The sequence below is a fragment of the Phragmites australis genome, chromosome 6 (assembly GCF_958298935.1).
Source record: "Phragmites australis chromosome 6, lpPhrAust1.1, whole genome shotgun sequence".
Taxonomy (NCBI): domain Eukaryota; kingdom Viridiplantae; phylum Streptophyta; class Magnoliopsida; order Poales; family Poaceae; genus Phragmites; species Phragmites australis.
The window spans coordinates 1,853,305-1,921,570 of record NC_084926.1 but is presented as its reverse complement, the minus strand read 5'-3'; the positions used below and the strand labels follow the sequence as shown (position 1 = coordinate 1,921,570).

Below are 68,266 nucleotides of genomic sequence, written 5' to 3'. Positions count from 1 at the left end.
CACATAGCCGCCGCCGTTGGTTGGACGACCCCGTCACAAGCGGCGAGCATGAACGCCGCCACGCTTGGGATGTTCTCTTCGGGCGCCCCTGGGGAAAACTGACTCCACTCTCCCGCACGTCCCACCGCAATCAGCGCCCGAACGGACGGGCGGGTTGGGTCGGCGTACGTGCTGCTGGACCTTGTATTTTGCCGGCCGCGCCGCGAGGGTCGGACAGCGGAAAGGCGCCATGGAAGTAGATAAACCGGTGCACGACCGACCGGCTTCCGTATCTCACCCACGGGCCACGGCGCACTGCGATCCCACGCCCGATAGACGGATTTGATCCGCACGCACCGCGCTCGCGGCCCGGTCGGGATGTTGGAACTTTATTATTATATTTCGAAAATAAAAATTGCAAAACTATGCCCCATTTGAAAAAAATCGTAAAAATAGGTCCTGCCACCTGTTGTAAAGGTGACACTTTATTATTATCTTTTTAGATGATAGATTTAAAAAATAAAAATATCACCCTTCGAATAGGTGACAGATTAAAAATAAAAAATATTGTATTTTATTACTCTCAAAATTCAAAATACTATAAAAATAGTTATAAAAAATTCTGAAAATAAAGTATGTTATAGAGGTACTATGATCTAGTTATAAAAAATTCAGATAAAATATAATATGTACAATAAGAAATAAAAAGATAGATTTTATTGTACACATTGTATAATAAAATTTATCTTTTTTATTTCTCACTGTAAAAGTAATTGTTTTAGTTTTGTTTTTGGAAAACTAATTATAGCATCCTCTACTTAGATATTTTTTTTAGAATTTTTTATAACTATTTTGATAGCGTTTTGAATTTTGAAGTAACAAAACACAATTTTTAACCTGCGTCCGTTGAAAGTAGGATAACTTTATTTTTTAAATCTATCGGCTATAGAAAGTTGAAAGGGTGAAAATAATCTATTTTTTAATTTTTCAAACGGGTGTCTACTTTTATAATTTTTATTTTCAAAATATAAAAATAAAAAAGCTCCGGGATGTTGTGCGGTGCCGGCCGCTCCGCGACGTGGGCCGGGTGGCTTATCCGCGGAGCCCAGAAACAAGCGGAAAGCCGGAGAAGGCTACTCGTGTGCGGGTCCGAGTTACACCATCCACTTCCGTGCCGCGTCGCCGGTCGGCGCGCGCCGAGCGAATTGACATGACCGGCCGGCGGAACTTCCTACATAGTACGGCGGCTCTTTTCACAGCCGAGTTGACGACTCCTCCGGCCGACGCCACGACACGCGAGCCATCAGATTTTTGCCCGATGAATCGTGGCTGCGTTGGGCGCCAACTGGTAGGTTTATGCGACGACATACGTGTGTATTTTCCACGCTGCTCTGTTGCACTGCTTGACTGCTACTGCGGTCACAGGTCTCAATCTTACAAGCAAGTAGCCTACTAAAACAGCCAGTACGGTTCGCTAGATGTTATGACCCAACCAAAATCTTCAGATGTTACCACTAACACCATAATAAGGATAGCAACAAGTCAAATTAGAGTCGGATGGAGCAAGAACACATTCAATCTGAAATCCGAAACATTAGCCTAATCCGGTCTGAAAATTCATATTAGGGGCAAAATCACTCTTGGCTTAGTCGCGGTGGGAACCCAAGATCCAATAGAGGATCTGAAACCCAATGTGTTAGGTTTGATGCGAGTGAGTCTCAAGTGCACCCAGCCTCCTTGACAGCGGGGGTGCAGAAGGCAGGGACGCAACTACCGTAGCCTAATCGTTTCTTGCACTTCCCCAACAACCGTGTCCACACAGGCAGCGACACGAACGATGGCTCCTGTGTGAGGGAGGCAACAACTCCTGCTTCGCGCTTTTCAACAGTGGTGGCAGTGGATACTTCTTCAATAGAGGTGGCTCCCATAAGCGAGGGGAGCCAGAGATGGGAGGCTTGAAAGTACAATGACGTCCTCTAGAGAGGATGAATATATGTTTTTATAAAAAATCGTCCACTTTTTACTATTAACATAAACTTACATATAAAAATAAACTAACGGATTTTTCACAAGTAAAAATCCTAAATATACTATGCTCAACTAGTGCACAATCACCATAAATAAGTGTTGAAGTTATAATTCTAGAGTGGCAAAAATTATTCTAAACTAGCAAAAAATATGCAAGAAAACTCTAGTTCAAAATTATGAAAACATTGTTAACCGGATACTCTGGGTTGAATCCGGAACATCCAAGTTCAGAGCTGATTGTATAGTATCCGGAGTTTCTGGGTTAAATTCGAAACATCCGGATTCAGCAGAGAATAAAATCAAAACTAAAATTAAAGTACATCTGAAGAGTTCTAGCTCAAACCAAATAAAATCGTGTGTTTCAAATGATGATTCAAAGTAGATATACAGAGAACCTACAATCAATTTTACATGAGCAAATAGATCGAGCAATATGTATAAATATAGAGCAAGAACTCAAGAACAAGAAAATAAGATAGAAGACACGCGATTTATTTTTTGAAGTTCGGACATATCCACTAGAGGTTCTTACGTCTCCGTTGAGGGGCTCAGTCACTTTAAGCCGGGTCTCTCTCAACCATTTTCCTCTCGAAGCTCGGTCACACTTAGGTTTAGCTTCTACTCCTGATTTCTCCACTTACGGAGACGAAATCGAAGCCTTTACAAACTTACCATGGCACACCACAACCTTAGATGCTTATCGGCGATGTCTAGCCGCATAGGGGATTAAATCCCCAAGAGTAATAAACGCTTCACGAATTTCTTGTCGATAAATTCGAGTGTTTAAGATGGGATTTAGCTCACTTGCACTCAATCTTTCAATCTTAGAACCCAAGTCAATTTTTTTCTCAAATCACACACTAGATTGGAGTGAGAGGGAGTTTTTTTCTCTAAAAGGTTTTTTTTTCGTACCTAAGCAACAGCAAACAAGGATAGAGTGAGGGGTTATTTATACCATTCCCAAAAAAACTAGCTGTTACACAGTTTTTGTACTGATCCAGAGTATTCAAGTCACTCCGAAGTATCCAGGTTGGCACTTGAACGCGTAAACGAGAACTCTAACCAGAGTACAACTCAAAGGGTCCGAACAACTAACAGAACTTGGAGTCTCTAAGTCAACTCGTAGTATCTGGGTAAAGCGCTTAGGCCCTAATAGACCACCCGGCTCGGAGCTAAACTTGGAGCATCCGGGTCCGTTCAGAGTGTCTGAGTTTAGCACAACTGACCCTCTGAAAACGGTGATAAATTTTGATCTTGAAGTCCAATTTTGACGATTTTAGACTCTAGATAAAGTTTACTTAGATAGCTACACATCTAAACTGAATCCATAATACTAAACATATTTGATCAAACTAGGAACGCTCTGAAACCTAATTTAGATACTTCCACACTTTTTGCACCGGATTACTAAAGCGAACTCACACTTTGGGTTGATTAGAAACTCTTGAGCACTGAGACACGACAAATAGCTTTATGTTGCATCCCTCTTAATAGTATGGCATACCTATAGTCAAATTCAAATGTAAAACTCATTTGAACTAATTTGACCATTTGAATACCTTCAAATACCGCTTATTTATTTCAAACTTTAAGGTTTGCCAACTTTTATATCATATTCACTCTATCTCTTTTTTATTTTTCATATGATTGATACGAATCACCCATAACTTCTCATAGCCTTGTATGGTATTGGCGTAAACCCTTCACTCGTTCTTCACCATCGTCTTGGCCCTTCGACACCAAGCTATTTTCTTGCCCTTCATCACTGATGGTCCATTGCAGCTGAGTCTTACTTGCCCTTCACTGTCTTACCATATAAAACTATTTTGTATCTGATATCTTCAATAAATTTATTTTATCATATATGTAGTTCAATCTTGTTATTCACTCCTGGTATATATGTTTTCAATTTAACTTATAACTTCTTATAGATTCTAACCTAACTCACTAAAGCATAAAGTATATGGGTTAGTCCATAAAATTCTATGGGCAATATCATATATTTAATTACTTGATCTTCACAAGTAACTTAACATTCACACTTATCGTCAATCTTCTATTAGTTTTCTTTCCTCTTGTGAGCATCACTAAGATCTCAATCATCTTGACGCATATGTCTCCTCTATGCATCACATACGAAACAACTTACTAACAAACTCAATAATATTACTAGTCTATATGTATTATCATTAGTTACTAAAACTATATATAAGAACTAGGTGCACTTTAAGACTAGATGACTGGACAGGAGCAAGAGGACCCATCTTTTCTTTGCTAGCCACCCCCGGCCTTCAACCTTTGAGGCCATGGGATACCCACAAGTCTCGAACCTAACCTGAATCGGAGCCTCAATCCAATAATCACGTGCAATGATTTCTACTCCTGATCCACTCTCTTGACTGGGTTCCTCTGATTTCAATATCACTATGATTTTGTCACTGATACGGAGAAACATAAATTGCCGATCCCATATATCAGTGATAAAGTTATAATAACACTAAAATCAGATAATCCTTAGCCCGCTCTCACTAGTCTGAAATCCGCGCGACCCAACCCGGCTCACAGCCATCCAAAGGAAAGGAGCTATTTGAGCAGTTAATTACTCAACTCTACTCCATAAAACAAAGTACGAACATTGAAGTGTACAAAGCATTAGAGGCAAAAGAATGGAAACCAGTTAAAGCAGGCAAACAGCAAACAAAGTACTGCTCCAATAAAGCAAACAAACACAAGGAAAAGTCTTTGGTTCTCCCAGCTCCGCCTAATCGCGACGCGGACGCGGCCTCCTCCAGCTGCCATCAGCCAACAAACTCAGCGCAAGATCCGGCTAAGGATCTCGGAGGCGCCGCCGCCGCCATGCCGAGTACTTCCTCCTCCTCCTCCCACCACCACCACCGCGCCCGGCTACGCGCCCGCGCCGCGCCGCTCCTCGTCGTCGTCGTCTTCGCCGTCCTCGTCCTCACCGAGCTCCTCCGCACCAGCACCCGCCGCGACCTCCCCCCGTCCGCGAGCCGGTTCGGCTCCTCCTCCCCCGCCAACGCGAACCACACCGTCGCGCAGCGCAAGATCCTGCTCGACCCGGCCTTCACCCCGCGGCTGCCGCGCCAGAGCCCGCTCTCCCTCTCGCTCTCCCAGCGCAACGCGCTGCCGCCGCGCAACGTCGGGCGCTTCCCCAGCCTCCCCGACGATCACCTCAAGATCGTGCTCTACGTGCACAATCGCCCACGCTACCTCCGCCTCGTCGTCGACAGCCTCTCGCGTGTCGAGGGCATCGGCGAGGCACTGCTCATCGTCAGCCACGACGGATACTTCCCGGAGATGGACAAGATCGTGCAGGGCATCAACTTCTGCCAGGTGAAGCAGATCTTTGCACCCTACTCGCCGCACCTCTTCCCAGATGCCTTCCCTGGTGTCACCCCCGGGGACTGTCAGGGCAAGGATAACGCCGCGGAGAAGCGGTGCCAGGGCGACCCTGACCAGTACGGCAACCACCGCTCTCCAAGAATCGTGTCTCTGAAACACCACTGGTGGTGGATGATGAACACCGTGTGGGATGGGCTGGAGGAGACCAGGGACTTCGATGGCCACGTTCTCTTCATAGAGGAGGACCATTACATATTCCCCAATGCATACCGGAACGCGCAGCTGCTTATGGATTTGAAGCCGAAGAAGTGCCCCCAGTGCTATGCTATCAATTTGGCTCCATCGGATGTCAAAGCGAAAGGGGAAGGTTGGGAGAGCTTGGTTGCCGAGAAGATGGGTAACATTGGCTATGCCTTCAATAGGACAGTGTGGAGGAAGATTCATGCTAAGGCTAAGCAGTTTTGCGCATTTGATGAGTACAATTGGGATATAACAATGTGGGCAACTGTGTACCCGTCCTTTGGAGCTCCTGTTTACAGTCTCAGGGGGCCTAGGAGAAGTGCTGCACATTTCGGCAAGTGTGGCCTGCACCAGGGCCAAGGTTCGAGCAATGTCTGTGTGGATAATGGCGAGGCAGCTGTGGAATTAGAGGACATCGACAAGGTCCCTAACATCAAAGCTGATTGGCCAGTCCGCATCATCCAGAGGCAAGAGGGGTATCAGGCTGGTTTCAAAGGATGGGGTGGTTGGGGTGATCGGCGTGATCGAGAGCTATGTTTGAGTTTTGCATACATGTACCATATTAAAGACCCATCATCTGCATAATGGGGGAGTACAGGCACATGGTTTTTGGCACAACTGATGCCACTGTTGTAGTGTTGTTTGGTATGCGCCCATTGATTCATACAGGGTTTGTTCTATAGATAGCCTTCCTCCTTTATCACAGTTTTGTAGAGTGGTTTGGTTTTTGGTTGATAGACAATTGCTGCTAGCCTTGGGTCAACCTTCCTAAACTGTATGACTTACTTTAGCTCAATGATATGGATAGAGTTACTTTTTTTAAGCTTGTTTGCAGCATTTATTGGTTAGAAACTGCCACACTATGTCTGTTTGAAGTATTAATTTCTATACACCTTTAATGATGAAGTATTAATTAGCCGAACCCGATCAGTGACTTGCCATTTTAAATCATATTAATCTCTATTTATTTGTTTTGTCAGCACTTACTCAATTCTATTGTGATCCATATGATTTTATTTACTCAGTTCTTGTGTGATCTTCTGTTCCGGTTCTTGTATTTCATATGAACTCTTCCACTCATATTTTTGATACTTAAGGATTTTCAGCTAGTGAATTTTGGGCACGTACAAAGATAATTACTGCTCAACCAAATATGGAGTTCTTCTTGTGCCGCAGTTTGTTACACTGTACCTAATGGTATTTAGTAACTATAGTTATCATCCACTAATTGTAATCTTCAGCTGCCAAGTAAAAAATCTTACTTGTTGGGCATTAGTTATGTTCTGTCATACATATATTAAAGGGCTAAGAATCGGAGACCAGCTAGGGTTAGTTATTGTAGATATTGTTCATGTGGGCCCCCGTATATGTTTGTGTGTATATATGTATATGTGTAGGTATACATATACATATATGTATACATATGCATATGATATAATTTTATTTTCGGAAAGTTCTAGAAAAATGTCGAAATGAATATTAGTTATATTGACAATTCGGTTGAAATAATCTAAAATGTAAAGAAAATATCTAAAACTCAAAAAATATGAAACACATTTTGTTAGGATCGTATTACTGTCGTCTACATATTAAAATTATGTACATGCATGAAAGTACTACTGTTTTCTTTATAATTAAATGAATATGTTAAATATAAATATTGAGATGTCCAAAATTAGTGAACCCAATTTTTTAGCCTTCTTTTGTAATGCTCTGTGAAAAAAAAAGCACGTGGTGTAGGTGCGCTAATCCGCCTAGTTATATACTATAGGTTCATAGATAGAATTCAGGAAACAATTACTCAGAAGCTTATAAAACTTGAGGCGACAATGAAACTCTGATAAATTAGTTATCTGGAAAGAATTCATTTGTTCAGTAAATAATCAGGTGTGCTCACTCCAGTCAAAAGTGAGTGTTTTCCTAGAATTTGTGCAGTCAAAGTAGTGTTATTTGACCAATATGTCTCCACGAAGATTGAGATCCGTCGTATAAAAATGATAGTAATATGTTTGTCTCGAAAATTACTTTGGCAATATTAAAAAAGAACAAATAATTACAAAAGAAATTGGTGGTAGAAGTCATGTTTTGGAGACCATGCCAAAATTCATAATGGCATTTCGCTGTTGTTTTTGAGAGTTTTTTTGTAAACTTCTAACTTTCTACCCATGTGACTGTCGCAGTTAGAGTTGAACAAATGTTGGGCTGGGCCATAAACCCTGATTTTTTAGCTGTCTTGCCTAGAGTGCATATATTTACTTGGTCCAGACCAGCCAAATGCTATTTCAATAGGCTGGATACAAGTTTTCATGAAGATAAGCTGGTTTAGGTTTTGAAATAAGATGGACTTGACTCAGCTTGGGCTGGCTGGGCTCAGCACTTTCTTTTACCAAATCTGTCTGATAATTTGGTCCTTAACTTTTTCAGATTTGCATACCTGATTGTCATGTTCATGTGTAAGTTAGAAGGAGGCGAATCCAATGTAAGTCTCTTAGCTTTACTAGACTGTTCCTCTGCTCTTACTGTGACCATTTCAACTGTTAATGCTGTTCTGCTTTGGCTTCTGTTAAGCGCCACGAAAGAAAGTTCTGAACAAACCTAGGGCATATATTTGTAAAACATGAGTTCTGTTGCTATCTTATGTTTAGTTGCTATTCCATTGCATGAGTTGCATACTACCGAATACAGAGGGATGACCCCAAGGCAATGTACAGATTCACCTATAGAACACAGATGAACACCTTACATTGGCTCCGTAGTATTTCGGCTAGTCTTATTTTGATTCTTTACATGTTTGTTTTCTTCATACAATTCAGTTTTGTTAATTCTATCGTCCTTCAATTTGTATCAGGCTCCACCAAGCAGGAAGAAAATATGCAACCTGCAATATCAGCAGCAGCAGAAGCACATGGTGAGCATCTTTGACTCTTGCTTGCCATGTTTACTTCATCCAAGTCAATGAACAGTGCTCCTGATTCCCCAGATGAAACAACCTCAACGTTATGTCACAATCTAAATAAATCAATTATGCGTGGACCGTCAGCCCTGTGAGCTGGGCCTGACCCAAAATCGTATGTGTGGCTTGCGCCAAGATGCTTTTGGGTTTTGGCCAGCTTCACTGGTCTTTCTGAAGTTGCTGTGAAGTTGTAACTGTACCCACCTCGATGTCAATGTTAAGCTCAGTGACAGCGTACTGAAAGGAATTGAACATTTCTTATGAAAACATCTTACACAAGCTGGAAGTTAAGTTGGAATCTGGGTTATGCAAATTCTAAATTGAAGTAGATTTGACACTGGGAGCACAGAGACATGGAAATGGAATACCAAAAGCTAATCAGCTGCAGAAAAAGGGTGAATATAAGGTGGTTGGACTTCTGTTATACGTGAATACAACTGTGGGAATGTTCCTATCCACTTGGCTTCGAATATAGCATTTGCCCTTGCATCCTAGCTGGTGGAGTTACACATTCTCCATAGGATTTATTCCTAATAATATGTTAAAAATAACAGGATTATCTTTATAGATTAAATATCGAATATGAAACGAGACACACGCGATGTATATAGATTCAACCTTCGGTTAGAGTAATATCTTACGTCCTGTGTGGATGATTATATCTATGTATTCACTTGAGTACAATCAATAGAGCTAAGATATTATATAAAGTAGATTAGATCTAGTCTAATCTAGGATTAAAATCGTCGAGTTTCTCCTACGCTAAGATCTTGATGCTTGCGTCTAGTAGCTGAGTAAAAGAGAGAGTCCTCAGGGGGTTTAGGTTTCTGCCTTATATAGGGGTGATGTATTGCTTTCTATCCAGTCGTAGTCGATAGAGAGTTATTTTTCTTATCATCCAGGTAGATAGATCTGTTATAGATACTAGTCTTTTTGAGTTGGATAAGCAATCGAGACATTCCTAGTATACACTTTCTGGATTCCGGATGTATCAGGTACCATAGATTTGGTTCTATAATATCCAGAGTTGTTAAGTATACACACGGCATACCCCATCCATATATGATATACTCTTTAGATGTATATACCACATAGTTAGATATTTGATAGTAGCCTTCTAACTCTACTCAACAGAGAGGATTTCTGAAAGCGCCTACTCGAGTACCGTTAAGTCCAAGCCTGGTCGAGTAAGTTAGATCGAACTCACAGTCAAAAGAATCGAATAAGGAGATGCTTCGTTTCGAGTATCGAGTGGAAACACTTTTGGATCAAGCGCCCTGTTGTTATTCGCACTCGAGACTCAATAAGGGCTAGTAATATCGACTTCTCAATATTCGTCTCTAAGTAGAGTTAAAAACTTCTAAATTTTGAAATAATGGGTTTAGGCACATTAAATGTGATCAGATGGGCGTGCAGCAATTCGTACAGCACCATCATCCCGCTTTTCACGCTGATCGAAGCACCACCATTTTTATTCTAAGTGAAAACAATTTTCGAGTCTCATCTTAAGGCATATTTAATTATCTAAGGGGGGAAGTTCACCATCATTGTCTTAGCCTCGTTGTCTCCTCTGCAGTCTCGCCCTTCGAATTCATCCACCATTGTTCGCATTCTACTCAAAGACTTCATATTTCACTTTGGATTTTATGGCAGAAACTCTCGATTGGGGGAGGGTGCTAGACACTATCTCCAACAAACTGCGGCTTCTAGAAGATTTTGCCTTCTTCCGTTGTGTCTGCACCTCATGGCGTGAAGTGCGTAGGTTGGCAAATTTTGCTTCTTGATCCTGAAAGGATTGTTTATGCATGAAGATGGCTTGGTAGAGGTCTATCGCCTAAGAAGTGAAGCAGTTTTTGATCTTCATTTTTGAGGTTTAATTAGCGACAGCTCGGAGATGATTTGGGTCTCGAATGGGCTCTTGATGATCATTGAGTGAGGGCATCAGATCAAAGGTAGGGTAATTAATTCAGTGATAGGATGGTTCTGTAATTTCCTATCGCTTTCATATGATGCGTTATAGGTGAATCTGGAGGGGTTCGCAGTGTAAAAAGATGAGAAATTATTTGTGTTGAACTGTCCAAATAGTATTCTAATTAATCATTAAGTCGATCATTTCCATAATCATGTCTGCAATGATTAACTAGAATACCATTCTAATAGTCTCGATATGTGTTTTATACCCAAGATCGGAATATACGTATTCCCACTATAGGTCATCACAACAAAACTTAAGAAAGAATGAGTAATTAAAATATATTACATGTCATTAAATTATTACATTAGCATAAACATTTACAAGACACTACGTAGCGGAAAATAAAATCTATTGATAACAAAATGTGGTGGTGGTGGGGGGAGCCATTGCCCTAAGGCACCACCTAAAAACTCGCCACTCAAGTAGTTTGTAGCCAAACACTAGCTAACCTCACCTGCAGAACCTAAAAGAGCAGCGTGAGTACGAAGGTACTCGCAAGATTTAATCCATAACGAGTATATATAAATAACCTGACTACAAGGATTATACATTTGGATGATTAGCAAGGAGCGGTCACAAGGTTAAGTAGGTCCAAATGCGAAAGCAATTTTTGATATAAATGTGTAAGCATCTACACATGACCGTATACATCATTCTAACCTGTAATCAACGACATGAATATATATATGTAACTGGAACCATCATAAATATATTTGAGAATAGAATCATATCAACTACATCATACTATATCATCCCACATTCGTGACTCTACGACTGATATGGATGGACAGAAGCATGCTCATGACCGAGAGCGTGACAATTATAATTTTTTTACATCCTACAGGAGGTATATCTTTACTCACACGACTCGAGAACCATTCGGCTTGCGCGATCACACAGGCCCACACAAGGGGTACTCGTGTCAACCATTCTTATACCTGAAACTATGCACTTGCACATACCTATATGGCACCAGGTATTACCGCGAGCATATCTCAGACACCTCCAGCTCCCCATCACCTTGCTTCTCCTATTCTTTTTCTCTTACGCGTTATAGGGATGCATGACAAGTATTAGCACAACATATGATAATCAGCTTATCTTACCATTAGATCGACATATGGTTACTACAGAAAGTGTTAAAGCTAACGGCACCGACGAACAATACTTAACCGATGCAAGTGGTCTATAGCATTCGGGTTTCTCTCCCAACCTACGTCTAGCATCGCCCACACCTTACCTCATTCTCACCACTCATCAACCCATCATTGCTATTATCATTATGAACAATAATTAAACTTATAATTCACGAACGATGGAACATTCCATTGCTCGACTTCTACCGATGATCTAATGCCGTGCTAAGCATCTCGTTTAACTTTTAAGTTAGACAGACACATCATTGAGCACAGGTAACTAGGATAGGACATCAAATAAATAAGATAGGAGCAAATGCATCAACATAGGAGCTACTCACCATTTCCCGACATCGACTCGCTAACATGCACAATATACATATGGTATAATTTATCACTTAGACACCACATTATCCAAAATAGTAGGTATAGTATGTTTAGATGTTTTCCTTGCTGCTCCGGTACCTGCCTGATGCTACCTGTGTCGTACTCACAGAATTCTGAACTGCCCTCGGTCACGCCCACGTCACACTCTGGTTCTTCGTTCTCTAAAGAACAACGCATGCAATGATGAATATGAAAGAAATGCAAAGATGTATGCCACAATATGCATAATAGCAAGTTAAAAATACAAGACATGTGATAGATTAACAAAATCTACAATCTAACAAGTTCGGAAATTATAACCGAATTCGGAAGTTACGGGTTAAACTCAGAACTTCTAGGCTACAGAACTTCTGGGTTAACCTCCGGGTGAAGGTTCTCGGGTTGCCACTTTTTGATGGACTTGTAGGTTCCAGGTTGAGGTCAGAACCTCTAGATCAGGTCAGAATATCTGATTTGCTTCTGAATGGGGGTGCTCGGCTAATCCTAAATCGGATAAATCCGGAACTTCTTGGTTATACCCGGAACTTCCAGGTTGGGTTAGATGCTTCGAGTGAGGCTCCGAGCAAGGGTGTTCGGTTAGAGTTAATTCGAATTACCCAGAACTTTCAGATGTGGGTTCTCAGTTAGCTCTAACTAGGATCACCAGAACTTCAGAACTTCGGAGAGCTCCTGGAACACACGCACGCGAGCAGGAACATGAGTTCTTTTGGTGCCACTTCAGAACTTAGCAGCATTTTCTGTTGTATTAATCAGCTATATTAAAAAAAAGCTAACAACTAACTACCTAAACTAGTGCACCACGATCTCAAACAACCGTGCCATCCCACGGCCTCACACCATGACGCAAACTACGCTGGAAAATCAGAAAGCAAACGTGGACAACCCCAGGTGAATGCAGCATCGCGTCAGACCTCCTCTTGGACACGCACGGCCACGAACTGACCACGCTCTTGCTATTGAACAAGATGAACATGCAACAGATTATCTAACAAGAACAAATCTTCTGAGACTTCTCTAATTCAACTAAACTTTATCTCGACTACGGTGACTTTTTTATATATTACATCTATGAGACCTACTAACGTATACTTGGCAAATATGTTAATCTCAATGACTATATTGTTATTAATCACTAAAGTCACAATTATGATCTAATAATATTATTTTCACTAGAGTTGAACTAGTTCGCGAGCTTCGAGCTTTCATCTACCCTAAGTAGTATTGGAACACCTAACATGGACCATATCTTATTCAGGCTCAAGACAGTTGCTTCATCATTAAATCATCACCCGTAGAAGCCTCTCTCCCTCTCACCCGAAAGACCCCTGTCCCCTGCAGTTGGCTAAGTTTATTAGTCTCTATCTTGTCGTCGAGTGAATATCATCTCGCAGGAGCAGCCAGATTTTCCTGCTTTTGTTTGACAAGGAGTTTAAACAACGAATGATAATGTACTGCATTATTGCCGTCTCCGTTAGATAAGCAATGAGATCTCACGATCACACATCGAGTTAGTGAAGAAACTAGAAGGAGCACGCGAGCAATAGAGCGAGGCAGCGTGGGGGACACCGTGTTCTCTCTTTCACATCGCGATCGCAATGCCTCGCTCTCACTCACCCTCTTGGATTGGATCCTCGCGCGCCCCCACTCAGACAGATTCCAACAAAAGCCAAGCCAGGCACCATAGTTGTTTCTTGTCTTCAGTGGTTTACCATATGAACACGTTTAAGCAAGACGTGTGATTGGTTAAACAATCGACCAGGCCGTTCAAAGAAAAAACTTTAATTCATGGTAGGAGTGTGTGTTTGCTTTCTTTCCTGAGGAACTGAATGCATTTGTTGTTGCTGCTGCGTTGTCATCACGTTCACCACAGCTGCTGACAGCCACTGTAGCTAAGCCATTTGGTGCGTGGGCGCCACAAATAATGTTGAAAAAAAAATAAGTGGCCGGCACCTGTCCCTGTCCGCCATGGCCACCCAACGGGAAAGCTCTCAAGAGTCTCCGAGGGGATCTGCAGGACGATGTGGAGGACGATCCAAAGGTTTTCAGACGTTGTTGCTTCTTCGCGCAAGTCATTGCCTGTTATTTTCAGGCAGTGGTGTCTAAATGGGCGGCCCGGTCCGGCTCGGCACGGCACGGGTCCAGCCAGGCATGATTTATTTTGGCACAGTCCGTTAGTTAAATGGATCGTGCCGTGTCGGTCCACGTACCGTGGCTGCAACTTTGGCACGACCTATTTAAGATCGGGTCGTACCGTACCGGCCTGCGGCACGCTAGGTTTAATAATATTTTTTCCATGTCGGCCCGTTAACACGTGAAAATTGGAAAAAAAAAATCAAAAAATTGCCTGATGTTAGGATTGAACTCACGATCTTATATGGAAAACAACCACTCTACCACCATGTTAAACATTTCTTTATGTATTAGGGATAAATAAATTATATAAAACCTTAGAAAAATAGAAAAATTTAAATGGGCCATGCCGTGCTGGCCCGGCGTGTCGTGGCTTCGGCCCAGGCACGGCCCACCTAACTGTGTCGTGCCGGTCTGGCCCGTTTACTCTCGTGTCGTGTCGTGCCTGGATCAGACCATTTTTCCAGTGCCACGGGTTGGCCCGTTAGGCCCGGCCCAGTTGGCCATCTTTATTTTCAGGCATGTTAATCGGCGAAAGGTGATCGTAGTACGCGGGAAGATGCGGTTGTGGCAGTGGACAAATGCGTGCAGCGGATCCTAATTTTGTTGCCGGATCGATCAGGGGCGGATCCACGTGTGCGCGGAGGGGGCTGAAGCTAGAATTTCTGGTTCCTGCGTGCCCACGCGCAGCCCAAGTCACGGGCGACGGGTTTATCACGGCCTGCGGCTTGTGTGAGGGCGCGTGGCTGCAGGCTGAGGCCGGGGTGGAAGGGCGGGGAAGCCCAAACCCAAATGGGGGGGGGGGGGAGGAGAAGGGTTTAAGTGGAATTTTTTTGGATAAAGTTTATATAAGAATTTTATTTAAATTTTTATGTTGATATTTTTGTTAAAAAGTTTGTGCTAGAAATTTTTTTATAACTTTTTCTAAACCCACTGTATAAGTTTTTACTGATAAATTTTGTGCAGTACAAGTTCTTGCTACAAGTTTTGTGAATAAGTTTTGTGGACAAGTTTTGTTACGAGTTTATGCATAAGTTTTTTTACAAGTTTTATAGAAGTTTTTGTTATAAGTTTGTGAAGAAATTTTGTAGATAAATTTGCCAATAAATTTTGAGTTAAACTTTTCTCAAAGGCAAAGGAGCTTTGCCCGTGGACCTCGCGCCCCACGGCCTGCTCCCCCATGCTCCCGCGCCACGACCTGCTCCCCACGCGCGCTTTTATCGCTTTGCTGTCAAGGCGCGGCGCACGTTCCGCTCCGGTCGCACGCGCTGATTAGCCTCGTCCGGCTCAAGCACCCTACCCCACGCACATGAGAGTCATCAAACCCCCTTAACTTTTTGGTATGAAAGAGAAAATAAAGAGAGTAGAAAGAGAAGAAGGAAGAACATTTTAATTGATGATTCTAGATCCACTATTGATATATATTATTGTTTCGTTTGGCTACTACTCGTGTACCTTTGATTTCAAATGAGGTGATCGTACGTTTGGTTTGAAACGAGGATGTGGATTGAGATTATCCTTCTACTTATTATCTTCTTACTTTGCTCTAGGTAATTTCTGACGATCTTTAGAAAAATCTGTGCTGATAGAATTGGTTTGGCACCGTAGAAAACTAATTTTATTGTGAGTTGAACTAGCCCAATTAGTTAGGATTCTCATGGTGGATAGTGTTAGGACTTGAGCCATGCAGTGCAGGCATGGCTCGGCCCCATCGTGTCTCGCATCATATCATGCCATGCTTTCTAGGCACGATCGGTTCATCGTGTCGTACCGATATGAGTCAACTTCAGAAAGACATAAACACGACCCTTGACATGCTATGTCGTCGTCGTGCCGACCTACGCACGGTTTTGTTTCATATCACTGACAAAGCTTACATATTTATCTCTTATTATTTCATACTTGCGTCTCTCATACTCACACATACTCCATATCGCCTGACAATACTTATATATTTATCTTTTATCATCTTACACTTGTATATCTCATGCCCACACATCTCTCTTAGAGTCTCACATTTTGTATCAGAGAGATTAGAAGATAAACACGGAAAAATAGTTATGCAGATTGTGTCGTGCTCTTTTCGTGTCGTGCCGGCATATGCATGGTCCAAGCCATCATTCCGTGCCACCACGCTCACCGTGCCAAGGTTCTAGACACGGCATGACCCTCGTGTTCGTGCCATGTCGGCTCAGCCCAAAATATGTTGTGCCGTGTAGTGCTCTGGGCTGTGCCAAAACTCGTGCCGTGGATTGTCCAGGAATAACATGGCCCAAGTCCCAGCTCTAGTGGTGGAACATATTTATTTGGGTTTGAGTCCTAAACTAGGCGTAGTTGCTCGCATAAAATCCCGAGAGGAATAGTGGATATACACATGGGTGTGTTAAGTGATCAAAACGTGTACTCGCGCTACGCAAGATTATGCCTCTAATCTTGTTTAGAAGTGTTCTATTACGTACCCAGGGGGGCATGAGTATGATGTGCGTAAGTACATGTGTCCAACTTAAAAAAAAAAGAATAAAATCTAAAAATTGCACATGCATGCTTTAATCTTATGGCACACACACCTATTTTACTTCTAAAAATATACTAAATTACTTGTGAGTTTGAACCAATTTATTTTTTGAAATTTGCTTGGCAGCAAAATTATTCTCATTTTTATTGAAAATATGTAATAGATAGATTTTATATTGTCTTTAAATTATTCTAATTTATTCACAAGATTAGTTGAACATACAATCTAAATTATCTTTAACCTATGTCTTAAATTGCTCACGGATCAATTCTAATTTACTTATGATTTTTCACAAAGTTACTTAAATAACTGTTTTAAGAGTAGATAAATAGATGGATTTTTATCAAATGTTTTCTCTGTTTTTCTACACATCGAAGTGGGTCAAAAATAAGTGTTGCAAGTATAGATAAAAAAAAGTCCAAATATAAAATAAAATGCTCATATTTAGGCATTTTTTTATATGTACATAGCATAGGTCTAAATCATGCACGTACAACTTTTAGATGGGTAAAAAAGCTAGTTATATTGTGAGAATTATATAGAGCTAAAAAAAGAATCACTACTAATTGTTAGCCTCACAATATCGGAAGCATAATGTCTAAAATAGCCCGACTAAATTTCGCAGGAATATTTTTTTGTCACATTTACCTCGAGGCAAAGTATGACAGCCAACCAAATAAATCTCTCCTTAGCAGAAAATATCTCTCCTGTAGATATATGCCGCGGTAGAAAGACTGTTTTGGTAAGTGTCCAAGTAAGTGTTGCTAGAAATTCCTGTCAGGCACGACCACAGGGATCAACATAAATACACCCCTCCATCCCTACTTTGTGTAGAGGTAGTTGGGCGATCGGCATGGCATCAGCATGAGCTCTCCTCCTCCTCCTTCCTCCCTCTAGATAGAAAGCTGCTGCTCCCATCCACAGTGCTGCCCATCCAAACGAGATGAGACTAATGACTGGTAGGAGATGGCTGGGTTCATCCTCCTCCTCTTCCTGCTCCAGATGGAGGGTTTCCACATACACCAATCACTTGTAGCGCCTCCTTCCGAATCTTGTGTTGCAGTGTCACGCAGTGATGCAACGCAATCGGGATAGGTAGCTAGCTGGTTGCTGCTAGGCAGACAGGTTGCAGGTGGTGTGTTGTTGTCTCACCTGTCACGTAGACGGTGGATGGTCATCATGGCCGGGATGCTCCCCGGTGTGGAATGCGCGCGGCGGCGGCGAGTCCGGCAGGGCGGGTCGTCGTCAGGCGCGGCGGAGGCGCCGTGCGGGACGCGGCGGCCGTCCTTCTGCCTGTATGCCGGCGGGCATGACCATGCTCACCTTGGCTCGTCAGGTTCCAAGGTACGCACCAGCTCATTTGATTCAATCGGCTATCTCTTGTTCATGTTGATTAGTGACAATCTTGTTCGTGCGTGGCGTTCTGATTAGTTCTTGCCGTGAGTTGGTTCACAGGAGAGGAGCAGCGCGTGCAAGGAGATGGCGCACGCATGGACGTTGGACAGCAACACCCGGGAGGCGAAGGAGAGGCTGGATCAGAAGCTCCGGAGCCAGAGAGAATCTGTGGTCAAGAGGTGAGTTCTTGACTTTTGTGCTTGCCAGTCTGTACGGTTCTTCAGAGCCACAGCATTTCTATCCTAGCTAAGGTTCAGAATTCAGAGGCCCTGTTTGATTTACTGGTTAGTTACTACTATCATCTGCTGGTAGTAACGATGATTTCATAATAAGGTATGGATGTGACTCTTGCTTGCCTCTAGCATCAGAGGTCCCTAGTACTGTTCATTTTACGAAATAAGATAGATTGATGAATTTCAATGCAATCATGTGTTAGTAGTTCCTTTTTGCAGCAACGTGCCAAGATGCTTTTGTACAGGGATCTAGTGCCATGTACTGTGAGATGCACAGTTTCCATTTATGTTTTCAGAGTAGATATTTCAGTACTCTGATCCGTCGTATGCATGTTCTGCAATAAGTAGTTCACATAAGCTCGATCCAAACCAGTGTCATGATCGTTCAATTTTCCCTTTTCTTCCCGCCATGGAATCTGCGAGATCTTCGATTATTAAAGTCACAGTAGTTGATTCGTTCCTGCTAAATAATCCAGAAAACTAACAGCGATGGCTGCTGCAACTTGCTGTGCTGCAGGCATCAGAGCACGGGCACCCTGCGACCCCCGACGACCAAACCACACGCCACGAGCAGCGGCACCGACGGCAGCAGCAACCACTCGGCTACGGCCGCGGCGCCCGAGGCTGTCACGACGACGACGATGCCGTGCGCCCTACAAAGGGAGGTGTTCTCCAAGAACGGAGGAGGCGCAGCCCGGCGTCGGTTCAGCTGGAGCCGGCTGGGGCGGAGGTCAGCGCCGGCGGAGGAGGCGTCGGAGTGCGCGGTGTGCCTGGAGGAGCTCCGCGCGGGGGACGTGCTGGTGCACCTGCCCTGCGCGCACCGCTTCCACTGGGCCTGCGCCGTGCCCTGGGTCCAGGCCGCCTCGCGATGCCCCGTCTGCCGCGCCCAAGTCCACCTCGCCTCCCCTAGCTGACCAACGAATCAACCTGACGCGCGACGTTCCAGCCGGTCCGTTGTTTTCGGCTGGTTTGCTCCGCACGGCGGACCAAGGCAGGCGATGCGAGACCGCGCACGGTGCTCGCATGGCACAACCAGGCCAGGGACGCGCGCGCATGAGGTGGGTGGCCGCGGCAGGCAGGCAGCGCGGGGTGCCTTGTCCCGAGGCGAGGCCGCCACGGACGGACGCCTGTGCTTGTGCGATTGTCACGTGCCCGCTGTTCGTGTTGGTTGGTGGACTGGTGGTTGGTTGCGGGTGCATCCTGGTTTGCAGAACGGTCGTGCGGTGCGGTGGTGAGGGGGGAGGCGTCAGATGGTGCGCGGGGAGGGCCGAGGCCGGCCGGGCAGACGGTGCTGCAGATAAACGATCAATGCACGGAATACCGCTGAGATGCATGCGCGAACCATGATCTCACAGGGAGTAAATTCGCCCGTGCCAGTTTGGACAGTTCATTGAGGCCACTTGCCCAATCCCTCCCATCCTAAATATAAGTTTATTTAGGTTTGTCCTAAATAAAAAAATTTATATCTGATCATCAATAACAAAAAAAAATGATAACATAATGTTGATATTATTAGACTCACTGTAAAAAATATTATCATACTCCATCTGATCATAAATACTTGTCATTTTTATCAGATCTTTGTCAAAACAACAAGTATTTATAACTAGAGGAAGTAATATATAACTATTTCTATTTAAAATAATTTATTTTTTATAGATATTGTTAGTCAAAATGGTATATTGGAGACCGTGTCAATGTTCCGATAGACTTATATTTAGAATTGGATGAAATATACTTAAAAAAATAAGTTGCTTAGTAGCTCGCGAGCTATCCTGAATTTGTATACGCAGTAGCATGACAAATACGCGTTGCAGAGTATTCTACGGTAGGGAGAGGTGCTAGAACGTCGTTGTGTCATGGGTGGCTACCACATCTCCGGTGCAGGAAAGAGTTATGGCTGTGAAAACAACACCACTATCGACAGGACTGGAAGTCTGGAACCACCAGTGTCCAATGGAAACGGCACAGCACGATCGTTCATACCTTTTCGCACGAAGGATGAGGCAGGATTTGATCTATATATTAACTGGTCGAGTTGATAACTAGACTGAGATCACGACCATGTAAGTGAATCCATCTCAAGCAGCTGATAAGGCTTGCAATACGATGCCCAGTCAAAATGGAAATGGACGTACCTTCCATGCCACCTCACCACCCGAATTAAGCACGAATCCGACGCATCATGGAAGGTGAAGGGATTTCAGTGATAAAGAAGATATGCCGATGGGGATGTAGGCAGATAATCACTATCTTTTGGGTCTGAACGAGCCACGTCGAGACTCCAGAGATTAGGGTATTTTTTTTTTCACCCCCAAAGATTCTCTCTTTAAGCAGTGCATGTTCAAAGGTGACTAGGCGTAGGCGAGATGCAATGATTATGACAATTTTCTCGTGGCTAAATTCGAGCTCAAATCGGCCTGGAGAAGAAACGGGTTTTTTTTCTTGTCGGCCCAGCCCAGCACTGTGATCCAGCTGTCGCTGCTGGGTGGCGGGGGTGACCAAGAGCGCCGTGTGAAGGCCCCGAGCCGTCCATGCGGAATCCAACGGCAGCAGCAGCACGGCGTCGTGGTATCTCTCCTGGGAGCGCGGGGTTTAGTCCCACCTCAGCGCCTCAACCAGTTGCGGGCGGGCGAGCTGCCTACATAGCGAGGGCATGGGGCGACGTTCTTCCATACTTACCTGGACGGGGTAGATCGGCGATCATGAAGGCCAATGGCCTAGATCAGTGGCCCACATTGCACTTGGTGGGTGCGCTGGTTTACCATCTCCTCAAGTAGGAGAGTGGACGTCGTAATTTGTGATAGAGGGGTACGCGTTCGCGCGGCCCTGCCAATCTTTAGTAATTATTAAATTTTGATCCCTGGCTCAAACCAATTTGTTTAATTTTAATTGTGGCCTAAGTCGATGACCAATTAAATTTTAATTATATACGGTAAGGAAATCTGCAATTATTAGCAAGTTCTTTGACATAAGCGAACATCTGCACCTAATGAAGAAGCTCCAGCGTCGGGTAGAATAAAATTGGACTAGAATTTACACATATGTCCAGATTGTCATACATGGGGAAGCTACAAAAGCTATATACGGGTCTCTTCTCTTCGGCAGAGAGACTCAGCGGTGCCAACTGTCAAAGATGATAGGATCACCAACGCCTGACTGAACCAGCTTCAACCGTGAAGCGGCGGCAGATGCCGATGCGACGGGAGGCATGACAGTGCCAAGGTCTTCAAGAGGCAACTTCGCAGACGTCCCCACGGCACAACGGGCACACCCTGCAGGGTTGTAACGACAACGATGTTGCGAGTAGTGAGAACGTGTTTGGAGACACCGCGCAATGCAGCCTGTGACTTGCGCTAGCCAGTATTGATGATACATCACAGAACCAGGAAGGATACCTGTTTACTTCTTTTAGCCACTTGTCAACACACTGCATGTGGAACTCGTGTTTGCAAGGAAGAGTTCTTATCTGTTCTCCGTCCTCATATCCAGTTAAGCAGATATGGCACCTGATGAGAGAAGCACAGTGAAACGTTAGAGATTTCAGCATCAGACCCTCCAACAGAACAGAAGGGTGGTAAAGGAACAAAAGGAAAAGAAAAAAGAGACTAGCCAGCAGGCATCTCTTTCAATGCAAGGTGATCAAACTGTTGCCAAGCGGAAATACAGAAAAATAACATCACTTTGCAAGGCATGACTGACTGTAGCTCAAGGGTTCTAGGGCATAAGAATGAGCCGTAAAAACCAACATTAGATGTCAAACACAATTCAAGTGTCCAAATTCCAGAAGAAGAAAAAATCTAAACTTTCAAATACCACAATGCCGCTTATCCCCATTTATCCATTCCAAGCACAAAAATGAAATATGCAACTAGAAACTGTCAAGTGATAGTAATAAGAACCACTGAATAATACAACTTTACACAATAACTTACTTCTAGCTGTTATTATATATTATGTCTTGAAGACCAACAACATTTTCCAGCAAATACTACTTCATAAGATACTCTAAGGTGCTAACAATGCCATACTTTCATGCATGAATTTATATTGATTCTTATTCATTGTGTCATTATTTGTTTCCTGAATGAATTCGCGGTATGACCGCCTAACTCATTTCAAATTTGTAAGACAAAACTGATGCCTGTTACGAGGACATGGACCTTTTTCTATTTGAAGCAACTCTCACAATTATACCAAAACCATATTTGCAAAACTTTTGCCTTACGAAATTTACTGAGATTAGAAACGATGAGAAGCTCACTGTTCCATATCATCACTGCATTGGGGTGTCTCAAGCTTTTTGTGGCTCTTACATGGCAATGAATTAACTACAGATTCAGGTGCCTGAACACAGACCATGGAAAGTGAAAGTGATGCAGGTTGACGGTGAATTTCATCCAACACCTGAAAAGAATTGCACAGGCCATTATTACAAACTAGAGTAGTGATGTACCACAAATGCAAGAAGCAGCAATGGAGTTCACAGTTCACACACATTGCCAACAATCTGCTCCCAATTTAAGTAGCTCCTGTACAAATTTAGTTTTAAGTACATCATATATTTACTGTACAGCTTCAAATATGCCTGAACCACCCAACCAATTGTTTTCAAACTTTTGTGATGTGCCTTGGCCTCACAAAATTTTCGATTATCATACAGACACACAACTTTTAGAGGTACTACTACTTGACCAACATTGTTTTGTTACTCTGATGTGGTTTACTCATTTGAAAAAAAGAAGTTGAACTTCATAAAATTTCAAAACTACAGCAAAAAATGCTAGACACTATATCAAACTTAGTGCTTTTCAATTTAATTACAAAGGCCAAAGTAGATTAACATCGTCAGATTAAAGTCTGGAACTAGAGTTGAATCCCAAAAGCTGTTAGTTAGAATACAAATGTAGACGTTCACAAAAGAAAAAAGTATACAAATGTAAATGACATATCACTGTCAAAAGCACGACAACAGCAAAAAGACTTTGGCCCCATATTCTTTGTTGTGTCATCATGTCACCAACATACAAAACTAGAATGATGACGATATTCAAATGAGCACGAAATAAACCTCAAATAATGCCTCAGTTAACATGACGATTCTTGATATACTTGTTCGCGCACTAGATTCTTCAGCAATCAAGAAAGAATCACAGGTGCATCGGCCAATTTGATGAATCCCTAACGGGCAAGCAGAAGTACTTAGTTCACTACCACTCTCAAAAACAGCACGGCGATGCTCCCTAATCTGTAACAAAGAAGAATACCAAGTTAAGAACATGTGATCATGAGATGAATAAGCGAAAATCGTAAGAGCAAAAACATATGACATGTAGGCATAAACAATTACCCGGGATCTTGAATACTGGCTTGCTCTGATTGAACCATGGCGTCTGCGATGAAAATATCTTGACTCCTCCAACTCTCCAAAAAGGTCATCGCCAAGGTCTAGCCATGTACTGTAAAATCCCAGGTCATCTGTATCAGATTCAGGATAACCTCTAGAGCTACGTCTGGAAAACGCATCCCATAGAACCCTTCTATGATCCCTTCTTGTTTCATTGCTGCTTGAATCTCTAGAGCGTCCTAGACCATCATTTGAGTAAATGTTCATCATGTCATCATGTAATATACTCCCACCACTCTGACCATGTGACCCACTGAAAATGGGAACATCTGCTCTGGTAGGGAGTGAATCTGGTGTTGATTCTCCAATTACGGACGATGCAGTTGAAGTGTTAGGCAACATAGATGTTAAGCTAGATTGAGATATATCTGATCTTTCACTTGACATGACAATTGTGGATGAAGTCCCTTGGGGAGCTATCTCTCCTTCTAAGTCAGCCATGATCCTTTCAGATGTCATTAACGAGGGTTGGGGATCAGATTCAGACATTGAACCTCCTATTTCATTGGTGCAGACTGTGCTAGCAACATTTTCCAGCTCTGATCCTATAGAACTTATTCCTTCTCTCGATGTTCCATTAACATTAGCTGCTTCATTACTGACATTTCCCCTAACCATGACAGCTTTTCTGGATGAGCTTTCAAGGTCACTTGTTTCAGCGTTTTCAGTCCACAGGCCATCTTCCTTGTTTTCATGACAATTGAGGTGATTGAACCGGAGATGATGGCTTATGGTGCTTGAAGACGAATGCACTCTTGGATCTGTCTCACTGGAGATATGGAGATCCTTAGCAGCTAGAGAAGCCCGAAAATCCATTGCATTCACTGCTCGCTCTGCTTGACGAGAATGAACCTATAGACAATATCTTCCTGACATCAGAACATCAGAGAAACAACCGAGAAAATAAGGTAGCGAAAGACACAATCCCTTACCCACTGAAAAAAAAGAAACAACAGGCACAAACACCTACAATGTTGCAAATTGCACAAATTGCTTCAAAATGTCATTTGGAGGCCCAGTCCTTTTAATGTGCACAGGCAAATCTGCGAGCCATTCACCCTTCATTTATGTGCATTATGGAGGGGTCCATGATAGGAAGTGTTCACAATAGGGTAGTAAGTTCAGAGGCTATTCATGCTTGCAAGTTGCAGATATGCAAGGAAGGACCACGAATTTTTCAGTCCATTAGCCAACCGCTCCATACTTATCATAATTTACTAATAGCTCAAAAGCTCCAAAAGCATGTCAAGTTCATGATTTGCACTCATGCCTAACTTCCCCTAAACCAAAATTACGTCCCCAATCAGCAGTCCCAGTCCCACAACCCGGAATCACCAGCTCCTCGCAGCGAATCCGCCCCTCCACAGAGGTTAATCCATGCCCGAGACAACCGCGATTCGAGCCTCGAGACCCAACCGCGCTCGCCGGTACCTCGACTCACGCGACGACGCGACGCGGTACTGGAACTACCTCGTGTGAGCGCGAGGAGGAAGCGGCAGCCGCGGCGGGTCTCCAGCCGTCTCCGGCGGCGGCCGCCGAGGATCCGGCACCGAAGCACCCGGCTAAGCCGAGGCGCGACCGGTGGCGCGGCGGCCCGTCGGCGTGGCTGCTCCCGGCGCCCATCTCGCTCGCGCTTTTTTTGCTTTGTTTTTCCTCTTCTCCGAGTGAGAGAGAGCGCAGGAGGAGAAATTGCGAGGAAATCGCTTGAAAGTGCCGTGTGTGCGGGGTCGTGCCGCTTTATATCTTGCTTGGTTTGTCTTTTTTTCTTTTCAATCGGACCCATTTTTACCCGACATTTTTATTAGAGACCCTGAAAATGCGGGACAGCATTTACCCTAAAGAATAGGATTCTTTGCAGGGACTCAGATCCTCGTCGGCTCAGCCTCTATTTTAGGTTTACCATCAGACTCTATGCATGTTCGTATTTATAAATTACCAATTTTTATCTGAAGGCTGGTTGGTTTATCATCTCAAGTCATTGACCATCACATCTGGGTCAAGAAAAATGGCATCGATCGAGAGTGTGGGAGGAGAGAAAAAAAAGCAAATTTTTAGTGTGTTTGGTTCGAGTAGTGAAGTGGTGATGATCACACTTTTAATTTTCTTATTTGGTTTAAGAAATATGATAGGTTAATTTATTACCGTCTCATTCCTCATATTTATCCTACCAAAATTCATAGGATAAGATGATGATGGATCGTTTAATTTAGGACAAATTGACTCTTCGGACAAAACGTATCATTTTGTCTTTCTTACTGCCACAATAACACATCTGGTGATGAACAAGCATCCAACTCGTACTAATCTTCTCTTTGTTGTTTCAACTTTTCCTGTGGTTCGCGTGTTAATTTGCATCAGTAGATAAGTCTAGTCCCGTTGCACGATCAAAGATTCTTGTTTTAGGATTCAGCTATGGCTAACTTTTCGAAGCATACATGTTATACAGTAAAAAAGAGGACCGTACAAAACACCTGATTATTTCTCGGAGGGCATGTACTTCGCGACAGCAGGATGCATGCACTATGGACGCCCATGCATCCTCTTGCTTAGAGTTTTTTTTAGGACCTCTTGCTTATAGTTAGAGCAGGTATGGTAGCACACCGTTTGATGCATACATGCAAGCAAGCCAGTAAGATGGATTAGTCATGGGCATAAAAAACGTTGGTTTGTTTATACCAGACCGCATCAGATGATTAAATTTTTCCCCTGCAATAAGGGCGGATCTTTAGGAGGCGCCCCCCCTCTAGCGTTCTACTATGGAGAAAAAGGAAAGATAAGAGGAGAAAAAAAGAGGAGGATAATGAAGGAAGAAGTAGATAAGCCTCTAGCCATCCATCCCGCGTCCGGCACTGCAACTTCTTCCTGATTCAAAGCACCGGAACAATTCAGTTAGGCTGCTACGGGCTTTTAGTAAAAACTGCTACTTCAACTCACTAGACCAGAATAATCCATGCTGAATCGCTGATTGGCCGGCAGGCCATGTCGCATGTGTAGTCCTGTCAGGTCCAGCAGCATCTTTGATCCACTCTGGGCACGAATCTTAAAGAGGTACGGGTACCGAACCTTTCATCGTTTGGTGTACCAGCACCGGAAGACACACCTCCTCTTTTGGGACGGCTTGGCTGCATTTCATGCCCTGTAATAATTTTCTTTTCTGAAAGGTCATGCTGTGTTATGATTTGGTTCCTTTGTTCAGGTAGGCTCCTCCTAATATTCAGACAGCACTGCAAAAGGAGTATATATATATATATATTCAGACTGCAGTATTTCTGACAGTGACAACCATTGGGCTCAAAGCCGGTGCAGACAGGCTGGGACTGCATAATGATACTGGTGCACTTGGTCAGAAATATAGTTATCGTCAGTTAGGTAATTGGCGAGCAGCTGCTTGCATGAGCACAGTGCTGTCGTGTTGGACTCTGCAGAATTCAGTGATGAGCATATGGTCATGTACTCCTGAGAATGGAAAGCTTAGGCTCTTAAAAACACATTTTTTTTTTGCTTCATGCAATCCAGAAGTTCATAAACGAGTCTTCAGAAATAGGCAGAAAAGGGCAGCATCAAGTTTTCGGGGATGAACAATGAAAGCAATATGCTCAAAAACAATAAACAATCCCTAGAAGATACATCACAACCAACTAAAAAGTCTGAAGTACTCCTACCAAATGATACTTATGAAACACTTGTAGTAATATCCAAACGGGCAGTTTGCCTAACGAGAGATTTCTTTAAAGGAAAGACAGTGACAACGCCAAAAAAAATGTGCTGACAGCTCCGGATAACCAACGCAACGCCTTGATCTTTTTTTAAATACTGAAATTAGTTACAAGTTTAATTATGGTGGTACTTGAGTGGCTAGAACAAACGAAAGCAAATGCAGGGTTTAGGATGTGTTTGTTTGTCTGAATTTCTCTAAGTCTAGTGTGATGGATGTGTATAATTTTATAGAGAAATGTATTTAGTTATTCGTATCTATTGTTCTAGTTTATTTCAACGGATGCAAATATACGGTCTCATACTGGTCCGGTCCGAGAGTGAAGCTCGAGAGCTTTATTCCACAGTTCGGCTCGGTAGATACATACTCTATATTTGCTCATGCAGATAGTTACACTTGTCAATATTATAAAATCATCTTTATGTGAGTAAACAATCACAATTTCAACTCTTGCATCTGCTCATACAGTCTCAGATTCAATCAAACAAATAGAAACTCAGCTCATCCTATCCAAATAAATATAACCAACTAAATATTTTCCTTTTTAAAAATATGATTCCACCAAATCTACTTTCTATTAAACTAATTATACAATTCAACTCTACAAAATCTTATTGGAGGAACAAACCCAACCTTAGGGAATAGTTCGGTACGCTTTACCCATCAGGGACGCCGAGGTTGCTCCATGTCGAATATCTGGTAGTGACCACTAATCTGTGCAGACACTGACTATTTTATGAATAGTGCTCAATGTTTTATGAAGCCAAAATTTCAGCATAACGTTCTGTTCAAATGAGAATAAAGAACTGAGAAGCTGGCACAAAATTGTCAAATATGCTACTTTTATTTCGAAGTTGATACGTCAGTTCAGTACTATTGTTTTTTTTTTTATCAGCACTGCAATTTTCAGTGCTACTAAACAAAGTGAGAAGGTAGTTTAAATCTTCGAATTAAGAAGCAAAAGACTCATTCTGCTCCCATTTCGTTTCTGAATATATATAAATTTTGCTCCCATTACTTATTCTTGGATTTACTTAGCTCGTAAGGAAGGGTAGGTACGTGCAAATATTTATGCCACGATGTTCACTTTCCTACGTTTTGCGATATTGCGTGTGGGGATAGCTACGAATGAATGGCTGCCTGGTCGTGGCCTGGCTTACCGGTTCGGCAATCAGCATGTCATGTGGCGCCGCTGGGATTTTGACTTGTGCGGATTCCTTGGTGAAGTTGATGGGTCACTGTAAACAAAATGTTGATTATTACTTGTAAAAGCACATTGATAAAATGGCAGATAGGTCGCCAGGTAGCTGATTTCTTCCATTTCCTAGATAACTCCATGCAAATCACCATGTCTTTTGGACAACGATGAGCAACCAACAAATCGCCAAGTTAGTCAATGCATATCAACGCTATCCTCCAAAAACATTTTTGCATATCAGCGCCGTTTCGTAGTTAATTGTTCTATGCCCATTGTTTCGCAAAAAAGATATATTTGTATGTCCATTGGAGTAGACTAGCGGCCTGCCTCACCCAAAGACGATGGCAGCGGGAAAAATTCCCGTGGAGAATAGGCAACCATTTTTATCTCCGTTTGAAGGATAATTCTTATTTTTATTCTCGTTCTCATCCTTATCCCCGTCTCCGCATGTGGGAAACAATTTTTTCTCATCCTCATCCCTCGCTCGGGGAATTGTACTCGACGGTCCCTGTCCCAGCTATAATGGTATTTGAGTTTGGTGCAAATTGTACTTTGAGATGGATTGGATAGCAGATGGATAAGCCTTAGGTATATTTGATGCATGCATATTAGCCCATATATAATATAAACAGGGCCTGTGGGGAAAAGTTGACGAGGGACGGGTTATTATCTCCGACCCCACTAGATTCGACGGGGATGATTGCTCCCCATTTATATCCTTGTGCGAAAAACAGTCTCTATCTTCGTCCTCTAATAAGTGAATTCATTACTGGGAATTAAGGATCGGATCCAACAAAAAAAATAGTGTATACTAGTAGTATTCCATCCGGTCATATGTTTTGGACAAAGGCATGGTGTTTCAAATATAGGTTTGACCACTATTTTTATTTGAATATTATTTATAAAATACAGTAAAGTTGTGATGAGGTGAAACTAATTTCAAATCGAATCTGTACATACGATTTTAATATTTTTAACATAAATATTTTAAAAGATATTGATGGTCAAAAATTTAAAAGTTTGATTGGAATATTATCCAAAACATTGTGTATTTATGACTGACGAGGGTATTATTCATGTGTCAATGAGGATTTATTTGGTTTATTCATGTAGGTGGTGTTGGGCTCAAGCGTCACGTGGTCAATATACATTTCGGTCGAACCGTAACCTGTGGCCCAACTCAAATCCTGCAGCTTGGTCTAGGTCTGCAGTATCTATAGTTGGTCTTGTCCAGAGCGACACTGGATAGTTTTTCGTTTTTTCAATGTATATGTATCAGGTTTATATAACATTTTTTAGTTTAAGTAGGACATCTAATAAATAAGATATCTGATCATTTTTATTTAGTATCCGTCATTGCTACTGGTCTCGTCTCGTGTCTCTTTTCGGTGCAATATCTATAGTTGGTTTTTTCTGACATCAGATAATTTTTTTGTTTTTTAATAATCTATTATATGTATCAGGTCTATATAATCTTTTTTAAATCTAAGTAGTACATCTAACAAATAAGACATCTTATCATTTTTACTTAGTATCCGTCACTGCCACTGCCCACTGGTCTCGTCTAGTGTCTCTTTCCGATGGGGATCCACGTACACGTATGCACATGCTTCACGGTTCACGGGGGCTGGCAACGCGAGCCAGGACACAAAGTTCGGGGTCAACCAGATCGGAGAGTGCAGCAAAAACCAGCGACTCTCGCGTCTCGACCACCGCGCGCTCAGCGAAAACTAACCGGCTACTTGAGTGGCGTTGCAATGCTCTGCACTCTCTCGTCCTGCAGGCTGCAGCCGATTCTTCCATCTCCACCGGCCTCCATGCATCGCAAAACCACCGTCCTGTTCCTGCTGCTGCTGGCTTCCTGCGCGCTCTCGGCGTCCCGTCCGTCGCGTCCCCCAGGTCCAGGTACGCAACGCGGCACGCATGCTTGGGTTCCCACTTCCTACTCGTGTTCCAGTCAAAACCAGGTCGGTCTTGGCGACCGACCCCTCATTTTTCTGATGGTGTTGCGCTACCTGCTGCGTAACTGCGTATGCCCTCTGTGTCTTGCAGTTTGGGCACGGCAGGGCCAGGATGGGCTGCACCTGCATGCAAGGGTGGGGGCGGTGGCTGCAAGACGGCGTTTGGGGGTGCGACTGCCGAAGCATCCTCCCTCGCCCAACGCCAACGGCAAGAGGACGAAGATGATGCCCATGCCGCCGCCGCCGCGCCGATCTAACTAGTGGAGTTGGAGCTGTTTCATGAAGAGTGAAGAGCAGTAGGGCTTCGACACACATCAGTATGCGTCCAGTGGGAATAGCCAGTTAGCCACTGAGCTGAACTTGTAGTTGTCTGACCTCAATTACAAAACTCCTCTGCTGCCCTTGAGAGTTGAGGCTTTAGTTGCACAAAAACCAGTACTCATGTCCATGTCTCTGTTGCATTTGGAGTTTGCAAGCTGCATCTTTGCTAACTCATTCCTGCCTAGCTAGTACACCTACTATATTGTCACTCTTTATGTGACTTCTGAAAAGATTAACAGGTGTTCCGTCGTTCGGATGTGAAGGAAACATATTAGTGCACACATCTCCTGACGAAAGAGTTAGCAGTGAAAATTACCGGCAAGCTTCACTCGAGAATGATAATCATGCATAGAGGTAAATAGGAAGAAAAAGAGTACAAGAAAAAAATAATTTTGACCCAAACAATCGTTAGAATGTAACTGCACTCATATTCCAGAAATCTCCTTACCCGTCACTCCTATTGCAGAGGTAGAATAATTTTGGCTTTATATATAAAGGGGAGCAGAATTTGATAGCACATGAGCTCGTCCAGCCAGTGAAACATCTATACCATGCCATCGTGCAGAATGGCGTGCTCGGTGGCTGGTGTACATCAAACAATTATGTCGAATCCCTCCTTCGGATCATCTTATACAACTCGTATCAGTTCTTGTATCAATAGTTGGTACGCATATATTTTCAACAGAAGTAGACATCATAAGTATACATTGATTAAAGTACAATATTAGAGTACAATACATAATTCATTACAATAAAAGTCCCTAGTCATCATTAAACAAAGCCTCACAATACAACAGAAAATAACGCAAAAACGAACCAAGCCCTACAGGTAGTTTGAGTGCGGAAAAAACCCATCTTTTCTATTCTTCATCTTCAACTTTGACGAAGTCAGCATCTGGATCATCTGAATCCACATAGAGTAAGAGTGAATACATAAGGTACTCAGCAAACCCTACCTCACAGAAAGACATTAAATGCATAAAGGTAGATTAAGGATAAGGCTGTAGAGTCTTTAGATTTTGCAAAAAGCTAGTTTTTGATACAAAATTTAATTTGCAAAGACCATCTTAAAATATTTTTGAGGGAACACATAAGTTGAGTTTATGAGGTTGGTAGTCCTAGGGGAGATATTTTCATCCTACTAGTTCCCACACTTTTTTTACCAGTGGACACACAATCCATGATACTCCAGGCACATAGCTAACACTTTTTAAAAGTACAAGCACACCGCCCACTCACACGCCAAGGAGGTACTCACGCCAGAAAGCTAATCATTGTGATCGAACCATCGCATGTCCTTAACCGAGGACACGACTATCCGAATAGGTTTAACACTCTGCAAAGGTTGTACACTTTACCCATAAGATATGCACAAACTTCAACCTTAGCAACTGATGAAACTATCATAACGAGACACAATGTCCTTACAACATAGCCACAATATCCACTCATGAGACACTAAGATACCAGAGACCTTAGAATATTCACAGGAATGACCACTTAGTAATCTCAAGGCTCTGATATAGTCTTAAATAACATCACCAGCCAAACCTTAGGTTATACACTACACAAGTCTTCTTCTGGTTCCTGTACCCACTACCGGCCTCCGAGTGGGTACCGAACTAAGTTGAAGGGGTTAGATCAAGTCCTGCCCATTCAGTTTATGTGGTTGTACGATTGAATATTATGTAGTATGTCATAGTGCACTGGTCCTTATACGACCGAGACAAATGTCTCCTAACAAGAACACCACAAAGATGAACCTTGCTCTAAGGTAATTCCCACTTCTATGGGTACCTTACTCACACTCGTCAAAACCACACTAGAGTTTCCATGAACACATCTTAAACACACCAAGCACACAACACTTTATACTTTTTTTGAAAAGACATGATTAACATATATAATTATCCCGATTCTTTCATTTGAACAAATCAATGCTAAGCATGTTAGTATACAAATATTCATCCAAACAATCATTATAGTTGATGTTAGGGATTTTCTAGGATTTCAATGGAATAAAGTTGATAAATCAAGGTATGTCATAAACAAGTTAGGTCATAACTACATTAACATATTTTTTTTCTAAAATCATAGTTATTAACTTAAGCATGTATATCCCTATAATTTTAAACAATGACTCTACGGGTTGTGTTTAAAAATATAGGATCAACATGATCAACGGTGTAAGACTTATCTTCATTGAAGTCATCGTCCACTCCTTTGTCAAACTTCAGATCCTCTAGGTCTTCCTTGAATACGTCTTCCTCTAACAAACACAACAAACGATAAAAACGCACATACAAGCAATCAATCAAATGATTATATTAAAAACTATTAAATTACAAAAAATATAAAATTTATATGATTGAGTAGGTCTCGAATTTAGATGAATATCGGTGAAAGAATCGTTAAAAACGAAGTTAGGACGGAGAAAAAACGAGCTTTAAAAAATTTGTTAGAGAAAAAATCAGCAAAGAAAAAAGGAATATTCTTAGAATATTTCTCGACTCAGGCTAGGCTTGACTTGGCTCAAGGGTGGGCCCACCTATCAGCAGGGGGAGAGAGGATAAGGGAGAGGGAGAAGCGGTCGGCTCGGGCGGATCGAGCAGAGAGTGAGAGGGAGAGGCGATGGGGGTGGCAGATGGTGGCGTGTCAGCGACGGAGAGCGGCGGCCGGCTCTGACGAGCGACATTGTAGGGCGACGGCGGCTGGATCCGGCTTGAGCAGGGGTGAATTTGGTTGGCAAGGGAGAGGATCGGTGATGAATTGGGACGGAAGAAGCTCCAATGATTGATAAAACGGAGCAAGGACTCAGTATGATGTATTATACAAAGCAATGAATCCTTGGCATTTGCATCCTCCAAAGCTGTTATGATGTATTCTACATGTGCTCAGTTTGTTTCACATCTAAGTTCAGTTTGTTTCACATCTAAATTAGAAACTGATCCTGGCATCGGCAGTGCGTGCAGCAAAGGCATTTCACCACTTGGTTCATGCGCATAGCTAACACATCATCCGACATCGAGTTCAAGGTCCATCGGCGAGGAACAGCACGCGCGCAAGATGCTGATGAGCGGTGGCTCTCTGTCCCGTCTTGCACCGCGGAGATGGGGCGGGCAAAGGCATTTCACCACTTGGTTCATGCGCATAGCTAACACATCATCCGACATCGAGTTCAAGGTCCATCGGCGAGGAACAGCACGCGCGCAAGATGCTGATGAGCGGTGGCTCTCTGTCCCGTCTTGCACCGCGGAGATGGGGCGGTCGTCGACGGCGCCTCAGGCTCCGTCGGCCCATGTGCTCCACACAGGACGTCCTGGCCAGATGCGGCGCCACAAACCGCACGGCCGGATTGAGCCAGGAGGCGTGTGCTACTGCTTTCCAAAGCGGATGCTGCGCAGGCATCAAAACAGTTGCATTCACCGCCCAACTTGCTAGCATTTGAAACTTCAGCACCCTAACGGCCTCACAGCTAGACCTGCAAGTGCCTCGTGCCCACAATTCACGCACAAGATAACACTCTTCTTCCTTTTTCTTTGTGAAGATTATACTGTAAAGACATTTTAGATAGAAAATATGGAGACAGACTATCGTTAGAAGCCTCATCACGCGTCGGAAGTTAGACAAAAATCTTTATTTAATCGATGAAATAAAAACCATATAATCTAGCCGCGGCAACATAATAGGTACAACTGTCTTCAAAAGTGCTTCTGTAACTCCTATAGTATGAGAAAATCAAACTCAATCTTTACACTATTCGTATTTTCCGTATAATTCTTATTTCTTTAAGGTCTATTTGGTAGAACTCTCTCTAATTTAAATGAAGTAATTCTGTGACTGAAAATGATTCTTTAGAATAAATTATATAGAAAAATAATTATATGCAAAAAAACGAATCAAGAAAAGCTATTTTTTAAGCTCCCAAGCTTCTAGTTCATTTTAGAGAATCACTTACACGAATTTTACTCAGAAAGTTAAAAGCTGAAAGGTGCTGTTTAGTAGAACTCCTATAATTCCAACCGAGAAGCTGCTGTGAAAACTCTACCAAATAGATCTAAAACTCGTGGCTTTCAGACTCCGCGGAGTAGTGAACTGATCTGGCAGCCCCTTGGACAGCTTCCTTAGAGATCAGACAACCTACAACGGTCAAAGACTCTAATTTCTGTGAACGTGCCAGCTCGACCATTCCATCATCGGTCACATTTTCACATTTCCAGAGAGTGAGACGGCTCAAGCACGGGGCACGCACTATGAAATTCATCCCATCATCAGTTACCCCCACACAATCAACAAGCTCGAGTGTCTCCAGGAATCGTGCGGATGAGAGGTCCTTCATCCCCTCGTTATTCAAAAAGCTGGCGCCATTTAGCGTGAGAAAACGAATTGGACAAGAGTGAATCAGTACTACGACACCCTTCTGTGTGAAGCCTATTTCTCCTGGCCACCCGGCACCGCAAAATGTAAAGGTGAGCTCAGCAGCTTCAAGCATAGGGCAGCTGAGAGAGAGAGCCATAAGGATATCATCAGTCAACGGTTTCCTAAGAGAAAGGCCACAAAACAAAGGTATGAACCGAAGTGAGATACTCTTAAGGTTGCTGCAGGTCTGGAACAGAACGGCTCAGTTACTACAATATGTGCCAACCTCAAATCCTTCAAATTCTAGCAACAAATGTCATATTTATACTGGTAATGAGCATCATATGAGGGGTCACGGCCCCGTACGCCAATAATCACCATTGATCTCAAACTCAAACTTTTGAAGCTTTGTCCATCCTGGACCAAACTTTAGGAGGTCATATTGGCTGATTCCATTGCAATCCTTTACCACAAGTTCTTCCAACAATCCGGCCCTGCCAAGGTACTCCAGCCACTCCGTGCTGCCTACTTTCACGCAGTCGACAAGATGGAACGTAGATAAACTCTTGCACCCAACCGCCAACGAGAGAAGGCCTCTCGAACTTGTTGCTGGCGCAAGGTTCAGCCTGAGGGCCTTCAGCTTCTTGGAATATGCTAGATAACCAAGGCCGGAGTCATCAATGTAGGAGCAGAAGCTTAAGGTGAGATCCACCAACGAAGAGCAGTGAAATGAAAGCACAAGAAGGCCTTGGTTGTCCAACTGCTTCCCTTGGTTGGACGTCCAACCCGAGTAATTGATCTCAACTTTCCACAAGTTGGGGAACCGGGAGCACAGTGATGACGAGGCTTCTGTTGCAGGGTGTCGCCATATTCTACAGGGTTGTCGCCATGCTGAACTGAACTTGAGTAAGGGACATGAGAGTGAGTTGCAGTTGCCATCCCCATAGTTGACTGGGAAGCATGAGGCACACTGCTTCCCACATTTTGATCACCTCCTGAAACCGATACAACCCTTTGTGGGTCGTAGTAAACTGTATCATGGCTAGGTTTGTCCACTGGATAGTTCCATGAAACCATTGTTATCCCAGTCGATGAGGACCATGAATCATGCCCAGAGGATAAAGGCGGATAAGTAGATGGATTTGTCTGTTCCATACTGATGACCTGTCATTACCAAATAAAGTGGTCATTCTCAGCGCATTTCTAATCGAAAACAATAAGGTGGGGGCAGAAATAGCTAAGTACAGACCAGTGGGTGACTAGGCCATAAGATTCCATACAACATAGTTCTAACTCGTAACCACTAAACACTGTGTAGCAAGGCGCTCAAAACTTTCAAATACAATGTAAAAACGCATCAGTGCGATAACACACTGCTACGAATACAACTTACAGAGCAATCTTTATCAACTATTTGTTATTCAGTTAGAATCTAGTTTCTCTAAAACCAGCACAACATCATTGTAGCTCAAGTATACCTTGTAAACATCTCACCCCCCGACGTACAATAAATTGCATAGATCATCATAATTAAAGCTACATCATCTACAACTGTAGTACTAATTAGCACATATCACGGACTCGTTACCTCCTAATTACACCAAATCGACAACAAAATCCGACCACATCCAAGTATACAAGCAACATCAGAGTAAACGAACACCCAATGTCTGCAAAGCACCTAAATTAAACGCCTACAAACTAACAAATTAGAAGTACTAGAAGCCCACAAGATAAGCATTCCTGAACTGACATACACTAGAAAGCACTTCATTAACCACACGAAAAATCGCAGCATTTAACCATGGGTACTTCGACTTTCATACATCGTAACACTTACAGAAACTCGTCATAACTAACCACAAGAGTCGAGTTTACCTAGATACTACTTTCCGCCTCCCTTATCTCAATCAAGAACGGAGCAAAGAAACTTAACACGAGTAAACAGTACCCCCAAGAGAACCGTACCTCAAACGATCAGCAGCAAGGCAGGGCGTTTCCTGAGACGGAACGGGGACAAAGGCGGCGCCTTTAGCACTGACGGGGCGGTCGAAAGAAGAGGGATGGAACGGCGGCGAGGCGATCGTCGACTGGGCGGCGGAGAAGCCCCGCTCCGTCTCGACGAGATGGTTCCCCGCGGCCTCGTCTTTCTCCAACGGGGATCCCTAAAACCCTCGCTCGTCTTGCACTAGGTAGGTATTTTTTTAAGGATTTGCATCTGTCAACAGGTGACTTTTATAGTTAAATGGTAGAAAATACTATGGACGAATTTCTAACTCGAGACTGTATATTTCGATTATAACTAGGCTACCTAATATCTTATGTCCCTATGACTTTTTTTTGTTTTATATCAAAGTTTAAATTTGATTATTTCCTTTTTTTTAATTTGATTCTAATATATCATATTTACTGAATTTTATTTACCGGTAAAGAAGTCTACACTATAAACATTCCTATTTCCTATGCTGAATTTACATACACTAGCAAGCACTTAACTGATTAAACACATGGAAAATCGCAGCGTGCAACGAGGCTAGCGACTCCTAACAAGTTGCATCAACAAAATTAGAAGAAGAAAAAACTATTAACCCAGCATGGCATTAACGGAACTGGTCAGAACTAAGCAGAAGAAACAAATTTACCTAGGCACTAGATTCCACCTGCTTGGATGATTCATGTCAATAATTTTTTCCCTCCGCCCTTGCCTCAATAAGAAACGGCTGCACTGAAAGGCAACGCAGTTAAAAAAAGGGGGGCAAAAATCTACCTCAGAGAACGATCAGAAGCAGGGTTTCATGAGAGGGGACGGAGAAAAGCAGGCGCCATCAGCACAACCGGAGGGAGTGAGCAAGGAAGACACGGCGATGATGGTCGATTGGGCGGCGGAAAAGCTGCGCTCGGCGGAGACGGGATCGATCACCAGGCGCCCTCCGGCGTCGGCCCTCTCCAGCTAAAGCCCTCGTTCATCTCGCATCCTGCGTGGGGATTTCTCACAGCCGACGATACGGGAAGGGCAACAAAGGCAGATGCTCTGTGTCCTATGCAACCAGAATGTGTCAGATGTTGGAATTTCGCGAACGCACGTGTAGCGCGATGGTCTGCTCGCAGGCGTGCGAGCGAACTCCCGACCTCGCACCTGTAATTAGAACTCCTCCGGAGCAGCGCGCACGCTGATGTCCGGCGTCTCATGTCCCCGCCACCGCGGGCAACCTGGCCAATGTGCGACGCCACGAGCTGAGGCAGCAATGTGTGCTTTCAGACCTGACGCAGCCCAGGCAGCAAAACGGATTGCATCCAACCCCAACCTGATAATCCTTCATTCCTTCCTAATCTATGCGCGCGCACGCACACAGAGCTATAGTTGCAGGTGGCAACTCTGCACATCTCATGGAAATACATTTTTTTAGAACTAACGTAAAGACCATTTTAAATAGACAAGGAGACAAAAGACTGTCATTAGAAGCCACGCCATGTCTAAGAAGTTTGACAAGAATCCTGAGTCACTCTAGCATGGCATTGTACTTCGAGTTTTATAAATTAACACTAACAGAAACTCGTCACAACTAAGCAGAATAATCGAGTTTTACCTAGATGCTATGCTAGTTTCCTCCTCCCTTATCCCAATCAGAAACGGCGCAAAGAAACTTAGCAAGTGACCAGTAACTAAAGATGATACCTCAAAACGATCGGCAGGAGGAATTTCTTGAGACGGAACGGAGGAAAAGGCGGCTCCTTCAGCACGGATGGCGCGAAAGAAGAGGGAAGGAGCAGCGGCGAGGCGAGCGTCGACGGGGAGGCGGAGAAGCCCCGCTCGGTCTTGACGGGATCGATCAGTTGGCGCCCCGCGGCCTCGCCCCTCTCCAGGAGTGCTAAAACACTCGTCTCGCATCGCGCGGTGTGATCGAGGTTTTCTTGCTCCGGGACCGCAGCGGGCAGCGGCGGTGTCACCACCCACGCACACACGAAGCGGATGCTATTCTGGGCTGGGCTGGGCTTCACTGGACCAGAAATTTAAACAGTTATGAGGCCGGACGCAACATGACGTCTTCCGCAATATAACTTGCAATTCCGAAAGAAGTAGCACGGCAATGGACACACTAGACACAACTCGGAACGTTTGGGGTGTGTTTGTTTTTTCATATTTTTCCATCTTAATCTAGCGGATAAGTGGGACTTTTTTAAAAAAAAAATATTTAGTTGCCGAAATCTACTATTATAGATTGATTTACCCGGATGTAAATATACGGTCTCATTCTGATTCAAGAGGAGAGCTCGATTTGCGTTTCACTTTACAGTCTGATTCGACGGATGTAGATTCTGCATCTACTCATGCAGCCAGACCCATTTACCAATGTCTCAGGCCGACAAACCTATTTACAAATTTCACACAAATATCTTCATACGAGTAACCAATCACAGTCTCAACTTTTATATCCGCTTATATGATCTAAAATTTAGTAAACCAAACAAAGACTCAACTCATCCTATTAGACAGATACAACTAACCGAACATTCTTCTTTCTCTCAGTCTAGTTATACAATGCAACTCTATAAAACCTCAAATATAACTCCACACAACATATTTTACTCAATCTACTTATATGATAGAACTCTATAAAAACTCGTATAGAAAACTAAACATACCCTCCTAGATTGCGCGACATTTCGAACTGCCCCTTTCAACAAAGTTGCTCTAAATCGAGTTTCGGCTCAGAAAGAAAATTGAAACAAAGATCTTGTCTTCATGCAAAGATGTAATCGGATAAAAGGGAGCAAAGGTGCAAATAAAACTCATCACCAAGTTACAGCTGTTGCAACAATTTGGAAACATTTATGCAATAATTTGAAACAAATTTCGCAAATTCAAATGTACCACAAAATGAAACTATAAGTTTGCCTCTGGAATATCCAAACTTAACTGTAGTATTTCAACCTGCTAATCCCGGAAATCTCGGCACCAAGACAGCTACACTTGCAACTGCCAAATCTACACATCTCATGCAAAGACATGCTAGATAGAAACAAGGGGATAAAGGCTGTCAACTGAAGCATCATTATGTATAAGAAGTTTTGACAAAAATCCTAAGCTACTAATTGGAATAGAACATATGAAGCGCCGATTCTGGTCACAGCAACGTCACCTGTCCACCAAATTACTTCCCTAATACAGTACATAGTTTAGTAACTACTACTAGTAAATGGGAAATAACAGCCAAAGATTACGTCCAAAGATTCTTCCATTCTTCATTGACTGCCCAAGCTTTCAGAATTGGCGAGAGGGTCCTTTCATGGAAATATTTGGCTGAATAATGTACTCACTTCCATTTTTTTCATTCCTTTTAGTCTGTCAAAACCTTCAGGCTCAGCCGAGTAGTGAACTGATCTGGCAGCCCCCTGCACAACTTTCAGAGAGATCCGGCGACATCCTATAACAGTCAAAGACTCCAATTTCTGTGAACGTACCAGCTCGGCCATTCCATCATCAGTTACTTTGTTGCATTTTCGGAGAGTGAGACGGCTCAAGCAAGGGGCACACATGATGAAACTCATCCCAGCATCAGTTATCCTTTTGCAATCCACAAGCTCGAGTGTCTCCAAGAATTGTGCGGATGACAGGTTCTTCATACCCTCATCATTAAAATTGTTGGCGCCATTTAGCATGAGAACACGAATAGGACAAGACTGAACCAGCATTACAATACCCTTCTGCGTGAAGCCTATTTCTGATGGATACGCGGCATCGCAAAATGTAAAGGTAAGCTCGACAACCTGAAGCATGGGGCAGCTGAGAGATAGAGCCTTAAGGCTATCATCAGTCAATGGCGTCCTGAAAGAAAAACCACAGCGCAGGGGCATGAGCCGAAGTGAGATACTTCTAAGGTTGCTGCAGCTCTGGAACAGTGAAATCATCTCGCTCTCATTTAGACCAATGACATAGTCAAGGCAAAGTTTCTCCAATGCTTTGCACTTTCCCAAGAGGAAACGAAGTCCAATTTCTGGCTCAGTTATAATATGTGCCAACCTCAAATCCTTCAAATAGTCACAACAGATATCATATTTGTATGGGTAGTGAGCATCATATGAGGGATCACTGGCACCTGTTACCCAATAATTGCCATTGATCTCAAACTCAAACTTTTGAAGCTTCATCCATCCTGGACCAAACTTTAGGAGGTCATACTGGCTGATTCCCTTGCAATCCTTTACCACAAGTTCTTCCAACGATCCGACCCTGCCAAGGTACTCCAGCCACTCCATGCTGCCTACTTTCATGCAGTCGATAAGATGGAAAGTAGATAAACTCTTGCACCCAACCACCACTGAGAGAAGCCCGCTCGAACTTATTGCTGGGGTAAAGTTCAACCTCAGGGCCATGAGCTTCTTGGAATATGCTAGATAACTAAGACCTGAATCGTTAATGTAAGAGCAGAAGCTTAAGGTGAGATCCACCAACGAAGGGCAGTGAGATGAAAGCACACGAAGGCCTTGGTTGTCCAACTGCTTCCCTCTGTCGGACGTCCAACCAGAGTAATTTATCTCTATTTTCCACAAGTTGGGGAACCGGGAGCACAGCGTTGACAAGGCTTCTGTTGCAGGGTGAAGGCCACATCCAACATGGACAGTACCCCTTTCCTCTGCCTCGACAGTGTAGAGACGCTTCGATACAAGGGAAAGAGAATTAAGATCACTTGTCCTGTTAATCCGCTTGATGATCTCTGCAAGCAGGGGCTCCGGGAGATCCTCCATCGATTAATGCAGCTGTACTACTCGAGCAATCTCAGGGTTGAGCAGATATTCAGACTGCTGGACTAAAATTAAGGTGATCAGAATGAAGGATATGAACGCAAGAGAATCATATCGCAGCAGAAAAACTCATATAGAAGCATAACTTGTGAACCTCTGAAACTTTTTCCTATAGATGTTAAAATTTCATGTGTTTGTTTTCACTAATAAATAACATGAACAAAGGTGGCGCCCCATTTATTTCTAATTGCTGAGCAACCAAAGAAGGTATAAGCAACATAAAATTAAACTAGCATACTAGGAATCTGAAAATTTCTGAAACGAATAGCAAAACGATTCTTGGAACAAATCAACGAGTTAGTAGTACAGGTCTGCAAGTTAACACCCATCTGCCGAACTGAAAATATATTTGGAAGGGAGCACTTGAGTAATCACATGAAAGTTACGATTGCGCAGCATGTGACGACGCCTACTCCTGAATTGGTTGTCGTATGAAGCAAATCAAAATTATTTGCTCGAGCACCAGCATACGTTACAGCTTCGAGTCCGAGTGTCCATCCATTACAAAATTAACAAAAACAGAATAAGTAAACAAAAGTAATTTCAACTAGATACTAGTTTCCTTCCCCCTCATCTCATTCAAGAATGCGCAAAAAGAAAACTAGCACAAGTTAACCCCCCCCCCCCCTCCCCAGTCCCCACCCCCAAAAAAATCATACCTCGGAGGAACCAACTATCACGACAGCAAGAGAAGAACAGACGGAAACGGAAGCGATGGCGCTCACGTCCTCGGCACTCCCCGGCGGAGAGCGTTAAAACCCTCGTCTCCTCGCATCGCTCCTTCCCTCCGGCGTCGGTGAGATTTCATCTCTTCGTTTCGAGCTGAAGGGGAGATCTATCTGCCTGTGGTCCCCATCAGGAGTTGGGCTGGGCTGGGCTGGGCCAAATATAATATGGTCTGGAATCTCCCATTTGGCACTGGGTCAATTTTCTTTGCTTCTTCTTTTTTACCATTTCTCTTTTCCTTTTTGGAGAAATACCACCTGGTACCTTTTTTTTACATCAACACTGGGTACAAAATGTAGTATCTAAATTCACGCCACACTCTACATATATAGATCCACACACCAGACTACACATATCTACTGAAGAGATCCACAGAGTCTCTGGCTCCGGCTCTGCAAACAACACGTCGTACTCCTTTTGTGGTCCGCATGCGACGGGCACGTCGTACTTCTTTTGTGGTCCGCATGTGCTTGAGGCTATCTGAAAGAATTCTAGTTACAGGGTGTGAGGCCAGGAGTCGAACTCCGGACCGACCGGTCACACGCCGGCGAGCTACACGCGCCTTCGCAATACCACCTGGTAGCTGGTATTTTAGTACTGAGCACTTGAGCAGTGAGCGCCAAAGAGCAGCAGCAACACAACAGTTATCAATGGAGCACTTTCATTTCCAATGAAAATGATGGAGAATTCTTTCATCACCAGTGAGGCTATGGAAATTCAGTTCCTCCATAAGAAGAAAACTCTCCTTATCAATGGATCCTTGGCCTGATCGGGCAGTAGAAACCACTAGCTCAACAATGTTTCGGTACTTTGATGTGCAAAGCCAAAAAAGGTCATATATATTTTTCTGGGTTTCTGGAAGCTCATATAGAATCACAGATCTTTAACTGAATTTGATAACTGAAGCGTCTTGTCTGACAAAATATTATTGTTCATAGTGTAGTTCGCACAGGGACAGTCATAGGTTCCTGAAAAGCGCTTTCTTTAATTCTGTGGATACCAAGCAAGCAAGCAAAGCAGCAAACTGCACAATGTTTTGAGCCTGTAACATCAGTGACACAAAAGCGTAAAAATTTATGTTCCATATATCGTTGCTACACCTCAGTCCCACAAGAATGAAGTTGAACGAAAATACCAAGTCTTCCACACAGGACAAACCTCAGGAAAGTTGAAGGAAATGCCATATTACGTTGCATTAGCTTAGCTCAGTCTTCTCCCATCCACCAACGGCCAGGGGTGATGCTTGATGAATCAGAATCCACTCCATTATTGGGGATGAAACGAAAGCTACTCGATCGTAGTTAGGAAGAAAATGATTAACTAATACGTGCTTGTGATCTTTTTCTCTTCTTTCTTGCGTTGATTTTATGCCGTCCCTATCCTGTCCATTGCCCATTGTCATCGCCAGCTTTTGAGACGAGAGGAGAGGGTAGGAGATGGCGAGATGCCTTTCAATCGTGTCCTGGTCCGGACCCACACGGCACTTGGCCGATTCTTGGTTGGTTTCGTTATTTCTCTCCACAAGATTCGACTGCGTGTCTGCGTAAGCGCTGCGAACAACGATATCCTTTGTATCTGAAAAAGAAGACGAGAATATATATCTATCTCTGACATAATATCAGTCAATTCGATTTGGATGGCTATCTGCTACTTGCAGTCAGTGATTGTCCTAGCGGTCAAGATTGATACAAAAGCTTGGAATCAAATGGTACAGTACTAAGTTCCATGCAGAAAATTAAGAATCTAGCTTGTCACTTGTGTGTGGTGTGCTGATTTCAGCAGCTGTGTGCGCAAGGACATGTGAAAATTTCCCCTTGTGAATGAAGCGTTGAAAAATGCTCACAAGCAAGTCTCTATGGTTTATCCTCGGCCGTAGAGAGAATCCACCCGCAAATCGACAGGATTTTTTTTGCCTGATTACGACTGCAGGTGTGAACCGGTGAAGCTTAAGAATCTGCTTAAAAGCTGAACGTGCGGCTGCAGTTCAATATTTCTCTTCATTGGAAAGGAACCGTCCTTTATTTGTTCGATCTGAATAGTCTCCCAAATCATCTCCTAATGACCCCAAAAATCATCTCTCAATGATGCGACACCGACCGATCGATCGATCGATCTTCGTTAGTTTTTTGTTTGTTTGTCTGACAGTATAGCCTCGCTTGCTGACAATGGTTTAATGGTTTCTTTGGTAATGCATACCTGCAAGCTTGAGAAATGATAACAAGATTTCTCACAGAAAAAAAAATGGTTCAGTGAAAGTGTGCGCTGCAAACTTCGAGATGGAGGATACAAGCTAGTGTTGACAAAGGTTTGGGACTTGGGAGTAATGGTGTGCCCATATCTGAAAAGCAGATGCATTTGTAATGCGGTCTTCCATCGACTTGAAAAGCATGTCAATTGGTACCGGCGTGAAGCTTTAGTTTCTTGCAAGAATGGGCCAAGATATAAAGGTTTCTTCGACCACAAGTTTGCACACGTACGGGTGTCTAGAACGTATTTGTATAAGCACAAAGTGCAAATAAAAAAATAAGGAGAAGAAGCAGCAGCAGTTGCTGCTTTACTGCATTATCTAAAAAGAAGGTTGCTGCTAGCTTTACTGTCTACTGCACCTACAATTTCGAACTCATGAAACCATTCAAAATTACTACTTTGAACTAAGACTAATCATGACTTTGAACACACTTGAAGGAAAAGGAAACGTCCTCTGTTCGTTCGAAATAGTCACATAAAAAAACTAAGTTAAAATATGTCAGATTTTATTTATGATAAGTGATTAATAAGGTTGTTTAATTTGATTTGATGATTTTAAGATTACATGGGCATGTCTATATGATGCAATTATGATCATAACTAACTAAAATTGTAAAGAAAATAAAATCTACGTTTTTGTCTCTGGTTCAGAAAATTTACACACACCGGATGATCCGACGCTAGAGATTTTGTACATGCTAGATGATCTGGCGATGGGGTATTGCAAACGCCGAAGTATTTGAAGCCAGGGGTAAAAAATGAACAGTATACTAGATAGTCCGGCGATGGAGGATGTACATACCGCTCTAATTTTTCTAGATAATGTGCAAAATGGGTTTTGGCAATGATGAATACGTCGGATGGTCCAGCGTGGGGTAGAAGTGCACGCCGAAGCATTCCAGGAGGAGGAACTCAGGTGCTCAACATGCCGGGTGGTCTGCACATTAGGCAGAAGTGTACGCGGGACTATTTTTCCTAAAGAAGAAATTTTTTAGAGAAAGAGCATTTATACACGCCAGATGGTCTGTTACGTACATCAAAGGTTTCACCGCAGCATTTATTTCAAAGATGTTGCAAAATGGCTTCTGGTAGAAATGTACACGCCGGATGGATGGGTGATGAGGAGTTGGCAACGTCAAATCATCCGGCATTCATGATTTGTCTGGGATGAGTTCTTCAACAGAGAATTTTAATTTTGACTGATACATAATGGTGTTAGAAATGCATGTTTGCTTATCTTATATTATGTAGTTGATGGATGCAACTTAACGGTCGACGGTACGATAATCAGGATCAAGCAGGGTGCTTGGTATCAGACGATCGAGGATACCGAGCGAAGTTAAGGGTAATCCTAGTTGTGTACGTGGAAGTCAAGCAAATCATGAGATGGTGGATAAATACGGTGTGTTGATAAAGTCAAGTAAAAGGGATGTTGGTGCAATTAACAAGACAACCCGAGGGATCCGGAGCGGGAGAAACTTATTGACGGTCAAAATCGTAGATGGAGCACACATGTTGACATCGTGATGCTTGCTTTAAGCCGTAAGCTAGTGGCAGTGTATCACGCTTTGAGAAGCATGTAAGACAGTTTCGTGTTTTTTCTTTAAAATCATGGAAGGATGGAGTGCACGTGGTATCATCGCGAAGCTTGCATCAAGACGAAGCTAAGCCATGAAGAAGCCACGATCGTTCGATGAACAGAGTGAAAAATGGACCAAACTTCTTTGTTGGTAGGTAAGAGGTCATTAGAAGAGAGAGATTTATTGAGAATAAAAGAGCTTAAGGACTAAGCTATCTTTCTATACATATAAATAGAGGAATAAAGCTATGATGATTGTTTGAGACAACCATTTGAGAGTCTTGTATTAGAGTTTTAGAAGAGATGGAGAGGATAGCTTAGCTCATGTATATGTGAGAGCTTTTATGAGTGAAACTACTTTATAATCTGTCTAAAATAGAGCTGATCTTTACAAGAAATTAAGTGCATGTTTCCTCTCGATGCTTTTATTTATCTCCTTATAGTTTCTCTCAGTTAGCTTTCTTGCTTTACTGTGAGTTTTTTTTTATTATTTTCGTTTTATTTGATGAGCTGAAAATTTTCTACCTTATAAAATTATTCCTCTTATTACTAGAAGTATAAAATTCACATACCAAGTTGATCTTAAATTCTCTTACTTCTAGATTATCAATTTAGAGAGGTTTTTCATCCGGTGCTTTCTTCTTTGGTTTTAAGTTTTATTCCTTCAAGTTGCTATTTTTTTTTTACAATGACTCTGAAAATATCATCCGTTTCGAAAGGAGTTGATGGGACCTGTATTCAACATCTACAGTGGACAGTCTCAATCCTATATGTCCCAAATCATCTCCGTACGTTACTGTGATGCGATATCTAGCGTCTTGTGAGGTTCGTCATTTGTACTCTCTTTGTCGGACACAGTATTTCTTGATCGCTTCCTGACAATGGCTTTTAATTTGGCAGTAAGCTACTTTAATTAGAGCCTATACTCTTTCGCCAAAAAAAAAAAAAATTAGAGCTTATACTCTAGAGCAACTCTGCGAGCTTGAGGAATTAGCACGAGCTGGTTTTGTCACTGCAAAAATAAAATAAAATTGGTAAAGTGAAATTGAGGTGTGCGTGTACTGGACCCTGGAGGGCAGAAGGAGATAAGGCAATACCAAAGGTCAGGACTTGGCAGTAGTGGCACGCCCATATCTGAAAAAGGCCATGGTGCATTGTAATGCTGCTAGTATCTTCCATTGACTTGAAAAGGCATTGCATTGTCACGAACCTTTAGTATCTTGCAAGAACGGGCAAAGATCTAAGTTTCTTCGACCATAAGTTTGCACATGATCGAGTGTCTGAAACAGCATGTTCTTGTATGCGCGCAAAGTGCGAACAAAAAAAGACCGAAGAAATAAACGGAGCAGTTGATGCTTTTCACTGTCCACTGCACCTACGTGTATTTAGCGATCACATTCTGGTGTTGGATTAAGGACTGAGCTGAACGCTACTTTAGAGCTAGTTGGTTGGTTTGAACGGCCATGACCTGCAAATTAAAACACTACCGAATCAGCTAATTGCAGAACTGCGAAACACAACAGAAAAGTCAGTACCCACGCATTGTCCGTAACCAAATATTTGGACGTGCGACCAAACGCATCGACCGATGACCGAGATCCATCATATCATGCATGGATGCGTCCGTCGTGCGTCGTCGCCGGCCGGTCGCCGTCGGCGTCCCTGGCTGCAGGAAGAGGATGGATGGGCACAGTCGGTTCGGTTGGCACGTAGGACGGTAGGAGATAGCCAATTAATAAGCCATCAGCAGGCAGTCCGTCTTAGACTATCCTTAACGGTTTTCTTTCAGGGTTCAGAATACCTTCACGATGAGATTTTCGTTTCCTTTAGCACTTAAACGGTTTTCGTCATGAAGATATTCTTAAGATAATTTCCTTCAAGATAGAATTATCTCTCTTTTTTTTACAATTTCTTTCAAAGATAATTTGTTGAAGATAAGAAAAAATAAAAAGAATAAAAACTAGATTTTTTTTAAAAAAAAATAAAATGAAAAAAATATGATTAGAGATGGTCTTACCGTCTTGTAGTTCAGGCTCGTCCAAGCACAGCGGTACAGCACAGTCGCCATTGACATCTGATGAGCAAACTGTGTTGCGTTGGCAGCCGTTCCTCGTCTCTGGCTAGCTAGCCGGAGACTGACAGCGTTGCAACCTCATGGAACACACGCGGTTTTGTTAATGACATATTATCATGCACTCTCTCCGTTTAAAAATATTAGGTGTATTTTATTTTAAAAAATCAAAATTTATAAGTTTTGATCGATAATTGATCAAATTATATATATTTAGTATACCAAATTTGTTTTAATAATCTTATATTTTAAAGTTATTTTAATATGATATTGATTTTATAGCAACTGGTATCATATTATAAGATAAACTAAAGATTAAAGTTTATTTTTAATGATATTTTTTATGTAAAATACGGCTTACATTTTTAAACGGATGCAGTATCACCGTACGTCTTTGATAGGGGCCACCGAACTGAGCAACAGCACACGCGAACTATATTGTTCTGCGAAAACTGTTAATTCAAGAGCCATCATGGACAGCGTCTGGCCATTTATATACTCATTTTCATCTTGATTAAGAATTATTTGGCGTGTTGAATAAATCGCCAACGCGCCGTTTAATTATCCGGATCACGTTATTTAAATCTCGGATAAGGTGACGATGGTTGATGGTTTTTCTTTCGGTTCACACAAGAAGCGATTAATAAATCCCAGAGGGACCCGACGTCGTCCCGCACGTACGAATGCACTGCAACTCTGCAAGTGCGCACAGCAAATTTAGTTAAGGGGGTACTAATCGTGTTTGTATTCGATCATCAGGGGTTCAAAAGCCCAAAAGATATTTTCGTGCTACGCACGATCGAGCTCGTATATACCCGTAACTCGCACGTGCGGGCATGGACTGCAGTATGCAGCGTATCGAGCTCGATCGAGCTGTGTTGGTCTGACGTCTCTTACGTGAGTAAACCGAGTAGAGGTGAAAACGAAACGAATATTTCTCGTTTATCTGTCTGATTTGATGGCTTGTGAAGTATATAAGAGAGGATTGATATTTGTATCTGACGTATTCGATACTATTCATGTTCGATTTAGAATTCGAGAAAAAAAAGATATAATACATGTTTAAATGTGAGATGTTAGGAGAAAAATTATTATAATTTTATTTAAAAATATTATAATATATAAGTAAATTGTTACATATGCGTAGATAGATAGTACTGAATATTTTTATTTTTATATCTCAACGATCTCTGTGTGCTTATTTTAATTACACTCATATATTATTTAATATATTGTGTGAGAATACAAATAATATAATTTTTTTATTTATCCAACTAATTGAAAGTTTACGGCAAAATATAGGATAAAATATATGATAAAAAATAATTATTCAAAGTTATCTATATTTGACTCTAATTTTAAAAAATATAGATATAATATAAAATAAGCTATATTCATGCGTATCAAATCCGATTGCACTTAGTCCCGAGTAAACAAACAAGACGACAAAGTTGCCAGTCATAGTAAGTCGGTTGCCGCGTCGTGTCAACAAGAAAGCCCTGCTTTGCATGCGTGTCACGCGTCCAACGGGAGAGCGTGTCCACCTCGAGGATCACACAAGATGACGAGAGTCTTTCGCAGTTCTCTGGTCCCTCCGATGACACCACGCGCTCTCCGTAGGGCAGGTGGGGACAGCGGGTGCGCGGGACCACCAGTCAGTGGCAGTCAGCAGGACGGATAAGAAGCTGCGGCTACTGCATGACAGATCGTGTTGCTGCTGTAAATCACGCCGGCGTGTGGCAGGTAGAAATAAATTTTATAGTAGTCGGTATAAATTTTTTGAAGACCGAGTCCTATAATTGGTTTCCGCGGCAGGCTGGCAGCTGCTCCTACGGTTCATGGAAATTTTATGGAAGTGGCGCATGATTCTTCTTCCGTTCTTGATCGATTGTTGGCGAGCTTTTCTTTTGGCTCGTTGACCCAGCCGGCTCTCTTGATAATTCTAGTTTAAGTATCAGTGGCGAATGCAGAGGAGCAGGTAAATACTTATCCTCCTTTTCTTCTCTTCCTTTTATTAATTCTTTCTTCTTTTTTTTCCTTCTTCTCTTTCACATCTATGGTAAAAAAAGTATTATTAAGTGGCTAAGGAGGTCTTTCACTGACTACGAAACAGTAGGGCTGGACCGCTGGAGCCGGATCCGCCCCCTGATAATCACTGATCAATCTAGAGCATCACAAAGGCGGCAAGGAGAAAAAGACTGCTGCTGTATCATGCCGAGTGACTGTGACTAAAGGTCACCAACAGTCATCTAGCCAGGTTGAGATTTGGTACTTTGAAAGTGCTGATTAATTACCACTTTACCTTGGGTAGTTGTGATTTATTGCGGCTCAGTGCAACGACAAACAGTGATTCAGATGAGCCTACCACTGCTACGATGACGGAAACAAGGGGCGCATCTGCTGCACGTTGAAACTCTATATATATCTAGTGCAGCGTGTCAATATTTAGCGGCGGAAGTATCAGTTTTGTATTAGTCGGCTGTGTGGAGAAAAAGGACAGAAATATTTTTGTGTTCGCTCAGGAAAGGAAAATATCACGAGATTGAGGAAAAGCAATGGCCTGATGAGAACATTTACCTTGTGGTCTGGCTACTAAGGACTAAGATCCGATCCAAACAATAACAGCCTCACGTTCCAGTACAGGTGTAAATTAATGAACTTGGATACTCACTGACCATCTTTATTTTAATTAATTATATTAGTATTGTAAAAAAATATTTAATTTGAGAAAAATAATGTTTATTAGTTGAACTAAAAAGAATTAGTAGGTAATCTTGGATTCACCCATTTGCACCTCATGTTCCAGGTCCCGTAAAACATTTGTAAGCCTTCTCTCAAAATCCTCTAAAAAGGTATACTTTTTTCATGTATCTAATATAAATACCTCTAGAAAATGTACTGTGTTTCAAAACTAAATAAGCTAGAGTTGATTTTCTCTCAACTAACCCGTGGAAAACGAAAATTCTTGTGAAGTAACCCCGTGACCGGAGAGGCCCCACCCAAACCGCAGACAAACAAAAAAAAAAACGAAAAACACCACCCATAAAAAATCTCATGCAGTGGCCACGTGCTTTCCTGTTCTCGCCCTCCTCCTTAAATACCTCCTCGCCCCTCCCTCCTCTTCCCTTCTCTGTTCGTTCGTTCCCACCAACAGCGGCGCAAACGCAATCGATCGCCTAATCGCCCCCGTTAATCCGCTTCCAAATCACGTCTCCCGCAGATATTCCCAAGAATCTCCCATTTCTCTGATTCCGGCTCGCTTTCTCCGTCTCCGTCTCGGCCTTCCTCCTTTCCTCCGCCTCGGATTCGATCGCTTCTCTCTTATCCTGCTCCTGCCTTTCTTCCCCCTGTCCAGCCAGGACTCGCAGTTCTTGCGCTTTGCGTCTGAGGAGAGCAGAGGAGAAGCCGTTCCCGTCTGGGCTTGTGAGGAACCCCGACATGTGCGTGGAGGGACTGGAGGACGCAGGGAGGCTCAATTTCGGAGAGCAGGAGATCGAGAAGCCGTCGGATTTCGCGGTGGGTACCCGAGTTCTACTTCTCCTTTCTGTTCAAAATCCGGTTGGTTTTAAGGAGTTCTTGATGCGTTCTTCGTGATTTGGCCTCGGTTTCGCTCGACAAATTCTATGCTTTTCTTTGGTTGGTGATACTTGCGGGTTCCGTCGGTCGGAGGGTGATCGGTAGAGGAGAAGAAACCAAATTTCGCCGTGGTGGTTGCTTCGGGTACACTCTTTTTGTGTCGAAATGCTTCTTCTCTTTCACTTTATCTTAAAATCTGGAGCGAAGTAGGAGATTAATTATTTATTGGAGTACCACTGGAATTAAAGAACTCCCTTATTTTCAGCAATATTTTTCTCTCACGCACTAGGTGTGAAAGAGGAGATGCTCTGAATCGTTCAACGCCTCAACGGGGAGAAGTTCTAATACAAATTCAGGTTGCGTGGGAAATAAAAATACAGTCTTTGGGGTTGTCCTAGCTTTCGGACGAATTGTTTGTTTCTGCATTGCGTTGTTCCTTTGTACTTTTGATTCCGTGACGAAATTGTGATATGATATACGCATGTGGTGTACGGTTGTACATGCAAGCTTTTCTACCAAGCATAGGAAATCAATACTGCTAAGCTCATTTGGTAGTACTTGATTAACTTCTCACTTCTCAGATCAAAGTCATACGCCAAAACAGAGTGGCCTTTATGCAAACAAGCATTAGAGAAGGGCATATTGTTTGATAAATGCTAATAACCCATCATCTATTTCAGTTAGTACTTTACCTCTTTCTCAATTGAGATCAAGATAAAAAGGTTAACTTTTATGCTGTTAGCCTTCCTGAGTGGACACGTTTTTAGATAATTCTTAGTATCCATGTTTTCTATCTCGCAAGTACATTATATCATCTGATGGGTGCTGGCCCGTGGTACCCTTTAGACCTTAATGGGGGTAGCTTTGTCCCTTTACTTGGTAGTGATGTTTCAAACAGGACCTGAACTATGGAGTGGTGCCCAAGAATACCTGTAAGCTTTACATGGCTCTGCTAATTAGCTCAAGTGCTCAACAGTGAGTAACAACCGGACTTTCTGCTGTCCTATCATATTGTCACAGCTGTTTCCTCCTTTGTCAAATTTATATGATGTTATAAGATGTAGTCTGAAACACAAGCTGCCACGTAATACTTATGTGCGTTCTTGGATGTTTCGTTTATCATTGCCCTCTCTAGAAATGGTTACTTGTAGCCCCTTCCTGTCCAATAAGGTTTTGCCTTCTGTTACCGACTTGTCCGAATTGGGCTTCTGTTTCTATGTCCCTTTCAACTAGTTGTATTACTACTTACTATAAGTATAGCACTTTCTATGTGATGGCAACGTCGTTCTTTAATAAATTCCAAGTTTTGTCTGAGTAGGTATTAGGGGATAAACTTTTTATCTCATAGCTTGAATCTGTTACTTTCCATGGTTATTTCAATCAAATCTTTTGTAGTGCTTACTTTTGTAAGATTTTTTTATTATTCCCTTTTTTCCACCGCGCTCTAATCCTTTTTTGGTAATGTGCAGATGGAGAGAGTTTGTGAGAACACAGTGTCTGTTGATTTCATGCAGACTAAGCTGAGCAACTTTACCCCCTCTATCCGGTCAGGGGATTGGTCTGATATTGGAGGTCGCGATTACATGGAAGATGCCCATGTGTGCATCTCTGATCTGGCAAAGAATTTTGGTTATAGCTCAGTGGATGATGAAGTAATTTCTTTTTATGGGGTAATTGTCTGTTCACTCTTCAATATTCCATTCCTACTTCGACCAGGAAACCATATGACTTTTAGTTCTTGTGAAACAATTTTCTTTTGTTTTAATGCACTCCTTATGCTAAAATGTGTCTACTGCATATCGAATTTTTGAGTAATTCTTTTTGTAATTACAGTTGCTTCACCATAGTTACATACTTGCATGAACAATGAAATATCCTATTTTTCTGTTCTCTGACTCATTTTTCTTCCTATTAACAGGTCTTTGATGGACACGGTGGCAAAGATGCAGCCCATTATGTTCGTGATAACTTGCCACGGGTCATCATGGAAGATGCTGATTTTCCTCTTGAGCTTGAGAAGGTGGTCAAGAGGTCATTTGCACAAATTGATAGTCAGTTTGCAGAGAAATGCTCTCATCACAAGGCACTTTCTTCTGGAACTACCGCACTTACAGCAATGATTTTTGGAAGGTATCCCTTCACATTCAACTGTAACTCTCTGATTATGGTGTTGTTGACTTAGTTGCGTTGTTGATGAATCATGTAAAGGGAAACTGCAAAGTCTGATAAGAAAATTAATGCAATAGAATTTCAGGTGATCAGGTCACCTTAGAAATTATGGGCATGCTAAGTTTGACTCTTAGGTGCACAAAGCTGTTGCCAGGCCTGTTTCCAGAGTCAGATTAGTAAGCTTCTGAGATATACTGAAGGATTGTGTATTCTATTCTTGGGATTACTCGAATTGCCTTTCTTTTCGAAGCTACTCCAAGCGCATCAAAATTTCCCAACCTAACTTTTTAACCCAGAGTTTCTAAATTATGAAATTTGTCTCCGGTGCTAGGAGCCTATGACCCTCTGTCTCAACTATTAGTGTGCATCATGCTACATTCCAGTATCACTACGACCTTGAGCTTTAAGCGACCTGTTGTTATGCTAATCATTAGCAATTCTTGTGCAGATCCCTTCTGGTCGCTAATGCTGGTGATTGCCGAGCTGTCCTTTCACGGCATGGCACTGCCATTGAAATGTCCAAGGACCACAGGACTTGCTGCATGAATGAAAGAAAACGTGTAGAATCACTCGGCGGCTACGTCGATGATGGTTATTTGAATGGTCAATTGGCAGTCACTAGAGCACTTGGTGACTGGCATCTCGAAGGCATGAAAGAGAGGGGCGAGCCAGGTGGCCCCTTAAGCGCTGAACCAGAGCTCAAGATGATCACACTGACGAAGGATGATGAGTTCTTGATAATAGGCAGCGATGGCATCTGGGACTTCTTCTCAAACCAAAATGCTGTGGATCTTGCACGAAGAAGGCTCCAAGACCACAATGACTTGAGGTTATGTTGCAGGGAGATCATCGACGAGGCGATAAAGCGAGGGGCCACGGACAACCTAACGGCGGTGATGGTTTCTTTCCACCAGGATGCCCCTCCTAAGATCAGAGTGAACAGGACAGGTAGGTTTGCACGGAGCATATCAGCTGAAGGGCTTCACAACCTTAGAGTGCTCCTGGAAAGCCAGTGATTGCGCTATTGTTGCCAGTCTACGTGTTGTGCTACGTTGCTGAGTGTTAATTGTAAGTTGCGATTTCGGTATCCTGCTGCTGTTCATCAATTGTCGACATGCCGGTGACTATTCTTGTCTGAGAATAAGCCAACGAACTACGAACCTGACAGCTCACTAGCCAATTGTGAGGTGTTGTAAATAATACGTTGGGGGTCGGTAAGGACGAGTTAGCAGTGTGCATCCAGGGGGCTTTTCTGGCTCATTATGCGATTTTTTCCCCTGATTTTCTGTAAGTAAACTATGCTGGGAGTATCAGTGTAATCGAACTACTATCATGATGTGCGCACTCAATTGATTTAGGTTTACTGATCATGTTCAGATATATTTTGTTCGTGTTTTTGGCTGTCCGTTTGTTACAGTTCTGACAAGTACCATCAGTAGTATATAACTTCATCAAACATACGCCTGCGAAGTGAAATCCAATGTGAAATAGTAGTAATTACCATCCTGCATCAAGAATTTTGCGATGCTGTACCAGTACCGACAGGCGACAGCATCTAAACCAAGAAACCTGAACAAGATCTGACAGGGGAACCTGGACAGGATTTGATTGATTCCACATGGTACCATCCGATGGGCCATAACAAACCATCGAAATCAAACGGTAACGAAGCTGGTGTTCATGAGACTGGCCGGTTGAGTTCAGATGTGACAACTGCCGATGCCTCTGAGCTCGCTCTGTACATGTGCTTCACTGTGAACGTCTCAAGTTTGGTCAACTGATCAGATCCCCCCGCCCGTGCGCCGACACAGCTTTGGATGATCGCTTTGCTGCTAATCTTCTATCAATCTACCCTCCTACCCTAGCATTAGCTCCTACGTCCTCTCCTGACACTTCTCCCCAAACTGCTACACCTGCTTTTGTGACATGGTTGCATGACCCAGGTCAATGTCTCACTGCTCTCTTGCCTGCAGCAGACAGCATTTCCCCTCCTCAAGACATGTGTTGGTCAGGCTCAGAAACATCTAAACGCTATGTCCAGATGAGCCAGACCAGCTTACCAGGTGTGTTCTCTTCTCCCCGTGCACGGTTTTCTGAAGAAACGCGCGAACAAAAAATACGCAGCTTGTGTGGATCAGTGGCGAGACAGGCACGCAACTTTCCAGGGGATGATGTACGCAGCGCCTGAGACCAAACCGAGAACCTGACCGCTTTGTGATGGCCGGTCACCTGCGTTTAGTGCTTGCAAGTTCTGCATTAGTATACCTAATCCAGGGACCAGTGGCCTAAACACGGCCCATTTTTTGTGCAGTCATCAATCCCTAAAGGGTGACAGGGGTCGTGTAAACTAAGGTTTGGTTTGCATGGAGATAAGCTAACGACAATGGTACAGACAGCACAAGTAGTTTTATATGTTGTAGTTGTAGACAACCCACTCCTGAATCCTGATAGACATCAGTACACCAATCACTGGATTGGGCCAGGGTCCTGTTCTGAAGCAAGATGTATAAATATGACATGTCATATGTCAAATGGTTCAAACCACTTCGCCTGTTGCTAGCTTCTACATTCCAACTGAGCTGAGGAGTAAAGTGATAAGTCTCTTCACTGTCTCTTCTACAACACCAAATGAGGACTTCCTTGTCATTGGCTACTGCCGTCTTCCTGCTTCTGATGCTGATGACCATGGATGTTGAAGGCATTAGGTTGGATGAAGAGAGCCGTGCCGCAGTCAGCAAACAAATTGTCAATGTAAGTGATCCTGATTCGGTGTCTGAATATCTGGATCTGTTCATACAATGGTTCTTTGCGGATGCTAACGTACTTGTGTTCTTGTTATTAAACAGAAATCAAGCGACAACTTGGTGAAGGCTTCTTCTGGTAACTCACTAGGCGAAACGAAGAGAAGCATCGCTGGAAAAGAGGTCAGGGCAACAGCACACAGGCTACCTGAATTCCACGAAGACTACTACGGCGCTAGTGTTCATGCACCGAGGCATCACTGAGCAAAACTTCCCTGCTTGATCAGTTTGTTTGTTCCTTTTGTGCAAAAATAGGCTAGGTACTAGCTAGATCAGCAGCTGTAGGCTGCAAAAGTTACCTTAATCTTTGCGTGATTAGCGAGCAGATTTTTTTTTCCTTTTCATCTCTTGAAGGGAAAAACGGCAGTTTTGATGTACAAACTTGTTGGCAATACTAGATGCTGAAAGTGCAAGCTTCTGCAGCAATAACAGTGCGATCACCATGTTACCGAGAACAGTGGGTATGATTTCGTGGACCTAAACTTGTAGAGTTTCAGGATCACAAACCTTCCTCGTGTCGATCAGAAGCGACTGGTTGAGCACAACACCAGGTGCAGAAGAGATGGCAGCAAACAGTGAGCTAACTGCACAGACTCTTCTCGATACATTCCATGCCACACTGTTTTGTGCCCTTCAGGTGAGCTGCCGACCTGTCATCGTCATCTGGTCGGCAGTTGTAAATTACTAGCTCCAAAGAGCACCGACGCACTACTGGTAGGCGAGCAAACGACATCGTTACGCGTCAATGGCTATCCTATACCAACTCCAACATTCCAAGCGTACTTTGAGGCCGCACAATTGCGCAACCGCACAAGTGCGAGGCATTGCCGGATATGCTGCCGTGTTCTTCGCCAAGCACTGTACTTTATGCCCGGGCCGGGATGGTGGAATAAAGTATCCGGCTGGTTTTGTCACGAGCCTAATTGTAACTTCAGGATTGTGCAACTGATTAGCTAGCCAGTAGGCCAGCCAGCCTTTAGGAGCCGGCACAGCCAAGTGCCTGTGGTGCATGACGTTCTCAAAGGTGAAAAGGAAGAGGGAGAAGAATGTGGCGCACGGCTGGACAGAACAGAGTGCAGAGCCTGTGCCATAATTTAGCAATCTGCACGTACCATTGCCGAGTATATTTGTCGTAATCGATATGCATGTGACGGGCACGAGCGAAGAGGCTGCTGCCACTGCATCACACGAAGGACAGTACCTGGGCGCAGTTCAGACTTGCTCAACCCCTGACGAGTCGGTCGGCGAAACACCGTGTCGGCCGTGCGGCCCATGGGAGCGGCGTAAAAAAAGGGCGGCGCCGAGTGGTCCGAACGTTTGCTACCGCGAGGCCCCGTGCGCAACCCGCACACGGACGGGGTAGCCGGCGCGCGGCCTTGGTCAGTTCTGATAGTTGGTTGGGGTTCGGTCGGCCTGCTCGAGCGGTGGAGCGGAGGCCTCGGCGTAGGTTGCCTCGCACGACCTCAGCACTGCGATGTGGGGGCGGAGGATGGAGACGAACGGGTGCCGGCTTTCGGCCCGCCAGCCGCTCGCTCCGCCCCGATCTGGTCGGGTCCGGCTGCGGGCTGTGGCAAAACAACAACGGCCAATCGCCGTCGTCGGCACGCTGGTTGACGTTGTCGGCAGGGTGGAGAATGGAGACAAAGTTCACCCGCTTGGCCGCTTGTGCCCTGATTTGCTCTCGTGGTTCCTTCCCTCTATCATCACCAGCCACGTCGCTGGCACGCTGCTGGTGCAAGTAATTTACCACGCGGTACACCTGGAGCGTCCAGGATCGCAGAGAAAAACGCAAGACCACCTTACTTATAAACTAAGCAAAAGGTCACATCATCTCTAACTATATTTCCTTTATTTCGTTTCTTTCTAATTCACTTCCCCGCTTCTATTTCTTTTATTTTCTCTTATCTCCAACAAAATTTTCCTTCGAGAAAAATCGCGAAGAAAAAATAAAGAGAATCCCATCGAGAATAATCTAAAAATCCCTTCATAATGAGAATTGTAAAAAAAACCATTAAAATACTTAAGAGAATGAAAATACATTCACGACAGAATTTTTTACCCCGGATGGAAATCCTTCGACATAGTCTCATGGACGACAGAACCAGCAGAGACACACATGGCGGGGTTTCTTGCTGCCGCACGTCGATCGTAGCATCATACTCAATTCTTGCTGCCGCACGTCGTTCGTAGGCCATGGATTCTGTGCTTTCAAGTATCACTTGCCTGCCTCCATCAGAACCGCTCGTAGCATTCTGCTCAATTGAAAAGCTTCAACTAGGGGAGTGATCATACATGGTAAAAGAAATACAGAAACACGCGGCACCACGTGGGCAACATACCGTACTGCTGAGCTGGGGCGGAATGTTCGGACGGCCGCGGCACGTGGAGCAACTTCGATTTTGTTAAGACTGTTGATGAAGTGTAGGTGACCAGGCCAGGGCGGGCGCCAAGTCCAGGCACTGCGCTGCTGCTTACGACGGCGTGCATGCGTATTTCGCGACTCGAAACGTCCGCACGGCACAGTACTGCGCCGTTCGTCTCACCGTTGGGTCTGGACTGTGGGCTGAGCACACCGTACCAAGAGAAGAATACGTCTCACCGTCGGGTCTGGACTCTGGGCACACCGTACCAAGAGAAGAACAACGAGTGCCAAGCAACGTGGCAAATTATGGTTTATGCAAATTGGATGTCCTTCAGCCCGAAAAAAAGAATCGCCGAGCCAGTTAATCAGTTCGTCGGCGAATAATTGCAGAATTGGAGGAACAAACAACTGGAAGAAAGGGTCATTGTCAGCTTGCCTCTTAGCTTCGAAATAACAAATGGCAAGTCCATACCAGATGGTGATACGCGACAGCAACGCCGTGGTATGAGGTTAGCCTCGAGGGAAGCAGCATGATTATTCAGAAGATTTAAGTATTATGCACGGCCTCGTGGGTTTCTTCCAGACGTTGATGCCACCGAGAGGGAGACGCGCGGCTGGCAGGCGCTGGCTGTTAGACCATCTTCAATTGTTTTTCCTTACGAATCTTGTTTTCTTCGTAAAATGTTTCTCGTTTACTTCAGTACTCTAACGCTTTTTTTTACGATTATTTTCATAAAAGTATTCTCTTTTTCATTCTCTTCGTCTTAGAATTCTATCTCTTTTCTCTTCACAAATCCTTTCGAAAAAAATTATTAAAGATGAGGAAAAATAAAAGATATATAAATGAAAAGATGAATCAGAAAGAGAACGATACGAAGAAGATACAATTGAATATGATCTTAGCAACCAAAATCAAGATAATGAGTAGACAATGGGGGATCGGCTCTACGTGGTTCGAGTGTTGGCGCCCTCTTCGTTGGCTATCTTAGATCATCTCTAACTATATATTTTTCATTTCATTTCCTTTCTGTCCTTTCTCATTCTTATGCTATTTATTTTCTCTCATCTGCAATAGCTTATCTTCGAAAGAATTTGTAAAGGGGAAAAAAAGATAATCCTAAGGTGAAGCGAATAGAAAAGATAATCCCTTCGTAAAGAGAACTATAAAAAAAAAATCGTTAAAACGTTAAAAAGAATAAGAATCCCTTCGCGAATGAAATATAACTCGCGACGGAAAGTGGTTCAAGATAGTCTTTGATCTGAGTTGGAGCATGTTTTTTTCTTTCAAGCTGATACAAAACTCGACTGTTCATATGAAGTTGACGTTCAAAACGTGTGACCCTCGCCGTGGATTAGCAGCAAAAGCAGACTATGTAGACAGAGGTGCGATAATAATTTATCATTCTTCTGATTCAAAATACATAACGTTTTAGAGTGTATCATAAGTACCGGGATAAAAGATAAAATGATAATCTTATCTTTTTAATATTATTAATTGTACGAGAAATAAGATTTGTGTTGGAAAAAATTACTTAATGGATAGGTAAAACTAAAAAAATTGAGCTAAAATTATCTTAAAATTGTAAAATATTATAGATTTTGAACATTATTTAAACTACTAAAACATTATTTATTTACCTTGAAATTATAGAAAATTATAGATTTTGAACATTGTATAAAAGATTAAAACGTTATTTATTTTAAGATGGTGAAAGTACCAACGGCTAGCAGTTCCTTTTGGGCAGTTTAGGGAGAACACACGCACTGACACCGAGCCCAACACATATGCTGCCGGCCCTAGCTTTCTGTCCCGTCGTCACCAAAGCTAATCCCAATCTTTGATAATCCCAAAAGAAAGCGAAATCCCGTTAACCCCGGGTCAATTTCGAAAGGCAATGAACAGAGAGAAGGGAGCAAGAAAAGCAGAAACGAATTCCCTCTTTGCAGCCTCAGCCTCCATCTCTTTCGTGCTCCTACCCCCCCCCCCCCCCCCATCTTCCGCTTGAAGCTTTCGTTCGTTCTCATCTTCTCGGGTGACAAAAGGTGGTGCGATCTTGTTGGGTTCAGGCAGGGGAGAGGGGCGGAGAGCGGCTCGGCCATGGCATTGCCCGTTTCCTTCCTCCGCCTCTCGTTGCTTCTGCTCGTCGCCCTGCCATTCTGCGCGACCCATCCCGGTCCGGCCTTCCATCCTCCTCGCGAGTTCCAGAGGGCGCTGCACCCAGGTTTCTTGCCCTTCTCACTTTTCTCGTTTCCATCTACCCTGTTCGTCACAGGAATGTGCCTGTTCTCTTCATTCAGTGCGTTTTCGCGGTGATTTCACTTAAACTATGTGTGCCCCTTTTTGTCCAGTTCTTTAAACAATAGGGAACCTCTTCTTTAGTACTCCTATCATCGAATGAAGTCGGATTGTTGATGTGGAAATGCTCCCAAGATTTTTAGTGTGCTGTGGTCCTCAGGTTTCTGCTAATCTGTTTCTTCCTTTTTCTTTTGCTCCAAAGTTTTTCTCAAAAAGAATCCTATGTTCTACCCAACCATGTTTGGTTCCTAGGTTATGTCTGTTCTTCTCAGTAAATTTTGCCCTTCTCTTTGCAATAAAAGAATAAGAATTTGTTCTACTATGTTACGATTTTGCTGTTCCGCTCTTAAACTAGTTTTTTTTTTTTCAAAAGAAGACGATATTAGCATCTTGGTTGCATGAATTTCTCTCTTTTTCCATTCCTGTGACACTGCATCATTATTTCACCATCTTTCAATAGCAAATTGTTTTCCTTTCGCACCTCTAGTACCTCGGTTTTAACTATGTTCTTCCCAATTTTTTTGTTATCCCAATGGGATTTCTATTGCTCCGTATTCTGCCCCTGTCACTGTGGTGCCTCCATTTGTCACCTTACTCCATCCGCAAATCGTTTAGCATATAGTCACTTTGTCGCTTTAGGTAAACGAGCGTTGTAATGTTCTGTTAGTTACTTTCGTAGCCATTTCTTGTTCAGTTTTGAAAGATGATAGGACTCAACGCGATAATAGATTGATCACGGAGAATTACATATATAGGCGACGCTCTTTCCATAACCACTCTACCGATTTATAGCAACAATATCGGGAGGATAAGGAAGGCGAGCCAATCACAAGAGATATGCCAAATATATTCTAACAAGTTTCACTATAATTTAAGACTTACCCACAGATTTCTAGCTTTTACTCGTCAGAATTTTAATTTAAAGAGAATGGGAGGATATGATTCTGTTCGAGCTTCTGGCATTTTGACTAGTGGGTGTGTAACGTGCAGTGTCCATTGTAATCTTGAGGATTGGCACTGACAAACCCAAAATGTTGTTAATTACCAGGAAAAATGACTGTTATCGTGTATTCTTCAGTTGGAAGATTGAGTTTTGGTTGCCTATGTTACCTGGCTTGACATGGAATTCTAATTGTGAAAAACAGATAGACATGGCTCGGGGGCGAGGAGGTCAATTGCTGAAGCTCCTGTTGACACAAATATCACTACAAATAGCTCCTTTGTCTTGGCGGCCGATAGGACATACCGAAAGGACCCCTTGAATGGTTTCAGGAAATATCCGGGCGGCTGGAATATCAGCGAACTGCACTATTGGGCTGTAAGTCTCTTAAAAAAAACGTTTGCATCTCTATTGTCTGCTTACATTTGCTGTTTGCATTATATGATTCTTATTGCTCTGACTCTCTTGTTTGTAGTCCGTCGGAAATACAGCAGCTCCGCTATTCGGCATTGCCCTGGCGTGGTTTGTGTTTTTTTTTCTGGTTATGCTTGGGATTTGCTGCCATCATTGCTGTTGTCCACATCACAGTTACAAGTACTCTCGGACGGCATATGCCTTATCATTGATACTTCTAATATTATTCACTTGTGCCGCAATGTAAGTTTCATTCTTCTTTGTTGTACCACTTTCATGATTCCTTACATTAATATATTTTGAGCCATATATGCTAATCTAGTTTCCCTCAATGCTACCAGTGCTGGATGCATTATGTTGTATGATGGCCAGGGCAAGTTCCATAAAAGCACAACTACTACTTTGAGATTTGTTGTTAGCCAGGCAAATTTTACTGTTGACAACCTTCATAACCTATCTGATAGTTTGTCTGCGGCAAAGAAGGTTGACATAGGACAATTCTTGCTGCCTTCTGATGTGCAAAATCAGATCAATGACATTCAGGGAAAGTTGAACTCGTCAGCTACTGGTCTTGCTACCAGAACAACAGAAAATTCTGAGAAGATAAAAAAATTGCTGAATCAAGTGTAAGTGTTTTTTCCTCTTAATTCAATTGACAGGAGAATGGTTGCTGTGCATATGGTTGACAAATTTTATTACAGGCGTATCGCTTTGATTATTGTTGCAGCGGTAATGCTTCTCCTGGCATTTATTGGCTTCTGTAAGTGCTCATAATTTTTTCATTCTGGTCAGATAATGCTTGTAGTTATGTACATTTCTACAAAAGCATGTTGCTTTTACGCTAACATTTTAATACTTGACTTTACCAGTGTTATCCATCTTTGGGCTGGAATTTCTTGTCTCCGTGTAAGTTGATATCTTTGTTTATGATCTTATTTTAATAAACTGTAAACTGCAAGTATCAGTCATTTTTTTCTATCTAAATTTTCTGCAGTTTGGTTGTTGTCGGATGGATATTAGTCACTGCGACATTTATCCTGTGTGGTGTCTTCCTTCTTCTGCACAAGTAAGTATTGTAGCAAACATCAGTCAATGTATGTTTCAAGCTTACACCAATAGTTATACATACACGATCGTTGATGCAAGTTGTTTTTAGCTGAATTTCAGCCCAAGCCGACCTTACATATATAATCAAGTCGTAGTCTTGTAGATAAACCAGATTACTCTGTGCAACCAAGAGTCTACAAAAGTGGGTGCCAATTTGTATGGTTTTAGGTCCAGGCTTATCTTGAATTGATGTCTGATCATGGCCATGGTTTATACCCTGCATCGAGCCATCAAAAGCCCATCTTTCAAGCATATGCAGACTGCGTTTACAGCTTTGACATTATGTTGCATTACAACTGTCTATCCAGTGTCATCTTGGACTTGGGTCATGTCTGCATCTTTGCATCACTCCAGGGCACTGTTGTTGGTCATTATGAGTTTGAACCCCAGGTTTGCAACCACCTAAAATTGTCTAACTCTAAATGCTTCATGTCAATGTTGTCACCACTGCTAAATGTAGATGGTAGATACCTGTCTTCTACCTTGTTTATAATTGTTAGGATAGCTTAGGTCTAAGAAGGGGATTAGTTTGTAAAAAAGAATACAGGATATTATAATAGTTCCATGTAATTTGTATGGGATTTTGGCTGTTAGTGAATTGCCACTGCACGTAATGATAGTTGTGGTCTAGTCACTGAAGCTATTTGTGCTGTCTAGCCTCCAAGGTCAATCTTTTATTGAACTAGATGATTTCCACTTTTGATATCAACATCTCATTTTTTTTCTTTCATAACAGTGTTGTTTCAGATACTTGTGTTGCAATGGATGACTGGGTTGCTCATCCAACAGAGCACACTGCCCTGGATGATATTATCCCTTGTGTTGAACCTGCTACTGCGAATGAATCCCTGTATAGAAGCAGGCAAGTTACTTTCCAAATAGTGAATTTGGTCAACCAGGTGATCACCAACGTGTCAAACAGAAACTTCCCTCCGGTGGCAACGCCTTTCTACTACAACCAGTCGGGGCCATTGGTGCCTTTACTCTGCAATCCGTTCACCCCTGATCTGAGCAACCGCACTTGCACCAGGGGAGAGGTTACCTTGGACAATGCAACACAGGTAAATCTGCATTTCTCTTGTTCTATTGTGCAATGTGATCACAACATTTGGTGAGCACTGAACGACATTGATTCATCTGTCTGCATAAACTGCAGGTCTGGAAGAGCTTTGAATGCCAGACCACCACTGTCTCCGGAGCTGAGATTTGCACCACGGTGGGGCGTGTCACCCCCAGGATCTATGGTCAGATGGCTGCGAGCGTGAACGTGAGCCAGGGGCTGTACCAGTACGGCCCTTTCCTCATTCAGCTGGAGGACTGCACCTTTGTGCGCGACACCTTCACAACCATCAACCAGAACTACTGCCCTGGCCTGCAGCGGTACAGCAAATGGGTGTACGTCGGCCTGGTGATGGTCTCTGCAGCTGTGATGCTGTCTTTGATCTTCTGGGTGATCTACGCGAGGGAGCGGCGCCACCGTGCCTACAACAAGCGGTATATTGCCGGACACCAGTCGTACCCGGTGGAAGACAAGCCGGCTCCAAACGCTTGATGACTGTTCTTTCACATGTCCTTAGTCCATACTGGTGGTTGTCGTCTTGTATATAGATCGCGGTACCCTTGATTGTCGTTGCTTGCTGATTTTCGTAGCTTGACTTGATGTGCATTTTCGTACCGATGGTAGCTTAATTTGTGTCTCTTGATGAAACTTGAGAGCTCAGACAGCCTTCGAGGCTTCGGTTGTCATTTGCGTTTCAGACTGTGTTCGGATTGGTGCTGGTGTACAGTAATGATATGGAAAAATTGACATGTTCATCATTTTGCTTCTCTTGCCTGTATAGCATTGTTGTTATTCATGGGGTTCTCATCTTGTTACGTGCCTGCCGCGTGCTGTTGTGATTGTTGCCCGTCGCTGACCCACCGTTGCATACTGGGGATGCGTATGGGATTTTTTATTTTTTATTTCAAAAATGAAAAAATGCTATGGGTGCAACTTTTTTTTAAAAGTTTTCTCCCCTGACTTTCTTTTTTAGAAAATTTTCCAAAAAAAAAAGCTTTTCCAAATAATTGTGAGAGAAAAGTTACGAGAAAAAATTACCGAGAACATTTTTTTTAAAGAAAAAGTTATCGAAAAAATTTTTTGAGAACGAGAAAATATAACCGAGAAAATTTTTTGACAAAAAGTTATCGAGATAATTTTACTAAGAAAAAGTTTTGAAAAAAAAGTTACCGACAAAATTTTCAGTACAAATTTTCTCAATAAAAATTTTCAGCACAAAATTTCAGCCCAAAATATGAAAAACCGTCCGGACCAAAAGTCCCAGCCGGCCTCACACGCGCGCGGGCGCGCGGCCCAGCAGCGCAGCTGGGTCCATCGCACGCGAGGCACCGGCCGAGTCCGTGGGCCGCTCGGACAGCGCGTCGCTCGCCAGCCACCGAGCGCTCACGCGCGAAACAGTTTTTTCGCCCAACAGGTGCATTGCACCTACTTCCGCAGTTCCTGCAGCACGCTGCACGTCTCAGCTTGCCTTTGTTGGTCTTGGTAGCTGGTGCAACACACAGTGCACTAGTGCCCAGAGCATCTGCCTGCCCCAACGAAGCTCCTATGTAGCTTCCGAGCGGCATCCCAAAAAAATACTGGTACTAATCAACTGCCAGTGTCAACTGGTAACCGTGCATGATTAATAATCGGTAGCAGCAGCAGCACATCACTGCATTGTATCTGGCGATAGCAACGGGACTAATCTCCATCAGGGAATATTTCGCATCCCTATCACTATTTAACTATAGGAGTAGTTTTTTCTTATCCTTATTCCTACGGAAAATTTTATAAAGATCGGGTTCTAATAAGAATATAAAATTAAATTATAGTTGATTTTTCTATACGTTAATAATATGTTTGTAGTATAAATAAATAATTTATTTATGCATACAAGAATAATTAATATAAGATGAATTAAATATCGTAGGTTAGATAAAAAATAAGAGTAATTTATTATTTCTCTTACGTAATATAATATTTGTATATATATATATATTGTATGTATATTCTGCAGGTATGCTCATTGTAGTTCATGTCTACGCACACCTCATAAGTTGTAACTCATAGTGTTTCGGATTGTAACTCACAATATTTCGGGTTGTAACTGAGGGATGTGCGCAGTGCGAATAACAAGTTGTAACTCACAGTGTTAGCTTCTCGTGTTGTAATTATGCATTTATAGACGTGAAGTTGTATCTGGTCTATCTAACAAGTTGTAACTCACAGTGTTTTGAGTTCTAACTGGGGAATGTGCGCAGTACGAATAACAAGTTGTAACTTACAGTGTTAGTTTCTCGTGTTTCAATTATATATTTCTGGACGTGAAGTTGTAACTAATTTACCTAACAAGTTGTAACTCACAGTATTAGCTTCTCGTGTTGCAATTATGTATTTATGGACATAAAATTGTAATTGGTCTACCTAACAAGTTGTAACTCACAGTGTTTCGGATTGTAACTGGAGGATGTGCGCAGTGCGAATAGCAACTGCGCATAGGCGTAGAATAACCTCGCCATATTAAGTAGGGACAAGAAACGTCTTCTGATCCTAGTTCCTATATAAGTTCACATGATAAAAAAATTTATACTCATCTTTTAAGACTATCTCCAGCAGAATCGGCATTTTTAAGATCCGGTTGCTACAGTACTTTTGCGGTGTGCTGTAGCAGCTCCAGCAGAGTCTGCATCCGGTGCTACAGCGCTACAGTACTGCGGAGAGAGAAAACGAAGGAGCAAATCTGCGGACCTACTGTAGCACCGTACTGCCAGTGGGCCCAAAGGGAGAAAACAATGTTTGTTACTGTAGCAACACTGTCAGTGGGCCGGAGAGAAAAAGAG

The 68,266-nt window shown here is 42.9% G+C and overlaps 6 protein-coding genes, 1 non-coding gene and 1 pseudogene across 22 annotated transcripts; 5 read left to right on the top strand and 3 right to left on the bottom strand.

The window, feature by feature from the left end:
- The first annotated feature begins 4,661 nt into the window (after nt 1–4,661).
- On the top strand, nt 4,662–6,433 carry LOC133921008 (alpha-1,6-mannosyl-glycoprotein 2-beta-N-acetylglucosaminyltransferase-like). Its single transcript, XM_062365705.1, has one exon. The coding sequence runs from the start codon at nt 4,864–4,866 to the stop codon at nt 6,193–6,195; it is 1,332 nt and encodes a 443-aa protein (XP_062221689.1). The 5' UTR covers nt 4,662–4,863; the 3' UTR covers nt 6,196–6,433.
- An 11,073-nt stretch (nt 6,434–17,506) lies between these two features.
- On the top strand, nt 17,507–19,849 carry LOC133921007 (E3 ubiquitin-protein ligase EL5-like). The gene is made up of 3 exons (XM_062365704.1): nt 17,507–18,050; nt 18,162–18,280; nt 18,852–19,849. The coding sequence occupies exons 1-3, from the start codon at nt 17,877–17,879 to the stop codon at nt 19,246–19,248; spliced, it is 690 nt and encodes a 229-aa protein (XP_062221688.1). The 5' UTR covers nt 17,507–17,876; the 3' UTR covers nt 19,249–19,849.
- Nucleotides 19,850–21,008: 1,159 nt separating this feature from the next.
- LOC133923321 (U1 spliceosomal RNA) lies at nt 21,009–21,167 on the top strand. Its single transcript, XR_009910579.1, has one exon. It is a non-coding gene; the product is annotated as a U1 spliceosomal RNA (small nuclear RNA).
- A 157-nt stretch (nt 21,168–21,324) lies between these two features.
- On the bottom strand, nt 21,325–25,452 carry LOC133921006 (uncharacterized). 2 transcript variants are annotated; one of them, XR_009910197.1, is made up of 6 exons: nt 25,212–25,452; nt 23,685–24,593; nt 23,406–23,582; nt 22,651–22,741; nt 21,733–21,843; nt 21,325–21,609 (listed from the first exon to the last, which is right to left on the bottom strand). XR_009910197.1 is itself a non-coding variant. In XM_062365703.1 (6 exons), exons 1-6 carry the CDS (start codon nt 25,362–25,364, stop codon nt 21,564–21,566), a joined length of 1,539 nt encoding a protein of 512 aa, XP_062221687.1. In that variant the 5' UTR covers nt 25,365–25,452; the 3' UTR covers nt 21,325–21,563. The 2 variants fall into 2 exon arrangements, 1 of the variants encoding a protein (XP_062221687.1); XM_062365703.1 differs by having other exon boundaries at nt 22,599–22,741.
- Nucleotides 25,453–34,989: 9,537 nt separating this feature from the next.
- On the bottom strand, nt 34,990–36,154 carry LOC133920773 (F-box/LRR-repeat protein 14-like; annotated as a pseudogene).
- A 12-nt stretch (nt 36,155–36,166) lies between these two features.
- On the bottom strand, nt 36,167–42,966 carry LOC133921005 (F-box/LRR-repeat protein 14-like). 12 transcript variants are annotated; one of them, XR_009910196.1, is made up of 3 exons: nt 37,938–38,294; nt 37,264–37,513; nt 36,167–36,459 (listed from the first exon to the last, which is right to left on the bottom strand). XR_009910196.1 is itself a non-coding variant. In XM_062365696.1 (3 exons), exon 3 carries the CDS (start codon nt 42,040–42,042, stop codon nt 40,582–40,584), a length of 1,461 nt encoding a protein of 486 aa, XP_062221680.1. In that variant the 5' UTR covers nt 42,043–42,104; nt 42,475–42,577; nt 42,759–42,925; the 3' UTR covers nt 40,326–40,581. The 12 variants fall into 12 exon arrangements, 10 of the variants coding, with proteins under 10 accessions (XP_062221680.1, XP_062221681.1, XP_062221678.1 ...); XM_062365696.1 differs by lacking the exons at nt 36,167–36,459; nt 37,264–37,513; nt 37,938–38,294 and adding exons at nt 40,326–42,104; nt 42,475–42,577; nt 42,759–42,925; XM_062365697.1 differs by lacking the exons at nt 36,167–36,459; nt 37,264–37,513; nt 37,938–38,294 and adding exons at nt 40,326–42,096; nt 42,475–42,577; nt 42,759–42,925.
- Nucleotides 42,967–51,823: 8,857 nt separating this feature from the next.
- On the top strand, nt 51,824–55,847 carry LOC133921004 (probable protein phosphatase 2C 27). 4 transcript variants are annotated; one of them, XM_062365689.1, is made up of 5 exons: nt 51,824–52,238; nt 53,197–53,273; nt 53,768–53,968; nt 54,217–54,428; nt 54,916–55,847. In XM_062365689.1, exons 3-5 carry the CDS (start codon nt 53,768–53,770, stop codon nt 55,481–55,483), a joined length of 981 nt encoding a protein of 326 aa, XP_062221673.1. In that variant the 5' UTR covers nt 51,824–52,238; nt 53,197–53,273; the 3' UTR covers nt 55,484–55,847. The 4 variants fall into 4 exon arrangements, with proteins under 4 accessions (XP_062221673.1, XP_062221674.1, XP_062221671.1 ...); XM_062365690.1 differs by having other exon boundaries at nt 53,182–53,273; XM_062365687.1 differs by lacking the exon at nt 53,197–53,273 and having other exon boundaries at nt 51,826–52,238.
- A 5,749-nt stretch (nt 55,848–61,596) lies between these two features.
- On the top strand, nt 61,597–66,205 carry LOC133921003 (uncharacterized). Its single transcript, XM_062365686.1, has 9 exons — nt 61,597–61,852; nt 63,072–63,244; nt 63,342–63,523; nt 63,622–63,906; nt 63,982–64,040; nt 64,150–64,186; nt 64,275–64,346; nt 65,124–65,448; nt 65,544–66,205. The coding sequence occupies exons 1-9, from the start codon at nt 61,729–61,731 to the stop codon at nt 65,937–65,939; spliced, it is 1,653 nt and encodes a 550-aa protein (XP_062221670.1). The 5' UTR covers nt 61,597–61,728; the 3' UTR covers nt 65,940–66,205.
- The last annotated feature ends 2,061 nt before the right edge of the window (nt 66,206–68,266 follow it).

What these genes read in the sequence shown, in the direction of transcription:
- LOC133921008 (XM_062365705.1), top strand. Translation starts at nt 4,864, where the DNA reads ATGCCGAGTACTTCCTCCTCCTCCTCCCACCACCACCACCGCGCCCGG.
- LOC133921007 (XM_062365704.1), top strand. Translation starts at nt 17,877, where the DNA reads ATGGTCATCATGGCCGGGATGCTCCCCGGTGTGGAATGCGCGCGGCGG. An exon ending in TTGGCTCGTCAGGTTCCAAG is followed by an intron (nt 18,051 to 18,161) that starts GTACGCACCAGC and finishes GTTGGTTCACAG; the next exon opens with GAGAGGAGCAGCGCGTGCAA. An exon ending in AGAGAATCTGTGGTCAAGAG is followed by an intron (nt 18,281 to 18,851) that starts GTGAGTTCTTGA and finishes GCTGTGCTGCAG; the next exon opens with GCATCAGAGCACGGGCACCC.
- LOC133921006 (XM_062365703.1), bottom strand. Translation starts at nt 25,364, where the DNA reads ATGGGCGCCGGGAGCAGCCACGCCGACGGGCCGCCGCGCCACCGGTCG. An exon ending in CCTCCTCGCGCTCACACGAG is followed by an intron (nt 24,594 to 25,211) that starts GTAGTTCCAGTA and finishes TATTGTCTATAG; the next exon opens with GTTCATTCTCGTCAAGCAGA. An exon ending in GCCAGTATTCAAGATCCCGG is followed by an intron (nt 23,583 to 23,684) that starts GTAATTGTTTAT and finishes TCTTTGTTACAG; the next exon opens with ATTAGGGAGCATCGCCGTGC.
- LOC133921005 (XM_062365694.1), bottom strand. Translation starts at nt 42,042, where the DNA reads ATGGAGGATCTCCCGGAGCCCCTGCTTGCAGAGATCATCAAGCGGATT.
- LOC133921004 (XM_062365687.1), top strand. Translation starts at nt 52,161, where the DNA reads ATGTGCGTGGAGGGACTGGAGGACGCAGGGAGGCTCAATTTCGGAGAG. An exon ending in AGAAGCCGTCGGATTTCGCG is followed by an intron (nt 52,239 to 53,767) that starts GTGGGTACCCGA and finishes GGTAATGTGCAG; the next exon opens with ATGGAGAGAGTTTGTGAGAA. An exon ending in ACAGCAATGATTTTTGGAAG is followed by an intron (nt 54,429 to 54,915) that starts GTATCCCTTCAC and finishes ATTCTTGTGCAG; the next exon opens with ATCCCTTCTGGTCGCTAATG.
- LOC133921003 (XM_062365686.1), top strand. Translation starts at nt 61,729, where the DNA reads ATGGCATTGCCCGTTTCCTTCCTCCGCCTCTCGTTGCTTCTGCTCGTC. An exon ending in CTGGAATTTCTTGTCTCCGT is followed by an intron (nt 64,187 to 64,274) that starts GTAAGTTGATAT and finishes AATTTTCTGCAG; the next exon opens with TTTGGTTGTTGTCGGATGGA. An exon ending in CCTTGGACAATGCAACACAG is followed by an intron (nt 65,449 to 65,543) that starts GTAAATCTGCAT and finishes CATAAACTGCAG; the next exon opens with GTCTGGAAGAGCTTTGAATG.